At 44.1% G+C, this 72089-nt stretch overlaps 1 protein-coding gene across 1 annotated transcript; it reads left to right on the forward strand.

The window, feature by feature from the left end:
- Positions 1-39378: 39378 nt before the first annotated feature.
- FOXI3 (forkhead box I3) lies at positions 39379-43816 on the forward strand. Its single transcript, XM_027623588.1, has 2 exons — positions 39379-40030; positions 42815-43816. The coding sequence occupies exons 1-2, from the start codon at positions 39379-39381 to the stop codon at positions 43435-43437; spliced, it is 1275 nt and encodes a 424-aa protein (XP_027479389.1). The 3' UTR covers positions 43438-43816.
- The last annotated feature ends 28273 nt before the right edge of the window (positions 43817-72089 follow it).

A 72089-nucleotide genomic window follows, 5' to 3' on the forward strand; every position in this document is an offset into this window, starting at 1 on the left:
CTCCCCCTGCTTGTGTTCCCTCTCTCTCTGTCAAGTAAATAAATAAATAAAATCTTAAAAAAAAAAAAAAAGACTGGTAAAATCCAAATAAGCTCCGTGGATTATACCCATATCACCTTCCTGGTGTTAATGGTACAATGTAGTTACTGAAGATGTTAACACTGGTGACAACTGGGCGCACATGAGACCTCTCTACTATGTTTACAACTTCCTGTAAATCTATAATCATTTCAAATAGAAGGTATTTTTATAAGTTCACTGCCTGTATGGGGAGGATGAGTGGATGAGAAGAGACCAGCTATCCATGCAAGACTTGGTGGAGTTGGACAGTGTGGGAGCAGTGGAGGTGCTGAGGCCTGGAGTGAGGAGGGAACTTTCTGGGCTACTCATGGGATGGATGGAGGTGTAGAAGGAAAGAGAGTCAAGAATAATGCTTAGGTCTTAGATCTTCAGCGGTGCTGCCGAGGATTACTGAAATGGAAGAGAGTAGAGGGAGGCCTAGGCTTGTGTGAGTCACATCTTCCTTTTTTGGTCATTGTAAAAAAGTCCACATAAAGAAAAATGCTTAAGAGATATACATACCGTCTAATGAATTATTTGAACACATTGTATGGATATAACTTCTACCCAGGTCAAGAAATAGAACCTGCAAATCACCCAGTCTTCCAAGGTTCTTCCTGATCATAAATATCCCTCCCCACTGAGGTAACTGATACCTTGATTTGATTTGATACCTTAATTTTAGCATATTGCCACCTTGGCTTTCTTTCTAGTTTATTTCCCAAGCATGCACTGGCCACGGTCAGTCTAACATGGCATGACGCGCCCAAGTGAACGTTCGAATTCAAAGATTTCTAAAATTCCTTCTAACACCTTAGGCAGCTTTTGAATACAGCCAGTTCCTCACATCCTTTAAAGCCAATCCCTCCCTGAGGCTAGAAGGAGAGATGTCCATGACACCATTATGTACACTTCAATATTACAAGTATTTGAAGAAGGGCGCCTCGGTGGCTCAGTCGTTAAGCGTCTGCCTTCGGCTCAGGTCATGATCCCAGGGTCCTGGGATCGAGCCCCACATCGGGCTCTCTGCTCAGCGGGAAGCCTGTTTCTCCCTCTCCCACTCCCCCTGCTTGTGTTCCTGCTCTCGCTGTCTCTCTCTGTCAAATAAATAAATAAAATCTTTAAAACCAAAAAAACCCCACAAGTATTTGAAGAAGACTTTACCACCTTCTTGCTGCACCAATGTCCTTCCTGCCTTGCTATTCCCTTTGCTTCCTTTGACCCCCTGTGAAGTCTGAAATATCCTAAGTTTATTTCCATACGTATTTCCAGAAAAATAACTTGAACATGATTCAAGCCATCAGTGGGTGTGCAGAACATCTCTCTCAACAGAAGTATATGTTCTTCTAGCTCTTAAGACGGGGAGATGTGAACAGCTAAAATGGAATGCTGTTTCAACCCTGGCCTCGATCTCATTAAAATGACAAGGCCCACCCATGTGGCCAAAGGAAGGGCTCCAAGGAAGGAAGACATTTACGCTGATATTGCCTCTAATAGCCAGAGAGCTAGGATCACTGGGCTGGGGAGTGTCACAAAGGCCATGCCCCCTACTGTTAACTGAGCCGACACTGATTGGGCCAAAAAGGCAAAGCAGAGCCTCTGTGGCTGCAGAACAGGGTGGGGAGTCATCCTGCAATTATGAGGCAACTTCTTTAAAACTTCCTTCAGACCCTGCCTTAGGCAAACCATACCTTGAAGAGAGGCCCGCCCCTAAAGGCTGCAGGTGATCCTTTTTCTCTGAGTGCTCTGACCCGTCTCCAGCCACCCCCGCCCCCCACCACTGCTTAAAGTATTGCTTTCCTCCGGGTTCCTCCAACACGCAAAGATCTTATGCACAGATTTTTATGTGCCCGCGTATAGAAGATACTAGACAAACCCAAGACATCATTGTTTTGTGTCCATTTGGTACATTTTGTGGGATCTGAGTGATCTAGGGACAGCTTTCCTGGTCAAGGGATTTGCTCCCCCTTCTCCTTTCCCACCACCTTGAGCATGGAGGGACTTGGAAGCTCAAGGCCAGTGGCAGGCACGGAGGACTCCTGATCTAACAAAGACCTGCCCGAGAGGGCAGTGGGGAGGGTGGGGATCCTTGGAGATGGATCTGCCTTCCTCCTTCCCTAGCCACTTGACCTTGGGCAACTTTTTCAAACACTTAATGCTCAGATTCTTCATCTGTAAAATAGGGATATTACTAGCACCTACCTCAGAGATACTTTACAAGAGCTAATTCAGATTTTAAAATTCAGCATCGGGCAAGACATGCAGTAAGCACCTTTTACCTCACACAACTTAATATTCACTATGTAGTAGGTGCCAGATGCTGTGCAAAACACCCTGTCAGGCTTACCTCCTTTTACCCTCATGACAGCACTAAGGGGGAGAGCTCCCATTATCACACCCATTCTACAGATGAGGACATTGAGGCCCAAAGAGTTAAGAAAGTTGCCCTAAGTTACAAAGGTAATGAAGTGCCACACTGAATGTCAAACTCAGTTGACTTCCCTCCGCTTGGTGACATCCAACACCACTGTGGAATTCAGTTCCGTTACGGGGTTCTGCTAGCTGGCGTCGATAAGCAGCTCTGTGCTGGTTGGTCGGGAGCCGGTGTAATGCAGCCGTGAGGCACATTTCCAAGACTGCTGATGTGGGTACACATTCAGGCAGGGACATTTATATTTTACATACCACTTAGTGAATTTTATTTGTTCAACCCAAAACAACTAATAAGGCCCAGCTTCACAGACCCAGATGCTCACGGGGGATATTAATAGGAAAATGCCCCGTTGTTTCTCTGGGAGATGTCCTGCATGAGGTTTTTCCTGTCTGATGCTTTACAGGACCACAGCAGACATCGTGAGTATTTTCTCTGAGCCAGAAACTGTTCTAAGAATCCATATGCATGCCTATTTAATCCTCACAGTACTCTCCCAGGAAAAGCAGCAACCCTTATCCTAGCAAGGTCAAGTCACTGTCCAGAATCACAACGGTAACAGAGGCAGGATTTCATCTCGGCTCTTAGGTCTTGATCACTTTACCATATCACTGCCCAAGAAAAGCGTGTTTGTTCTGCATATAGCATCTTATGGATCATCAGCAGTAATAAAAACCATTATTACATTATTTTTGTTCTTTTTCTCTTTTTCACTTACAGCATTATATCCAATGGGTGGGTCAAATCTGATATGAAATCACAACTCTTATGGTCCCCAAATTCCCTTGACTTGCATTTAAAATTAAGGTGTTTGTTGATGAACCGTAATCCAAGGACGATTTACAGTCAGTTTTAACCTTTCCCATAAATAGGTAACAAAACTCGCTTGAAATGTTTTTAAGATTTCAATATTGAGGGGCGCCTGGCTGGCTCAGTTGGTAGAGCGTGTGACTCTTGATCTCAGGGTTGTTAAGTTCAAGCCCCATGTTGGGTGTAGAGATTACTTAAAAAAAATTTTTTTTAATCTTCTAAAAAAATAGGGGCGCCTGGGCGGCTCAGTCGTTAAGCATCTGCCTTTGGCTCCGGCCATGATCCCAGGGTCCTGGGATCGAGCCCCGCATCGAGCCCCACATCGGGCTCCCTGCTCCGCGGGAAATCTGCTTGTCCCTCTCCCACTCCCCCTGCTTGTGTTCCTGCTCTCCCTCTCTCTCTCTCTGTCAAATAAATAAAATCTTTATACTCTTTAAAAAAATAAAAAATAAAATAAAGTTTCAATATTTAAAACAACCGTTACTGCCTACCCTCCACATTTCTTTATTATTATTATTTTTTAATAATCAGATGAAAGCCATGGACACTTTCTTCAGAAACGTGGATATTTACATGCAAGAACTCATACCTGCACCTTTAAGGAGTTTCCAAAGCCCTGGAGGCCCATCCACTGACTCCAGTGATAAGTTGCTTTTTGTATTTACAAATGGAGAATCATTTGGAAAGCACATGTTCTTCCTCTGACTTGCATTTTATAACTATTGGCCTCTCTCTGCTCTCTCCGTCTCTCCCTCTCTAGACACACATATCACAGTATATTGTCTCGTGAGCTGGCACCATCAATTTTTTTCTTTTTTTTAATCACAGTTTTTTCTTCTTTATATTCTACGTTTCAAACAAATGTTATTATAACAAACACTTCAATCTCACAAAACATAAACAAAATTGTAGCTACGTCATTTGGCTGAACCGATGCTGCAGCTGATGTGAAGATCTTTAATTTTCAATCTGAACTTGCCTTTGACCTGCTTTGCAGATTTCCTGCAGCACACTTTCAGTATTGCTACAGTTCCAGAGCTATAAAAACCAGATCCATTAGAGGGGACAGTTGGGATGGGTTATACACCTATTTTTCTAAGAGAAGTACAAACTGTTGACAATGCAGTCATTTCTTCTGTTACTATTTGCAGGGGACTTTGGATTTAAAAGTGCTTCATACACACTTCACTTCCAGCATAATATCTCCTTAGTGGGTCAAAATTTGATGTGATGGCATAACTTTTGTGATTCCCAAATTTACTGGACTTGCATTTTAAAATTAGGGTACTAATTGGTGAACCATAATATGGTATAATATGGCACAACTTTAATATGCCATTGTTATAATCTTTACCCAAGTTCACTTAGAAAGTGATCATGTGCTTCCTACTCCATGTGTCTTATCACCAATCCTCATAACAATCCCGGAATATATCAGAACACCAATTTTACAGATAAGGAAACTGAAACCCAAGATCACACAGCTGGAAAGTAACCTGTCCGCTCTTTTTCAGCTGTCACATTGTCTTTTTAGCCTCAATTTGGACTTGGACCCATGGTTATAAAGTACCGTCCCTGCCCTTGCAAGCGGAAATGTTCACTTTATCCTTAAACAGGGCTGCCTATACTGAAACACCTCGTGTTCCTAAAACTTGAAGCTGACAGAGGGAAAGGGGATGCTCAAGCAGAACTAGCAGAGAATATTCTAGTTTCATATTAGAGTAAGTAGGGAATTTGACAATTTAATTGTAGACATTTTTTTAAGCCTAAACATTCAGTTAGCCTCAGATTCTATTTTTTTCTCAGTAAATTTTTTAATTCAAGTATAATTAACATAGCATTATATTTAGTTTCAGGTGCACAATATAATGATTCAACAATTCTATACGTTTCTCAATGCTCATCAAGATCAGTGTACTCTTGGGGTGCCTGGGTGGCTCAGTCGTTAAGCATCTGCCTTCGGCTCAGGCCATGATCCCGGGGTCCTGGGATCGAGCTCAGGATCGAGCCCCGCATCGTGCCCCGCATCGGGCTCCCTACCCCGCGGGGAGCCTGTTTTTCCCTCTCCAACTCCCCCTGCTTCTGTTCCCTCTCTCGCTGTGTCTCTCTCTGTCAAATAAATAAATAAAATCTAAAAAAAAAAAATCAGTGTACTCTTCATCCCCTTTACTTATTTCAACCATTCCCCACCCTTCCCTCTGGCGACCACCAGTGTGTTCTATATATTTGAGAGTCTGGTTTTTTGTTTGTCTTTTTTTCTTTGTTCATTTGTTTTGTTTTTTAAATTCCACACATGAGTGAAATCATATGGTATTTGTCTTTCTCTGACTGACTTCTTTCACTTAGCATCATACCCTCTAGATCCATCCATGTTGTTGAAAATGGCAAGATTTCATTGTTTTTATGATTGCATAATATTCCATTGTATATATACCATCTCTTCTTTATCCACTCATCTATGGATGGACACTTGGTCCTATCTTGGCTATTGTAAATAATACTGCAATAAACCTTGGGGAGCATATATACCTTTTTGAATTAGTGTTTTCATTTTCTTTGGGTAAATATCCAGTAGTGGAATGACTGGATCATATGGTAACTTTATTTTTAATTTTTTGAGCAATCTCCATACTGTTTTCCACAGTGGCTGCACCAATTTACATTCCTACCAACAGTGCAGGAGGGTCCCTTTTTCTCCACATCCTTGCCAACACTTTTTCTTTATTGTTTTTCTTTTTTAATTTTAGCCATTCTGATATCTCATTGTGGTTTTAATTTGCATCTCCCTGATGATGAGTGATGTTGAGCATTTTTTCATGTATCTGTTGGCCATCTGCACGTCTTCTCTAGAAAAATGTCTATTCAGGTCCTCTAGCTCAGGTCACGATCCCAGGGTCCTGGAATTGAGCCCCATGTCAGGCTCTCTGCTCAGCGGGGAACCTGCTTCTCCCTCTCCCTCTGCTTGCTGCTCCCCCTGCTTGGCTCTCTCTCTCTGTCCAATAAATAAATAAAATCTTCCTTTTTAAGTGTAATGCCTACATTTCATATGCTTAAAAATATTTTGTTGGTTCCAAAATGAGTCATTAATTCAATGGTTCCAAAATGTATAATTAAGTCCACGATTTTCTATTATTGGCCCTCTTTTTTACTGTTAGGTAACATAAACCTCTCCCGGAAAATAAATGCCGTGGTACTAACCAACCACCTGCCTACCTTGATGGACAAGCAAAGCAAGACCTGGCCTTTTGCATCAAGAGATAATTAAACAACTGGATGGTTTCAGTTTGTGTCAAGAGTCACCGACTCCCTTTGATCTGTACTTCAGCTAAGGTGCATCAAGCATCTTAAGGGTCATGGGAGAAGAGGGGTAGGGCAAGAGAGAAATTTCAGTCCACCTTGAAGTGTGAAGTGTTTGCTTTTCCCCAGACATCCCGTCTCACTTCCTCTCTCCTGAAAATCTACCCTCTGTGTTCCTTAATGAGCCTGCCCTGGAATTGTCAGCTGCTCTTCCCAAGACTTTAAGAGGCTCAAGATGAAGTCAGTGCTTTCTGAAATATCATGAGATCTGTGCGCTCTGAAGCATGCTGTGGGGTTTTTTGGAGGCTTCTCTGAATTTTTTTAAATGTGGCTCAATTTTTTGGTACCAAAATCTAAATGCAATGTCTCCGTACTATTGAAAATAATCATCATAATATTAATTAAAAGGAACGGCATTTTGTTTAACCCTTCAATTACAGCCCGCCCCTTTGTCCCTTATTCCAAGAATATTACCACAAATTGAAGATCCTACAGATAAGCACAGTTATGCAAAAGAGGGCTTTTTCTCTGACTTGGGAAGCTGAGGGAAAGGCTCCTGAAGATCTCCAATGATTTTTCTCGTCTTAAAGCTTCTTATCTTTTTTTGTTGTTTCCCTCCTATGACTTCATACCATTCATTGGCAATGCAGTAAAATCTGAAATTCTCTCTTTGTGCATCTTTATGCCACCCCCCAACTGCAAGGCCCGAAGGCCCCATTAATTTCAAAGTGATTAGCCGGGGCGGAGATAAACCACTGTGGAACCAGAGCTACTATGCTAGGAATCTTTTCCCCAATTTGCCTAAGCCCCAAAGTACTTTTATCCTGATCTTATACATCAGACATCCTGGAAATGAGCAGAGGGGTCGCTAGTATCCTTCAGAAGTAGGTGCCTGTAGACAAAGACACTGGCTCTCTAGAATGCAAGGCTTCTGTTTCTTATCTTGGGCAATCATAAAATAAAATATTTGCCATTGTGATTTGAAGGTGACACTGATTAGCTACTCACTGCAGACGTAGCTGACTAAGACGTGGCAATATTGCTCTTTGATTTGCAGACACGGGCTTTTTTGGGAACCTGATAGTGTGATTGGTACGTTCTCCTGCCCGGCCAACAGTGCAAGCCCTTTACTCAAAGAGACGAGGCATTTCTTTTTTTTTTCAAGAGTAGAAAGGACAGTTTGAATCCTGGCTTCAACCTTTTCTGGGCTGTGGGCTCGCAGGCGTTCCTGGACCTCTCTGGACTTCAGCCGTCATTAATAAATACAAGCGATATTATTTGTGTCCAGGGTAGCTGGGGGGAGAAGTAAAGTTGATGACTTATCATGGGGCTGCGTTGTCTCCACACTGTTCCCTCTTCACGTGAAGCAACAGAGTTCCTCTGAAGGCAGTTTGCTCCCCGCTAAGACATCTTTCTGCCCCTCACTTTATCCAGAAGGAAGTTTACCTGAAGGGGCAATTCGGTCCTGTTGTTACAGCATGTAATCCTGTTAGATCTTTGAGCATTAACCACATACTAGGTTGTTGTTTTTTTTTTTTTTAGTTGAAAATATTCATTTGTCTTCCAGATTTGGTCATTGTCCCTGTTCTCACTCAAATCCTCTGTCAACTAGTGGCTTTAACTAATGGACACTTCTGAATTCCAGCGCTCATGAGCTTTGACTCAGCACACCTTCTTGTTTTTTACACCCAGACAGCTGGAGAATTTGCTAATTTTTAACTTACCTTGCTCCTAACACCATGCAGACCACAGAAGAGGGGCTCAATGTTGGCTAAGGAAATAACAGCCTAAATTCATTTTTGTCTTAAGCCTTCCGATATCAAAATGTTTCTATTGGCCTATCCCGAAGTTGGGTGACATCAGGCTAAGGGTGTTTCTCTCATTTAAAAAGTAATTCTCAGAAATTCCAGGGGCTCCCCTGACACTTTTGACAGAAGCTTATTTTCTTATTTAAGAAAGATGTCAAAACTGTGTGTAAAAAAAAAAGTCTGAAAGGAAATCAGGAAAACGTTAACAACAGATGTATCAGATTGGTGGAACTATGTATTATTTCTTTTCTTTCAACATTTGAGTATTTCCTAAGTTTTCTATACTGTACTTGTGTTAGTTTATGATACTTCATTATATCAACTTTATTTTGAAAGAAACAATTCAGGGTCGCCTGGCCGGCTCAGTTGGTAGAGCACGCAAATCTTGATCACAGGGTCGTGAGTTTGAGGTCCATGTTTGGCGTGGAGTCTACTTAAAATCATCATCATCATCATCATCATCATCATCATCATCAGAAGCAATTCACTGATCATCTGAACCAATGTTTAAAACACGCAAGCAGTATTTAAAACATGCAATATTTAAAATACACATCCATTCTGCTAGTTTTCTCTTCCATAATCTTTCTTATTTTATATTTTCATGAGAAGTATCCTAACATCAGGCATAGATTCAAACAACCACCACAAGAAGTCCTTTACTATTGAATATTGAGCAGCTATATTATTTGTAAGACATATGAGTTACATGAGGATGAAAAAGAACTCAGGCGTCGTTTTAGATGGCACCCGGGGCAATGCCACAGAGAGGCACAGACTTTAGGGATGGCAGTTTAGAAACTCTTGATATCCCTATTTCTCTTCCTGCGTTTGCTCCTGCCTAGATCATATCCGATAGTGCATAAACACATGCAGAAAGCAATACTTGGAAAAGATCTCTGCACTGGGATCATTCGGGTAGAATACAGAGCCATCACAGGCTGCAGAAACACAGCCAGGGAAAGAACAAAGTTGAGAGAGGTAAGGGAAGCATTTGCCAATTTCACTGTTGCCTATTCCACCTGGCGTTTTGCCTGTGTCTCCTTTTCCATCACGGCGAGTTGTCAAGGTGTTTGTGGACAAACAGAGCCCCTTCTCTGGGTGATCTATCTTCTTGCACTGCTCGGTTTGTGCACGGATCACTGCCCATCATTGGTGAGATGGCCTAGCAACCTCGACGAGCATTAAAACAACAGCAACAAAACTCAACTGCAAATTTAATTGCTATACAATGCCAGAGATTGTGTCTGTGTCTTTGTACCGTTCCCCTAAGGCCCAGGGTGAGTTGATGCGGTCCCACCGTCAACCTGAAAGATCCTGGCTTCTTATGATTTTCAGACTTCTGACATCTAAGGGCCTTCTTGGTCTGGTCCCAACCCAGCCTCCCACCTTTGCAACCTCATCTGCCGCTTCCATCCATCCCCACAAAAATCCCCGTCCAAAATGCCCCTTCTTCCTTTAGAGGGCACCCAGCTCCTGTGCCACCTTCCCTAGGAGCATCCTCTGGGTGCCCCAGATTTTCACAGCAAGGTCCGCTCACGTGCCTGACTCCTGTGCCAAATCGGCAGAGACTAGGTTAGAGACCTCCTGGTATGGGAGAGGCTAAGTGATTCTTTGCTGCTAGAATGTTAAATTAAAGCGTAGTGAATTTATTTACATACATGTTTACCAGCACAAGGAAAAGAATTCTACTCTTTAGTGCTCTGCATTCGGTGGTACTCTCCCCTCATACCTGTTGCTCCTCAGCACCTGCTCTGACCCAGCCCAGCACCCAGGGAACCAGTGCTTTCTTTCCTTAATTTATGGGCCTCATTTGACATCTGGTTTCCAAAGTGGATTTGTTGTAATGTCATGGGCCCAGCAGACCAAGAGGCTGAAAATCAATTTACCAAAGGACCAATCTACATAATCAGCTCTAGCTTGACAGTAAGTCTAAGAGGCAGAATTAGAGGAAAGGACTTATTTGGTCTGGACCTGAAGAATGGGCAAGATTCAGGTGAGCCATGATAGGAGAGGTGGGAAGGAACACTCCAGAGGGGAAAACCAGCACGAGCAAAAAAATCTCCAACACCAGCAGCAGCAGCAGCAGCAACAGCAACAGAAGATTTCAAAATAGATGACTGGCAAATCCAGGACACTCTTCCATGATATATATATATATATATATGCTCTTATTGTTGCAATTAAATAAATCATCAAAACCTTTTGTCTTCATATAACTCAGATTTCATTTGAGTAGCTCCCTTCTTCTCTTTCATTTCTGGGTAACACAGGTTCTGCTAAAGGATGGAGATCTAGCGCTGAGGAATTAATTTGCCTCCCTAAAGGGCTCAACTTATGTCAATGGAAATTGGCTTGAGTTAAAAGGAAATTGGCTCATGCTGTCCCACAGCTGGGAATGGGAAGGCAAACCCCAACATAATCAATCATTCACTATTTTTGATACCCCCCCAAAAGAAAAATGGTACATCCAGTGAGTCTGGCTGCATTCCATACAGTCTTCCTCCAGCTGTGATCTGAGCTGCCTGCATTGGTGGTGTTACTGCGGTGATGGCAGAGAGAGAGGGGGGCAGTTTGAGTCATGAAGCACAGGCTCCAGGACCAGACCCAGACCCAAATCAGACTCTTTGGGAATGGGGCCCAGGAACCTAAATTTAAAAACCTGGTGGTTGGGGCACCTGGGTGGCTCAGTCTGTTAAGCGACTGCCTTCAGCTTGGGTCATGATCCCAGGGTCCTGGGATCGAGCCCCACGTTGGGTTCCTTGCTCAACAGGGAGTCTGCTTCTTGCTCCCTCTCTCTCTCTCTCAAATAAATAAATAAAATCTTAAAAAAAAAACGCTGGTGGTTTTTGCATTGATTTAAGTTTAAGAACAAATGCAAGGAAATAAATACACCAAGAATGAAACATGGCTCTTGAAAACATTTTATTTATTTATTTTTTAAAATTTATTTTTAAAAGATTTTATTTATTTGTTTGTTTTTGACAGAGAGAGACACAGCGAGAGAGGGAACACAAGCAGGGGGAGTGGGAGAGGGAGAACAGGTTTCCCGTGGAACAGGGAGCCCGATGTGGGGCTTGATCCCAGGACCCTGGGATCATGACCTGAGCCAAAGGCAGACGCTTAACGACTGAGCCCCCCAGGTGCCCCTTTATTTATTTTTTTTATACCACTTAAGGCCAGCCCTTCTGCTCAATATATGGTATATTGGTATTCCTTCTTTCAGGCAAAAGAGCTACTTTAAATGTCTGACATGTAAATACAGGAAAACCCCTACACATCACAATTAAAAGTCAGAGACTACCAGACTCAATAAAAGGCAACTTTTATTTATAGATGTTACCTATAAGAAACCAACTTTAAATATAAATATACAACAAATTAAAAGTATGCAAAAATATACACCACGCTAACACTAAAAAGAAAAAGTTGAGGGGTGCCTGGGTGGCTCAGTCGGTTAAGCATCTGACTCTTCATTTTTGGCTCAGGTCATGATCTCAGGGTTCATGAGATCAAGCCCCACATTGGGCTCTGCACTCAGTGCAGAGTCTGCTTGAGATTCTCTGCCTCTCCCTCTCCCTCTGCCCCTCCCCCTGCTCTCTCTCTCTAAAATAAATCAATTTAAAAAAATAAAAATAAAAAGTATGGTTATAGGGGTGCCTGCGTGGCTCAGTCGTTAAGCATCTGCCTTCAGCTCAGGTCATTATCCCAGGGCCCTGGGATCGAGCCCCGCATCAGGCTCCCTGCTCGGCAGGAAGCCTGCTTCTCCCCCTCCCACTCCCCCTGCTTGTGTTCCCTCTCTCGCTGTGTCTCTCTCTGTCAAACAAATAAAATCTTTAAAAAAAAAAAAAGGATTTTAAACTAAATGAAAATGAAAAGGTCACATCAGAATTTGTGTGATGCAGATAAAGCTTAGAGAGAAATTTATAACATTAAATACTTATATTAGAAATGAAGAAAGGTCTTAAGGTTGTTGGGCTTAGCAAATAAAAATACAGGATAAAGACTAGACTTTGATGGATCACTTCTATCGTTTGTTACTAAAAATACAGGACATCCAGCTGACTTAGAATTTCAGATAAACCCTAAAATTTTATTTAGTATAGACATGCCCCATGAAATGTTTGAGATATGCTTATACTAAAAAAAAATTATTTATCTGAAATTAAAATTTAACCCAGCATCCTGTATGCCATCAAGCAACCTATCTGAATCAAAGATCTTGGCTTCTACCTTAAGAAACTAGAAGATGGTGAAAAGCAAGAAATCAGTAAGGGTTTAAGACACTCGGAGTAGATGTTGGAGAAGAGAGGATTGAACGAACATCAGGTGTGAGAAACCGAAGGAAAGTACAGACTCGAGAGAATAAAGCCAGGTGCTACCACATGTGACTCTTCATTTGGCTTCATCAACACTGCAGGGGGGGAGGGCAGAAGTCTGGTCAGCAGTAACGGTGGGGTGGGGGGGTACTCAGGACACACCCGGGGAGAGGAGCTTGGTGAAGGGTTCACCGTGTACTGAGTGAAACACATTACCATCCATTGGGTGGCAATGGAAAGAACACGGAACCAGTCGTGGACCAGCCAGGAATCAGCTGTGTGACTGATGAGGCCACACGAGCCCCAGCTGTCACATCTGTCGTGAAGGTTTGAAATGCCGGATCTCAAGCCTCTTTTTCCTCTAACGACCTCTTGGTTACAGAATTTATACCTTAAAATGAGTCCTGCTGGAGTAACTGCTTACAAAGTCTTTACAGTTTATGACGCACTTTTAGCACCAGCCTCATTCACCCCTTGAGACCGTGAGAAGTGTATGTTGTTATTTCCCTTGTATACATGAGGGAACTGCACTCAGAGAGGTTAAACAGTCTTGTGTAAAGCCCCACCAAGTCCAATGCCCTTTTGGCCACCCCGCAGAGAGCAGCCATGACCTATGGCCAAGAAGGCTTTGGGTCCAGGGCGGACAGGAAAGCTCTCTCCTGGAGTGGCGCTCCGGGTGTGTAAACAGCTCTTCATCTGCATTTCAGCTATCCTTCTGGAAGCCTGACTTCCAGCTCCCTGGTTTGGAAATACTTGTGAAAGTGGGTGTGGTAGGCTGGATAATGCCCTTTCAAAGATGCCTGGTGTTCTAATCCCCGGGATTTGGGAATATGCTACTTTACATGGTAAAGGAGGCTTTGCAGGTGTGATTAAATTAAGGATCTTGAGATGGGAGATTATCCTGGATTATTTGGGCAGGCCCAAAGGAATCACAAGGGGGATGGGTAGAGGGTCAGAGTCAGAAAAAGCAGCGAGGACAGAGCAGAGGTTGGAGTGATGTGTTTGGAACGTGGAGGGAAGGGACCGCAAGCCTAGGAAAGCAGGTGACTACTAGAAGCTGGGGGAGGCAAGGAAACGGATTCTCCCCCTGAAAACTCTGGAAGAAACACAGCCCTGGTGACACCTTGATTTCAGATTTCTGACTCCCTGCACTGTAAAAGAATAAATTTGTATTGCTCTAAATCACTAAGTTTGTATTAACTTACTACAGCAGGAATAGGAAAGTAATATAGTAGGGAAGGAGAACATTGGTATTTTGGATATAGATATATTCACAAAATTTAAAGTCGAAGACTCTTTAATCATTTTCGTACATTTAAAACAAAGCAAACCGTGAACACACGTACACAAACACAAATCTCTGTCCACCACTTAAGCAATACAGTCCATCTATCCTATGACAAAAGGTCCTAATTTTGCTATGGTTAGCAGATACCATTTAACACAAAGAAATTGTTACACTTTTCACTCTAGGACCCCGAATAAATTGGAAACAAAGAAACTTGAACCCTTTTGTACCCAGAACTGTGCTCAAACAAACAAGTGCTGGGGCTAACTTCTATTAATGCAAACTCATTCTAGAGCTCAAATAGAAAAAATAAGTGGTTTAAAATTCATTTGGAGGTTTTGATCATTATGTCTGTGATTCTCTGCCCCAGGTTCAAATTTGTCACCTTTACCTCCATCCTCCGTAAATACATGTCAGTTTCTCAGGTGCAGAGTTTTGATTCAGAAGAACCACTCTCAGTTCTCTGAAAAGAAGCATTGTAATATCGTAGGAGTTTACAAAAAGGCACGTGGGAATGAAGCTTTTTATTTTGGAAATTCGTCAAACATTTGTTTTAACCCAGCTCGGGCTTCGAGAGTGATCCGTTCCGTTGCCCTAAGCCTGAGTTTAGTGATCATTCCAATATGTGTTAACAGACAGTGACATCATCTGGAAGTAAGAAATGGCTCTCAGGTTACCATATAAATTGACTTAAGCTTTGGAAGGGATTATAGGGCAGACCTTGGCTAAGTGTGGAGATGCCATTACAGCTAAATCAAAGGTAACTGTGAGGTCTGGCAGGCACCTGTCAACAGGTGAGGGAAGGAGGAGCCCATGAAGGAGACTTGAGTCAGGATTACATTCTCCAAGCTTTATTTTTATTTCAGGTTAAAGGGTCAGACAGAAAAGCCATTCGCAGTGATCTTTATTTATGGTTCTCAGAGGCCCCGTTGGTGAAGTGTCCAGAAGAAGAAGGATGGCTCAGGTGGGACCCCAGTTTCCCAGCCTGGCTGATGACAGACTGAGGGCCTCGTGCTTTGTGAAAGCCCAGCTTTTTATGAATGTGCGTTCGTGTTTGCAGGCACAACATGGGAGCCCATCCTGTCTGTTGCCTCCAGTGCAGAGAGAGGTGTGGGTTTCCCTCCCTCCTCCCTCCTCGGCCACCTGAAAAGACTAGTTTCTACCACCTGTCTTTGGCCTTTGAAGGACGAGTAAGGAGATACAAGCATTCTTGGCTGGCCAGCTTGGGTGGAGGAGATTCCCACACATTTCTCGAATGTTCACACATCTTGGGGCAAGACTAAGTCTCCACTCTTTGGAGAGGTACGGTGCTTCGGGAAGATGAGAGAGCAGCAGAGAAGCAAGGAGACCCCTGCTCACAGCCCCATCCTGTTCCTCGGGGCCACCTCTACTTCCTTCTTGTTGCTTAACATTCAACTTGGGTCTCTTTCCCTCTCCAGTCTGACTTCGTGTTCCTCTGCTGTTTCACCTCCAGCTGACACGGGGGTGGGAGACAGAGAATGGCTAGGCTGGCGGGGGAGAGAGTGGAGCTGGAAGTCTATTTTGCCAGCCAAAAGGCCGCAGGACCCAGGATCGACCTCATCCTCTGGGAGCTGGCCCCCTCCGCTGTGGAGCAGGACTGATACTGCCAGCCTCCGGTGCGGTGTGGTTGAAAATACTTGTTCTCCACCTCATAGCCTGGCTGTCTCATTCTCATCCTTGAGAGAGGCCTGCCCTTGCTCACTTATCCAAAGAAGCCCCAATTCACCTCCCTCTTCCCCCAGCCGAAGTGAAGGGACCTCACCTGTCTCGTTCCATGAACGTGGCCCATAGAAGCAGCTTGATAAATACTTGCTGACTGATGCAGACTCGGCCAGCCTGCGGGGATGAGTCATCCCAGACATTCCGTGGGGCACAGCAGCACAGCCCTGTAATCCTGCCATGCCACGGATTTTACTATGAAACAAGAAGTTGCCTTCATTTTCAGTTAATGACACCAAAAGGGTAGAGTTGAGAAAGGGTGATCAGTTCTTACTGGAATAGACCAAGTTTGGCAAAAATAGGAGGAACAAAAATACAAGGAACCATGTCTCAAGCATCCCCCTGCTTTTCTCAAGAGATCAAGAGCTCCCCGGGGGCAGCTGATAGCTTTTTCATCTCGCTATTCCTGCCTCTGGCACAGTACCTGCATCCAGCTGGTGGCCCACAGAATAATGGGTGGATAAATGAATCAAATGTCTTTGTAAGTGCAGATAAAAGAAACATTGTCCTCTTTGTTGCCTCCACTGCAGGGAGAGCTGCGTGCCTTCCCTACCACCTCATTTCTCAGCCATTTGAAAAGACTCCTTCCCACCACTCATCATTGGCCTTTAAGGACAGGTGAGTAGGTACGAGCCTCCCTGACTGGTCAGCTTGGGCCAGGGAGGTTCTCACATGCTACCAGGCAGCTAAACTCTAATAAGGGATTAACTGATAACTGATGTGTTAGTTAATAATAAAGTGTAGCCATCCCACGAGACACTTCCATTTAGTCTGATGATTCTTGAAGAGATTTTAGCATGAAGAACAACAAAGTTATAATAGTCAAATGAGTAGATCAAATGAGTATAATAATCAAATGATCAAACTGGAACAGTGAATAGCCCTGAGAATCCAGCAGAAAGCATTTTCATTTCCCCCAAAGAAACTCCATATCCATTAGCAGTCACCCCTCCCCTACAAATGGAATCCCACGATATGTGGTCTATTGTAACTGGCTCCTGGGCATCATGCTTGCAAGGCTCATCCATGTAGCATGTAACTCTTCCATTTGTTTTTACTGTCGAACAAGGTTCCCTTGTATCGATCGCCATACCACTTTGATTTATCCATTCATCAGTGAATGGGTCCTTGGCTTGTTTCTCCTTTTTTGGTTATCCCTCTGAATTTTGAAGACACTTCTACGGATCTCCCCCTCTTGACCAGTTATTACTGCAGTCTGATGCAGTCCTTGTGTGTGACTTCCAACTTTTACTCTATCATCTTTCAGAACATTCTTTCTATTCTTAATGCTAACGTTCTGTGATGGAATGCCCTGGTGGGCCATTTATTGTCCAATGTCCTGGCTGCTCAAGGGATCCTTGTCATTTCGATCCCTGAGGCTTCAAAACTGGGACATTTTCTTGTATTATTTCTTTATACCTTCCTTCCATTTTCTTGACAATTTTTGGAATTCACACTATGGACATTTGACCTTCTTACTATTCTAATTTTCTTATTCTCTCCTATTTTTCATTTTGTATTTTTGTTCTAGTTTCTGGGAAATTCTTTCCATTTCATTTTCTAACCTTTCTGTTAAACTGGTGTGTATGTGTGCGTGTGCGTGTGCGTGTGTATTTTCAGATTAAAATGGTCATCAATCATCAACGGTTGTCTGGAAGTGCAAATGGGGTAGCAAAATTTTCCTCTTCTGTAAAAACCCATATAAATATTTGCAGCAGCAACAAGGACAGCAGTGGATACTGTTGTTGGTATTATGATGATGCTAACCAGTGGACTCAAGCTTTCCCAAACAGAGCTTTGTGTTTTTTGTTCTTTTTTTTTTCTTTCAAGATTTTATTTATTTATTTGACAGAGAGAGACACAGCAAGAGAGGGAACACAAGCAGGGGCAGTGGGAGAGGGAGAAGCAGGCTTCCCGCGGAGCAGGGAGCCTGATGCGGGACTCGATCCCAGGACCCTGGGATCATGACCTGGGCCCGAAGGCAGACGCTTAACGACTGAGCCACGCAGGCGCCCCTCCCAAACAGAGCTTTCTGATAACAGAGGATGGGTTTCATCCCCAGAGTCCCCGTAAACCTCTATACAGAGATTCTGCATCTGTGCTTTTTGGAAATTAATGAAACTACTCCCACTTTGTGAAGCCGGAGCCGCCTGCACTGCTCTGATAGAATCAGGCCATGTTTTAGCTTGTACTGCATGGAGGTGGCTTTGACCACCAATATGCAGATATTACTGTCATTTCAAGGGAATCCATGACACCCTTTCACACAAACTCCCACAGGAAGAAAAAAGAAGCAAATAAACTATGTTTTAGTATTCTCCGTTGCTCACTCTTGAGATGTGATTAGTCCAGAATTGCCAGTTACATTTTTCCGTGTTTCGGATTTGCCTTTAGGACTGTGAGCTTTATTTACTTTTTTCATTACTGTTTTTATTAACACAAAGTGTAATATATTAAAGCATTTTCATAATAAAAGACATACCCTACATCAAGCCCAAGTCTGCTCCCAGTCTACTAACACAGCCCATAAAAATACTAAACTCAAACACTGGCCACATGTCATGCTCAGAGAGAAAGTATTCCTATGTTCCCTATAAGAGATTTCTCACCCTCATTTCCACCCCCCAACTGGCACTTTTTTAAGTAGGCTCCACACCCAACACAGGGCTCAAACTCATGACCCCGAGATCAAGACCTGAGCTGAGATGAAGAGTCGGACGCTTAACGGACTGAGCCACCCTGGTGCCCCAACCCATCATCATTTTTAAGAGATGAACCTTTCTACTGAAGGATGACTGATCCCACAACTGTTTCTTCATTACTTTTGAGTTTTCTTTTGCATTTTCCTGCAGAGGTGGGCTCTTGGAGAACATCATACCTTAGCTAGTCTAACACTATTAATTTACTTGTTTGCTTTTTTTTTTTCCTTTTGTGATCTAGAGATGGTGCTTCACTAAGTTGGTTGTTTCTTCAGAAATCTCTGGGGAAATGCTGTTCCCCGTATAGAGCAAGCCGGCTTGCTTCCCTCTCTCTCCCTCCTCTGTGTTGTTAGAGCTGGGCAGGTCTTTTGCTTAGGCTTTGCGTAAATAATGCATTGGTGATTACCTATGATAACTCCTCCCTGAATTTTTCTGTAGTCTGGAGATACTGGGTCAGTTAAAATATACAGTTGAGGGGCACCTGGGTGGCTCAGTCGTTAGGCGTCTGCCTTCAGCTCAGGTCATGATCCCAGGGTCCTGGGATCGAGCCCTACATCGGGCTCCCTGCTCAGCGGGGCGTTCGCTTCTCCCTCTGCCTGCCAATCCCCCTGCTTGTGCTCGCTCTCTTTCTCTCTCTGTCAAATGAATAAATAAAATCTTTTTTTAAAAAGAGAGGTATACAGTTGACCCTTGAATAATGTGGGCTGCCAACCCCCCTGAACAGTCAAAATCCATGAATAACTTTTGACTCCCCCCAAACATAACTACTAATAGCCTACTGTTAAGTACTAATAGCCTACTGTTGATTAGCCGTACCAGTAACATACACAGTCAATCAACACATATTTTGTATGTTATATGTATTATATACTGTATTCTTACAATAAAGTAAGCTACAGAGAAGAAAATGTTATTACATAAATCATAAGAAAGAATAAATATATTTACTGGGAAAATCCTCATGTAAGTGGACCTGCACAGTTCAAACCCATGTTGTTCAAGGATCAGCTATACCCTCAATATATCTGCTTGGTAAGAGAGAAACACTGGATTGCATGTTATTTTTTCTAGCAATGACTTTTTCTCTTTCCAAGTAGTTGTTTTTTCAATTCAATTAATAATTAGATTTGAATTCTGTAACCCTACTGCATCTAGTTCTTAGCATCTCAGGGCTCCAAACACAAACCATGGCAAAGCCCTGCAGTATTTAGACTTCAATAGTTTCTTCCTATGCATTTTATTTTTTTTTAAGATTTTATTTATTTGAGAGACAGGGAGAGAAAGTGCGTGCATGCAGAGCGGGGAGGGACAGAGGGAGAGAGAGAATCTCAAGCCGACTCCACGCTGAGCGCAGATCCTAACGCAGGGCTCAGTTTCAAGACCCTGAGATCATGACCTGAGCCGAAATCAAGAGTCAGACACTTAACCAACTGAGCCTGAGCCACCCAGATGCCCCTTTCCTGTGTATTTTAAAATTTACTACCTAGGATTAATCTCATTTATGCAGTGAAATATATTACAAAGTGGTGAGTTAACTGAGTACAGCTGATTTATTTTATTGAAAACATGTATTTAGAAATCTGTTTTAAAATGCAAACCTGGAATGATCTGGGCAGAAAAATGGTTTCAATTTTCCCCATTTCATATAAAATCTTACAACAAAAAGACACAGGATTTATAGGGGAGGATCAAGAGGGTAGAAATGGTTGAGAATATGCAATTTCCCCACACATCTGAACATGCCTATTTCCTACAGAAAGCCCACGATCTGCCACAGCAGGGGCCATCATCCAATAAAGCCATGATGCATATTTTGTAGGTGAAAACAGCTCAGCAGAAGCAAACTGCAACCTTCAGTGCCATCATCAATTACAGACTCCTTCAAAGATAAGCTCGAGATTAGAAATAAAGACACCTTACCTTTCCCAGAAGCAGATTTTTAGGAAGCTAAATGAACAGACTTGCGGAGGTTCGGCGTCATCGGACCCTCTCCCTGATTGATCACAAGGCATGCCAGCCAGCGTTTACTCAGCAAGCGGTTAGCGTGCAAGGCTCCGTGTCGGAGCAAGGGGACACAGCAGCCTCGGCCCTGGCCCTGGTAACGTGATAATCATGGAGGGAAGGGGTCCCACCGGGTGATCGCCTGTGCCTGCTGCCTGGGGCACCACACATGTTGGAACTCCAAAGCTGCCTTTGCCGCATAACACAAGGCCAAGCACCAGGGTTTTTTGCACACAGTGGACAGAATAGAGCTGACCAGTCCGGGGGTCGTCCTGCTTCTTCTCCTTCTCTCTGGAGCAGGGCTGATTCTAATCCTTTACATGCTACTTACAGAACCAGTTCTGTTTTGAAGTTTAAAGCATTTTTAGGCAGCTTTCAATCTCGGAGCATCCCTGTTGGCAGCTGTGATTTCTTAGGGCTTAGAGAGAAGTCAGTTGTACAGGAGATTCATTTGAATGCCTAGCCCACCAACCCCAAGTGGAGAGGGGGAAATTCCCCAAATTTAAAAACTTAAAATGATGCTTGTGGAACATGGTAGTCTCTATTCTGGCTCTTGGGGCTTCTGAGGGAGTGAATTGACCTATAAAGCGTGGCCAGGTGCAGTTGGAGAAGCCAGCTTCTATTTTCCATATTTCTATTGTCCCTTTCTCTGAGGGCTCAAAGGTGATGATAAATAATCATACCAAGACCAGAGGTCTTCTAACTTCCCAGAAGTCCGAGGCCCACATTTGCATAAACATTTGCATGAACTGCAGACCTCATAGCTCTAAGAGGCTAGGCACACATCATTTTGAAAATCCGACTCTTCCTCTTGCCTGGAACCTTGGTGGTTGGGATGGAGGGCGGCAGAGCCTCCCGGTTCACATGCATAAAGGAGACTGCATCCCACTTGTAACAGTGGTGAGCCTGGGCTCCTTTTATTCCTAAAATTCAAAGAGCAAGGCTTTGGAGGCTGGAGGCAGAGCAGCGTGAAGGGAAGCGGGGGCAGGGAGGTGGCTCTGAGGAAGCAGAAGTCAGCTGTGTTAAAGTATGGATTACACACACTGCAGGTGTTTGGAAACAAGCTCCGCAAAGCACTCAGCAGTCTGCATTCCTTCCCACAGCTCTCTAAGAAAAGTGTCTCTTCTGGCTTAGGAAGAGCCATAAAAAAATTGCCACTCCAACCCCCTCACCTTAATCCCTCGCTATTTGGGGAACAATAGAGAAAGCGCACCTGACAAAGGTGTTGGGCTCCCGCCAGGTTCTTCCGCGCTTTGTGAAGAGCGTAGTGGGGACTTCATCTCCCCTTCCTTCAAGTCTAGAGGCACAGATCCAGCCAAGCCTCTGATGTTTCTTCTGGAAATGCATAAAGCTGCCCGTGGAAAGACAGCTTTCGTGTCAGTCATCGGAGGCTGGTGCTTCTAGCCCTCGTCCTCCTGCTCTGCCCCATCACTTTCTTTAAACTTGAAATCACTTCTCTCTTCTTCAGATTTAACTCTCTTGCCACATGAGACTTGAAAACAGAGTGACACCGAGATGCATTTTCACAGGCTTGGGAGGAGGGACACTGCCTATTTTGAAGCAGCTGCAATTCAAATGTTGTGAGACACTCACAGCTCCACAGTGGGTACAAAAGCATCCTTGGATGAATCAGGCTGATGTTACGAGTCTTAAATTCAAGTGGCTTTCCTCCAAGTACTCCCCGCAGATAATGTCAACAGTAAAAATGAACTGATTCCAGGCAATACAACCTAGCAGATGTGTTCATATGGGAAAGTTAGAATCACATCTTCGTCTTCTAATAATTTCTGCAGGAGCCAATGAATGGTGCCTTGATTATGTGCTGGAATGGACTGAGCATTGGAGAACAGCTGACCCAGCTGTTCTGGCTTTTCTGTTCCTTCACCTCCTTGAAGCTGAAATCATCTGACAGGAGAAAGCCTAAGTAGCTCACAGGAAGATTGTGGAGTGCTTTCATGTTCCAAATGGAATCAAGTGCAAAAATTCTTCATTGGTCAGGAACAGGTAGATGCAGCTCAAGATGGGAAGATGCTGGGCGTGTCCACCAGCAGTTGCCATGGCTACTCACCCTCCTTCATGATAGTGACAGATGACAGGGACACCAGCAAGAGAAGACCAAGAAACTCCCAGTACCTCCCCGGATCTTCTCCAACTCTATACCTTTCTTGGCAGCTGTCATTTCCACGTGCACGGGGACACGAAGCCAAATGAAGAATTAAAAAAAAAAAACAAAAGCTGACCGAAGGTGCATTTGTGCTACCTCCCTGAGACTCCATCCTAGAAGCGACTCAATGTCAACTGCCTTTTTCATATCCTATCCAAAGTGATTTTTTTTTCATTATCTTTGCTTATCGTTGACTTTCCTACAAAAGAGGCAGAAACTCTGAGCAACCTAGGTGACAAAAAAAGAGAGGTAGACGAAGGCAAAGGCAATATAAGTAAGGTAGCGCACACCTGTCCAAGATGAAACAGGAGCTCTGCAGTTGAATCTGATGGTCAGTGTGCTGTATACCTTACTGATTAGGACACTTGTCAAATGTCAGTCTTAATGTCCAAAAGTACACCTACAAGAGGAGAGGATGAAATCCCCATTACTTTTGTTTTACCCCCACTCCTGATACAGATTTTCCTTAAGTGTCAGTATTGCTTTCAGATTGAAATGGAAATTGTCTAAATAAGTGTCTGACAGAGGATTGAGCTTCACTCCAGAAAAGCGAATGAAGTTGCGGAACACGTAATTTTATTTCACAGAAAAGGCAGGAAAATTCCAACACATAACGTTTCATTAATTCAACGATCGGCTCATAAGTGTGGGTGCCTCTTCTAAAGGGTCAGAGGCCAAAACCTCGGCACCAGAGTTGAGCAGGTATTTCTAGCCCCCCACCCCTCTGCCCTGTAAAGGCTTTCATTTTCTCAGTCTTCGCTATAGACAGCTTCCGGGACGTCTGTCAGACCGGTCCTGGCTCCGCCTGCCCCTTCCCCGGTGTTCAGCTATTCGGTTCTGACAGGCCACCCCTGACGGGCTAAGGTATCAGCTACCACTGTCTCAGCTTCCTTCCTTCCTTCCAGAGCTCATCTGCCTTCCTCTCAACATCTGGTCATTCCTCCAGCAAACATTTATTGAGCATCTACTCTGTGCCTAGTGCTAGGCTCTGTCCCTGGAGGTGACCCCCTCCCTCCTGCAAGGCCACAGTCCTGGGCCACCGGGGCCACGTCAACCAAACAGTCATGCTAACGCATCCGACTTACCAACTGCGAAAGTGCTATGAATACAAAATAATAGGAGCCGATTATAAAGAAACCCTCATCTATTTGGTGGGGGGGAGAAGGGAAGGAGCTAGGGCCCCTTTTCGGAGGATGGGGCTGTGAGCTGGCATCTGAAGAGCAGGTAGCAATTAACTGACTGAAAGACTGGAAAGTGGTCCAGACCCAGGAAGGAGAATTTGTCAAGACCCTCAGGAGGCAAGGAGTATTATTTCTCTTTTCTTTTCTTAACTTGGAGTTACTTCTTATAATTATCCCCAACAAAAAGAGCTTGGAAAACAAAATAAAACAAAACAAAAACTTCATCTATAAGAACTGAAATTCTTTGCTGAGCAAAAGTTATCCAGAAGTAAGTTCTGGAAGGAAGGAATTTCCCATATGAGGCCATAGGGTTTGGGGAGGTGGGCTACGGACAGCCGCTCATACCCCGGCACTGTCTCCTGGCTTTTAGTACAAAAACCATGCCCTTGCCCACCGCACCCCTCGTTTTGGCAGGGCTCAGGCCACCCAGCTCGAGACTACATTTTCCAGCTTCCACGCCAGGTGTGTCCACCTGACTAAGTGCCAATACGATTTAAAGTGGAAATGAAGGCCACTTGTTTTCCAGTGCCTCTCCCTCCCCCCTTCCCAAGTTCTGTTCTAACAGCGAAAGCAGCACCCAGGTCACTGTGAAGCCTGGGAAACCCAGGCTACAGAGCCACGTCCCACATCAGGACTGGTCCATGGCTGAGAAGGCAAATGCCATCTTGTATTGGGGGCTTGAAGTTAGCCTGTCCCCTTACGAACACGTGAGTGGTTCTCTTGCCCAATTATTTTGTCTTTATAATGCCAACAAAAACAAAGGCATAACCAAAGTCATACTTGAACAGATAAACCTGATCATATAAAAATTTTGTTGGTGGGCGCCTGGGTGGCTCAGTTGGTTAAGCGACTGCCTTCGGCTCAGGTCATGATCCTTCAGTTCCTGGATCGAGTCCCACATCAGGCTCCCTGCTCAGCAGGGAGTCTGCTTCTCCCTCTGACCCTCCCCCGCCATGTGCTTTCTCTCTCTCTCATTCTCTCTCTCAAATAAATAAATAAACTCTTTAAAAAAAATTTTTGTTGATTAGCAAACACCACAAGCCAAATTCAACGCCGAATGACAAAATTGGAAAACAGTATCTGTAACACATGACAGACCAAAGGCTAACATCACATATATTTTAGTAGCTATGTAGCACTTGTCGGGTACTGTGCTGACTGCTTTCTGAGGCTGTCCTGATCAATAGTGACTACAGGGGCGCCTGGGTGGCTCAGCCAGTTAAATGTCTGCCTTTGGCTCGGGTCATGGTTCCGGGGTTCTGGGATCGAGCCCCACATCGGGAGCCTGCTTCTCCCTCTCCGTCTGCCTCTCTCTCTCTCTCTCTCAAATGAATAAATAAAATCTTAAAAAAAAAATAGTGACTACAAACCTGGGAGGTAGGCGCTATAGCACAGGGATTAATCACGGGCTCCGAATGCCTTGCTGACTGGTTGTGCTGCTTTGGGGAAGTGACCTAAAATAAGGATTAGAGTACCTTCTTCCTAGGATTATCTATGAAAATTAGATGAGACAGCGTTGCTCTGAACAGTCGTCCAGGCTGAGCGAGCACAGGGAAGGGCTGCCTTTGTCTAATTGTCGCAAAGGGGACTTACATGGACTAGGGGCCCTGACATGAGGTAATGCTTAACAAAGTCCCTGACATAGGTGCTCAGTAGTTATCATTCACATTAGCATTACTGCTCTCAATCTCCAGATGAGAAAACCGGCTTGGAGAGGCTGTGATCTGTCTATGACGGGATTAATGCAAGGATTCTAATAGATGACAAAAAGTCAAACAATCCCACAAAATTTGCAAAGTGCATTGTCCACAAAAAAAAGAACACACATGTGAAAAGAGAGACAAATTTGCTCCTAATTAAAGAAGTGAATGTGAAAACAGTAAAGGAGATATTTTTCATCAATGACGTTAGTAAACTTTGGTTTTACTTAATCTTGAATAAGGGTGGGAGGAAAGAGTCTCTTACATGCTGATGAGAGTTAACTAGCATGAGGCTTCTTCTGAACCGGAGTTTCAGAACTAATCATTGAATTCCAAAAAAATGATGCTTTACATACTCAGGGTTTCTGATGTAGGATAACTGCATCAGAATAACTAGCCAGCTGATCGTGGACTGGCACATCTAGCCAGCCACTGGCTCGTCACCCCAGACAGGCTTTCTCTGAGGTTTCCATATTTATTTTAATTTTAGTTACCAACTAATTTATCTTGGCTAGTGGGAGATAAGATGCAAACTTTTGAAATTATTGCCTTTAAGCAACAACAACACAAAAATGTTAATATGGGTGCTTAAAATTATTCCATATAAATCATTCACTCCCCTTGCCGCTTGACAGAGACTACACAACATAATTTAATCTTTTGTTAAAGACTCAGGGTCATATTTTTAAAATTATTTTATTTTATTTTTAATTTTTTAAAAGATTTTATTTATTTATTTGAGGTCATGTGGGCACACAAGTGGGGGGTGGGGGCACGGGGCAGAGGGAGAGAGAAGCATCCGGCTCCCCGCTGAGCGGGGAGTCAGGGTCATTATTATTGAATATCAACGATTCATCTCAGAACTCAACATCAAATTGTTTTATATTATCTACAAACCCATATAAATTAATTATAATTCAATAAATGATGTTGGGACATCCAGGTGGCCTTCTGGAAAAAATCAAGTCAGACCCTCATCTCTTAGTCAGATAATAACACTGGATCAAAGTTTTGAATATAAAAAAATAGAACTGTAAAAATACTAGACGAAACTAGAAAAGTACTAGAAGAAAACAATTATTTTATAATCTCAGAATGGGATTATATGACAGCTATGACACAAAATCTAGAAGCTTTTAAAAAAGATACTAATACGTATTGGTATGAAAATGATAACCACATGATAAAAAAAACATCGAAACAAAGTCAAGAGAGAATATGGGGGGGCGGATATTGTAACTCATACTAGAGAAAAAGGGCTCAATCTCCCCATAATGGATGAAGCTCTTAGAAATTGATAAGAAAATTACTAGTATCTTGAAGGATGAGATTGTGACAACTCCCACAGAAGTTACTTCCAGCCTAACTACTTCCCTTTTTTTGTTTTTCCATAGCTGGAGGCACCTTTAGGGCAGAAACCCTTTCTTTTCTCCTTTTCTCTTGTACCGCTGGCCCAGGGTCTGGCCCATCACTCGCTTTGCCAAATTAAGAAGTTTCATATGTTATATACTGAAATGTCTAATGTTTCATTTACAACCACTTTGCCAAATGCTCTCACACAATAAGATTGGTTCAAACAATGCTCTACAGGGGGAAAGCTCATATTTAAAAAAAATTTTTTTAAGCAGGAAAGTGTCCTTTTATCTTTACTTTGTGTTTCTGATCCGTGAGTCATCCATGATCAAAGGCAGCGCACTTCATTCCCAGGTTTATCCATTCAGAAAATAAAAGATAGGCATTCGGAAAATAAAAACTATCATTTACGGAACGTTTAGTGCTTTACACACATTGTCACACTTAATCCTTCAAACAATTTAGGTATGGCCGTCCATATTTCATACATGAGAAAAATCAAGATTTCAGAGATTCAAGTAGTTTTTAGCTGGTGGCACTATTCCCTAAGCTTAATACACAGCAAACTGAGACAGGAGCCCAGATCTCTCTGACCATGGAAACCAGAGAACTCTGTTCGTGGGAGGCTCTGCCTTAGAAGGGCAGATCTAACTAGCACCCCACAATGACGTGTGCTCTCTGAATTCAAGTTCACTCCATTTTCATCTCCCAACACTCCCAAGATTTCCCTTTCCCCTCAAACCACCTTTTTCCCCCAAAATATATATTAACGTGTTCATATGAAGTGCTCCTTGATTTTTCCACAACTGGTATATTCTTTGCTCCTTAGCATGGCCCTCAACTGTCTCCCACTGCCTCTCCTCTCCTGAGGGATGCTACAGGCACATTCCTGCTGGTCCAAGCTCTCCATGTCATCTCCAGATGAGACAAGGGTAGGAGTCCTATTATTGTTTCAACAAGACTTAATGATTGATTCTGATACCTCTCGCTGATCTCTCCAGCTTGTGAATCGTTGCTTTATCATTTATGTGTACCTACAAAGCAGCATTCTTCCTCATTTTTAAAGTTCTGGATAGGTAATTATGCTCCCAAACTCAAATGTCAAGATCACTGGGAGAGGAGATTAAAAAGCATACGGCCCACAGGCACCCCACCCTAGGGATTCAGCCTCCATGTGGGCAGAGCCAAGGAATCTGCATTTTAACAAGCTGTCTGGGTGACTCTGACACAGGACTTGGAAGCCCTGGTTGGAAAATTAAGTCCATCCAGCTTCTCCAGTCTCAGCCCTGACCGGGTGGGGTCAACTCAAGAAGATCTAGAGTTAGGAAGCAGCCATAGGGTCAAGGTTGTCATAACATCATCATCATCATCATCATCATCATCATCATCATCATCACCATCAAAAAACCATCTATAGGGGCACCTGGGTGGCTCAGTCAGTTAAGCGTCTGCCTTCAGCTCAGGTCATGATCCCAGAGTCCTGGGATCGAGTCCCTCATCAGGCTTCTTGCTCAGTGGGAAGCCTGCTTTTCCCTCTCCCACTCCCCCTGCTTGTGTTCCCTCTCTCGCTGTGTCTCTCTCTGTCAAATAAATAAAATCTTAAAAAAATCTATAGAGTGCTTATTATATGAAAGGCAAACACAGGTTGAATTAAGACCATAGTTATATATTGACCTGTCAATTCATACATGTGACAAAGAGAACTGTTTTTTGTTTTTTTTTTAAGATTTTTTATTTATTTATTTGACAGAGAGAGAGTTAGCGAGAGCAGGAACACAAGCGGGGGAATGGGAGAGGGAGAAGCAGGCTTCCCGCCGAGCAGGGAGCCGGATGTGAGGCTCGATCCCAGGACCCCGGGATCATGACCTGAGCCAAAAGCAGACGCTTAACAACTGAGCCACCCAGGCACCCCGGAGAACTGGTTTGTAAACTTACTGATTCATGCATGGCAAACCAAGACAGGTTTAGGAGCAATGCATTGGGCAAACAATGAGAGGGTGCTAGGGCCATGCTGGTTCAATAGGAGAATGGACTCCTTTCATTCAGGCTGGATAGCCAAGACTATCCATTGTTGTGTGCATTAGAGAAGTCTTGATCATAGAAGATAGGCAGGATATTCCAGGAGGCAGTTAAAATTATTAATTACGTTAAACATAGGTCACTGAATTCTCAACCATTTCAACTTTATAAAGTGTTGGGCAGGGGCACCTGGGTGGCTCAGTTGGTTAAGTGACTGCCTTCGGCTCAGGTCATGATCCTGGAGTCTCGAGATCGAGTCCCGCGTCGGGCTCCCTGCTCAGCGGGGAGTCTGCTTCTCCCTCTGACCCTCCCCCCCCATGCTCTATCTCATTCTCTCTCTCAGATAAATAAATAAAATCTTTTTTAAAAAAAGTGTTGGGCAGTAACTATTGCTTCATACAGATGCTCCACAGCTATCTTTTCTTTTTTTTTTTTTTACATTTTTTAAAAAGATTTTATTTATTTATTTGAGAGAGAGAGAGGGTGAGAGAGAGCATGAGCTGGGGGAGAGGCAGATGGAGAAGGAGAAGCAGGCTCACCGCTAAGCAGGGAGCCCGATGCAGGGCTCGATCCCAGGACCCTGGGATCATGACCTGAGGTGAAGGCAGACACTTAACCAACTGAGCCACCTAGGTGCCCCCACAGCTGTCTTTTCAAGATAGGAAAAGAATTAAGTCCTCCTAGGAGAAAACTTCTATCTTCGTAGACATCATATGCATGGTTGGGTGAGGGTTTACGAATTAACATATCTTATAGATAAGTTTTGCTCATTTGAAAGCCTAATTTATCCTTAAAAGTCATGTTTCTTTCAGTATCCCAAGGTAAGATAAAGTGACCTTGAGGATTGTAAGCCTGTAGCCCGGGTCTTCTGGGTCCCTTGGTCCTCTGGGTCATACAGATCGGGAACTTTCCACTGTCTGAAGCTATGTGGGTGCAGGGATTCATAGTTTATCATGTCTGGAGACAGGGCCAGGGTCTGTCACGCTCAGTACATATTTCTGGAACTCATAAATGAACCTAGTTATAAACCCACCTGAAATACTTGCTGAAAGCATTTTGCAGGCCATGAAAAAACACTTGGACAGGGTTGATAAAAATATTTCATAAACATTGTCCAGTGACAGCAGTCAGTAAGCACAACAATCCTTTCTCTGTTCCTTTTTGAATATTATCTTGGATAATATCTTTACAAATTTACAACAGATCCTAATGATTACTTCAGATGCCTTCCTGAATAAAACATTTTTAAATACAAGTTAGCCAAACCTATCAAATGGAGCAATTTAATACATTTTCCATTCCCATGTAAACACATGTAAGCTGCAATTCTTTATGTTGGTTAAAAAATTTTCAAAAATATAATTTTTTTTACTAATGTAGAACTTTGTCTTAATTTTTTAAAAAAGCATCATTAAACTGAACATAACTCTGTTTCTAAACTGATTATAAGCAATGATGCTCTTATTGAGGAATTTATTTTCAGATTTGGTTTTTGTTAATGAAATTAAGTTTACCCTTACTTGTATTACATTATTTATTTTTTTAAATATCTCTACACCCAAAGTGGGGCTTGAACTCACTACTCTGAGATCAAGAGTACCATGCTCTTCTGAGTGAGCCAGCCAGGTGCCCCTACACTATTTATGTTTTTATTTAAATTTTTCTTGAAATTTATTACCATTATTTAAGGGACCAATTTTATCAGTAATATTAATGACCCAGGTAAATTGTTTACCTTCTATATACGACCAAGATTCTCTCTCTCTGTGTGTGTATAATATTAAATTTAGAGTATAATTTCTACAGTTATGCTATATGGTTGCCTTGTCAAATCATGGAATTTAATTAATTAATTAATTAATTTTTTATTTGTATTCCAGTACACTTAACATACAGTGTTATATTAATTTCAGGTGTACAATTCCATACATCACCCAGTGCTCAGCCAGACAAGTGCATTCAATTCCATACATCACCCAGTGTTCAGCTGGACAAGTGCATTCCTTAATTCCCATTGCCCATTTTACCCATTCCCCACCCACCTTTCCTAATGGAATTTAATTTTAAATTTGAATCAACTAAGAGAAAATGTTAAGGAAGAGAGCATACGTGATACAGAGAATCATGAAGAAGAGATCAGACTGACTGGATTTGGGGGAACACCGAGCTTTAAAAGAGAGATCAGAGTGAGCATGGAGGGGAAACAAGAAAGACTGGCTGGCTAATAACAAGAGCTACCTCTCCTAGGATCACATATGCCGTGCTATGGAGTTTGGACTGTATCCTAAGAGCAATAGAGTTGAAAGCAGGGGAGTGTTATGACTGGCTTTGCCATTTTAAAAATCATTAAGAGGACAGTGTGGAGGGAGGATTGGAAAGTGACAAAAAGAGCTAGGGAGGTCAGTTAGGAGCCAACTGCAATAATCTAGGAGAGGGATAAGGGTGGTTTAACCCTCGGTGTTGCCAGTAGGACAGAGAGAGTAAAGAGCGACCATGGCATGACTTGGTCAATGAGGCAGAAGAACCTCTGGTTTCTGGCTTGGGTAACAGGTCAATGAGGGGAGAGGGCTTCACAGAGATACGAAATACAGAAGAAGTAGATTTTAGGAGAATTGGGATGACCTGTTTAGACATGTTGGATTTGAGGTGATTTATAAAAAACTGAAGAGGATGGGTCCAGTAGGAGTTGATCACTGGGCCAGGAGCTCGTGCAAGAAATTAGCAAGTCACCAACACTTAACTTCTGAAAGGGATAAAAACTTGCTTAGTTGCTAGGGCTGCCAAAACAAAGTACTACAGACTGAGTGGCTTAACTACCAGAAACTTATTTCTTCATAGTTCTGGAGGTTAGAAGTCTAAGATGAAGGTATCAGCAGGGTTGGTTTCCTCTAAGGGCCTCTCTTCTTGGCTTGTAAGATGGCGATTTTCTTCCAGTATCTTCATATGGTCTTTCCTCTGTGTATACATGTCTCTGTCCTAAACTCCCCTCTTCTACAAAGACACCAAACATAACAGATTAAGGCCCACTTTAATGACCTCTTTAAAGACCCTATCTCCAAACAGTCACATTCTGAGGGACCAGAGGTTAGAACATCAGCATATTAATTTTGGGAGAACACAGTTCAGCCTATAACACCATCCTAATTTACTGAATCTAAAAAGAAATTTGTTAGCTAATGAAACCAAGGGGATGAAGGAGGGTCCTGGATAAAGGGATTCAAATCTTGGATCCAGGATGTGCCTTCCCTTTCTGTCACTTAGCTTTACTTGGTGTCACCTACATTCTCAGGCAAGCTCTTCCTTATACCACCAAAGATGGCCATTTTAGGATTATAACCTCTGTCCAGGAACCAATCCATGTGAAGAAAGGAGCTTCTTCGGGGCACCTGGGTGGCTCAGTTGGTTAAGCGACTGCCTTCGGCTCAGGTCATGATCCTGGAGTCCCGGGATCGAGTCCCGCATCGGGCTCCCTGCTCAGCAGGGAGTCTGCTTCTCCCTCTGACCCTCCCCCTCTCATGTGCGCTCTCTCTCTCTCATTCTCTCTCTCTCAAATAAATAAATAAAATCTTTAATAAATAAATAAATAAATAAATAAGAAAGGAGCTTCTTCTCGATAATCCCAGAAGTTCTGAGAAAGGTCTTAAATGACTTACCTCAAATCACTGACCCACCTCAAACAAATCATCTGTGTAGGAACAAGTAACATTGGCGAGTGCCATGTCTGAATCTCCAGCCCAACAGCCCATCTCTGCCCGATGGCCCATCCCAAGCAAACCTCAAGACCTGGAAGTAATGGAGGGGGGTTTCTTTATAGAGTTGCTAAACAGGCAATAACAACTACAACAAGTCATGTCTACCCCAGTGATTAAAGCCATGGGATGAGATGTGACAACCCATGAAGAACGTACAGAGGAAAAGAAGAGGGCCAAGGTTCAGAACCTGAGGGAACAAAAAACCATATTCAAAGAACACGATGAGAAACAGATGTGCTTTTGGTAGATACAGAAGAGAAAGAAAGAAAACCAGGACAGTGGGGTGCCTGGGTGGCTCAGTCGTTAAGAAAACCAGGACAGTGTGTTATAGCAGACACCAAGAGAAGAGACGGTTTTAACAAAGAAATCATGATTTGCAACACCTAGGAGTAAAAAGGCTCCCGTCCTTAATTGCAATGGGTTCAGAAACATCCATTTTTTAAAAAAAGATACACAAATAGAAATATGGGTGAAAGATCACAACAAGCAGTTCATAAAAAAGAAATTAAAGAGGCTTCTGGGTGGCTCTCTCAAATAAATAAACTCCTTTTTTAAAGATTTTATTTATTTATTTGACACAGGGTGGGGAGAACAAGCATAAGCTGGGGGAGCGGCAGGCAGAGGGCGAAGCAGGCTCCCCATGGAGCAGGGAGCCTGATGCGGGGCTCAATCCCAAGATCCTGCAATCATCCCGGAGCCGAAGGTAGCCACTTAACCCACCGAGCCACCCAGGTGCCCCTAAATAAATAAAATCTTAAAAAAAAAGAAGAAGAAGAAATTGAAATGACTAGATACTTAAATTCATTCATAAGGAAAAACAAACCAAAATGTTTTCAAGATATGCCTCTGTGCTTTTAAGATTGGCAAAAATAAAAAGAGCCGAACAAATCCAGCCTTAGCAAAGGTGAAGGGAAATAGGCATCCATGGGGAACCTGCTGGTAGTATAAACTGGGCCACCTTCTGGCAGAGCAATTTGTCAGGATCAAACATTCAAAGGTGCATATCCTCTGACCCAGCAAATCCCAGTGAGGAGTTTTACTATCACAAGTAAATTAAGCCATATTTTTTAAAAAAGGTAATAATCCCGAGGCACCTGGCTGGCCCAGTCAGTAGAGCATATGACTCTTGATTTCGGGGTTCTGAGTTCAAGCCCCACGTTGGGTGCAGAGCTTACTTAAAAAAAAAAAAAAAAGGGAAATAATCCAGAGAGCCATCAAAAATAGGTTCAATTCAAAATACTGCCTAACAGGTATGGAGGGGTACCAACAAATTAGAACAGACACTGGCTAGAAACCACCTACACAGCCATAGTGGTGGGTCCCCACTGAAGATCCTATGAAAGGGAACACTGGATGAACAAAATGAGGTAGACATATGGACATACGGGCTGTTTTTGAAGGTTCTTCAAAATATAGTAATGCAAGTATAAGGTGCAGAGCCATGTGAGTAACATGGATCCCACTCTTGTACATGTTTAATGCATACAGAGTTGTGCCTCGAAACATTTTCTGGAGGAGAGCACAAGTGGTCGCCCTTGGTGAGAGAGACCCTGTAAAGAGAGAGGGTAAGTGGTCGCACCATTTAATGTTATAGGGGTTATACCATTTATGGTGTATAGAGCTTACACTGTCTAATGCTTTTTAACTTTTCAATATATTCAAGCAGCAAACAGCAACTGAGCATGTCCTAATGTCAGGCACTGGACTAGGCACTGGGGAAATAATGCAGGAGGGAGTTACGGTGGAGTACGATTCGCAGAAGCTCCCCAGCCAGCCTGCCTGGGTTTGAATCCTGGCTGCACTCTCAGAAGTTGAGAGACCACAGTTAAATTACTTAACCTTTCTCTCTGTGGCTTCGGCCATAAAATAGGGACTAACAGTTCTCATTTCACAGGATTGCTGTGAGAAGTCAATGAAGTGATGCGTGTAAGGTGCTTAGCACAGTGTTAGGTATTTGGTCCATGTTCCTTAATTGTTAGCGCTCAAAGAAAGGGAGCAAGAAATGACACAGTCCCCATCCTCCAGAACACCCAGGAGAGTGGGTGACTGAATTGGAGAGGAGTTGGGTTATTGGAAATGAGGGGCCAGGGAGTTGGATGAGCTACCCAGGCCAATGTGTGAGAGCAGGGCTTGAGGGCCCTCTGGCCCCCAGGAGGGAAGAGTGGCAGGGAGGAGGAGGGGAGTGCGGGCTTCAGTCGAGATGGCCTCGGGACTCCTCAGGAGGATACTGGGGGAGCCAGGATGCATTCAGCGCAGGCAGGCTCTGTAAGGACAGTCGTCCTCGGAGTGTGGCAGGTACTCCGGGAGCCTGGTCTGGAGCAGGAGGAGTCTGAGAAGTTAGCTGGGGAAGCTCAAGAATGGGACTAACCAGCGCCAGCCAGAGGCCAGCAAGCATTCCAGAGAACTGCGGAGGGGAGAGGCAGTGGGAAGAGGTGTAGGGTTCAAGCAGAGGAGACACATAATAACTTTGCTCAAAGGAATTGTTGGAGCACCACTGCGTGGGGTGATAGGTTTGTCTCTTATTTTTCTGCATTAAGTACATGGACTTCTGTGGTATCTTCAGAATCTTTAGACTTCTAGAATCCTTAGGATTCATTCTTTTTTGTTACACTTCCTATGTGTAATGTTTGGGGAAGAGGGGCTTGAGCCTTGGGGGTCAGCCAGCCAACACGTGGCTAGGTGGTCCCTGGGTCATACACCTGCTTCTGAGACTCCCAGGGCCAGATTTTTGCCCCACTCTGTATTTGTAAATCACTCCAGTCTTCCCTGACTCCGAGGTGGCCCAGCGGGGTGACTAGCAGGGGCAATCTGGCCAATGTCAACTTAAAGGGCTTACAAAGAGAAAAATATTCTTGGATCAGAAGACAAATCTCAAAGTTGGTGGAATGCTTGTCCTCCTGGAAGAGGACAGCTGCCTCGGTTTCCCACTAACACTTAAGAGTCAGTAAGTAGGGCCCTAAATACCTGTTAAAGGAGCAAATGAATGGTCTCTCCGAGTTCTGTTTCCACCTGTAGGTGGAAAGGCATGGACTGGAGAGGAGAGGGCAGGCTCTCTAGGGTGGCTTCCGACTAATGACACTAACCCAGGGGTGCCTTGAGTCAATCTTGATTTCAGCTCAGGTCATGATCTCAGGGTTGTGAGATAGAGCCCCACATGGAGTCAGGCTCTGTGCTGGGTGTGGAACCTCTTAAGATTCTTTCTCTCTCCCTCTGTTCCTGCCCCACCCCCTAAAAAATAAAATAAAATAAAATTGGAACCAATTAAGGAGTCAGAAGTTGGGAAAAAAATGGCAGCAAGTAAAAAATGAGATAGCAGGTCCAGCTCCAGTTGTCTCAACATCTTTCTTCTTTCTTTCTCTCTTTCTTTTTAAGATTTTATTTATTTATTTGACAGAGAGAGAGAGAGAGAAAACACAAGCAGGGGGAGTGGCAGGCAGAGGGAGAGGGAGAAGCAGGCTCCTTGCTGAGCAGAGAGCCTGACTCGGGACTCGATCCCAGGACCCTGAGATCATGACCTGAACCAGAGGCAGACGCTTCACCAACTGAGCCACCCAGGCATCTCTCAACATCTTTTCTTAAATCACCAAAATAACAAATGCACTAATTAATCTTCTGTATTTTGGCTTATGTGGTAGCATTATCCTCCCTCCATGATTCCCAAAACTATATTCTCTAATTATAACATGAGTTTTCTTGAATTCTTTGCTCACCTCCTCTGGTTCCTTTTTCATTTCCACTGGCACCAGAGTTTGTTTACCTTTTATCATATTTTCCCCAAACGTTTTATTTTCCAGTGACAAAAACATGTAATAGCCTCCCTATTTTACATTGGCATAGAAGCATTAATCAATTGCCTTGACTACATCTTTTTGTGAAAAGGCAATTTGACAAAATGTTATTATGGGGAGCTTGCATTTCAAGCACTTTTTTTTTCTAAAGATTTTTATTTATTTATTTGACAGAGAGAGACACAGCAAGAGAGGGAACACAAGGGGGAGTGGGAGAGGGAGAAGCAGGCTTCCCACGGAGCAGGGAGTCGGATGTGGGGCTCTATCCCAGGACCCTGGGATCACGACCTGAGCCAAAGGCAGACGCTTAACGACTGAGCCACCCAGGCGCCCTCAAGCACATTTTTTATCCTGTTGATTTTTTTGAAGGGCACCGAATGCTTTTAAAATTTAATTTAAAAAAATAGGTACTAGGGCACCTGGGTGGCTCAGTCAGTTAAGCCTCCCACTCCTGGTTTCGGCTCAGGTCATGATCTCATGGGTCATGGGATTGAGCCCTGAGTCGAGTGGGACTCCGGCTCAGCAGGTATCTGCTTGAGAGTCTCCCTCTCTCTCTGCCCCTCCCCCACCCTCTCTCAAATAAATAAATCTTTTTAAAAAAATAGGGATTAAAAATTATTTTAACTTTGACATTAAAAAAACCCCAGGCCATGACCAATGATAGTTTTAAGCTTATCTAATTAAGATGTGATTGAAAACAGAAAAGTAAAACTTCCAAACCCCTAGAGGGGGTGTCCACCTTACAGATCTCTGCCAGATGTCTGCTGTAACAGAGGCAAAGAGCCGCTAGGTGGCTCTGTCATTTTTAAGTAAAACTAAAGTCCGCAAAAGATAATACATAGTTAAGGAACAAAATATCACTAGTAGGCATAACCTTTAATCAAAGGAAGAAATAATCTGCAATCATGGCCTCTTACTCAGAATAATTTGGAGCTATTGGGTTAAGAATTAGACAAACAACAACAACAACCCTGCAAAACTGCAAAGTATGTATACATAAGCAATTTGTTAAAAAATAAGGGAAAGTATGATTAAGTGTAAAGGACATCAGTTACAGAAGGGGAGATGGCTTCAAAAGTTTTCTAATTTATTGCCATCTTGGTTCCTAGCTTTTCTTTTGGACTTTCTCTTTTTTGTTTAGACCTTTCAACTTAAGAACAAACATTAAATTGGGGCATTTTAACTTATAAAAAAATTACTTTCAAGTTTCCTGGGTTATAGTTGTCATCTTTATTAACATCCCAAGAGAAGCCACAAAACAACTTTGTTTGAGACTATTTGGGAAGGAAAAAAAAAACAACACTGTGCTTATCTACATTAAGAAAAATTTAGATCCTTAAATCAAAATACAATTAAACACTATTCCATTCTATAGCATTTGCCAAGAGATTGAAAGAAACAGTGCAGTAAATTTTGAGGTGAGAATAATTCTTTTCTGGTTCCAGAAAAGATGAGAAAAATGGTTACATTTGAACTGTGGTTTGCATTTTCGGTATCACGATTTACTAGTCAAATATCCCTGGATGTCATTTTTTAAGAAGCGAGATAACAGAAGATGCTAGTTTTCTGTAAAGTACATAACAAACTTTACATCATGAAATAAATGCGGAGTGGAGGGGGGTGGATTTCCGAATTATTAAATATTCTCAACTGGCCCTCTGCAATTGGCAAACAGAAAAGCGCTTTCCTCCCTCCCCTCTCTTAAGTGACAATCTCAGACTTGTCACCTGTTAAGAACATACTTAGGATAATTTTAATTGTTAAGGAAACAATTTTCTTATTGTTGTTCGGAGCGAATAATGATTGCGGGGCACGTGGGGTCGCCACAGTATTTTACCTGTTTCGCTTGTTTTTCCAGGCAGGAACCGCATTTCAAAACTCAGAGAAGTAGAAAGCAAGTCCTATGCCATAATTCGTTGAGACCATTTTTGTAAATGAGCGCTTCTGGCACAGTTTAAATTACAGTTGGCTTTAAAATGCTAATTCCGAACCCACTTATTTAAATGTCTCTGAAAACACACACCCTTCTGTTTTTGAAGAAAACAAATCACACCAAAAGATTGCACAAAGCGGACTTAAAATGAACAAATACTTCCCGAATGTGAACGAACATATAGTTATGTGTTTAGAGACACGGTTAGAAAAATTAAAAACCGATTTCAGTCACTCCCATCACAGAATCCCCTAGGGAGAAGCGGACACTCCAAGGATGCCCGGTAATAAAATCTACCGTATAACTCCAAAGAGTTGTTAATCGCGTCTATTATTTTCGGCTAGAAGACGATGTGTTGAGACTGGCCGTGAATCCAGTAACTCAATGACAAAAGGTGCAGAAGCTTGAGGTAGAAAACCACAGGGGGTTAGGCAGGTGGTCTGAGCGGCCACCCAAACTCATCTTGGGGACTTTTTAGAAAACAGTTGTAGTGTTTGGGTTATCTTCTCTCGGTTTCAATATTCGTTATTTTTATTTTTTTTCCTGGGCTAAGACCGCGTCGGCTGGGAATGAGGTGCTTTTAGCCTTCAACCTGGAGGCGCCGGCCTACGCCGGCCTCCCCCCCCCCCGCCCCCCGGGCTCCCGCCCGGCCGAGGAGGGGCTTCGGGGGGCTCCCGGGGGCTCCGGGGGCGGGGCGGGCCGGGCCGGGCGGGCGGCGCGAGGGCTGGGGCGCGCTCCGCCGGGTAGCGCGGGCAGGTGGGGCGTGGCGGGGGCGTGGAGAGCCCGGGCCCGCGGGCCGCCGCCCAGCCCCGGGCCGGCCCGGGAGGAGCCGCGCCGCAGACGGTTATAAGAAGCCGAATCGCAGGCGTTCTGCGCGCCTCCGCCGACCCCCTGCTCGAGCTCCGGTCGCCCTGCGAGGGCCGAGGTGGGGCCGCGGGGTGGGCCCCCAAAGGGATGCTCTCGCCCGAGCGGCGAGACCAGCCCCGCTCGCCCCTCGCCGCGGCCGCCGCGCCGCACCCGCCGACGGCCCCCGACATGGCTCTCTACTGCGGCGACAACTTCGGCGTGTACTCGCAGCCCGGCCTGCCCCCGCCCGCCGCCGCCGCCGCCGCCCCGGGCGCCCCCCCGGCCGCCAGGGCGCCCTACGGGCTGGCAGACTACGCCGCGCCGCCCGCCGCCGCCGCCAATCCCTACCTGTGGCTCAACGGGCCGGGAGTGAGCGGCCCGCCCGCCGCCGCCGCCGCCGCCGCCGCCGCAGCTGCCTACCTGGGCGCCCCGCCGCCGCCGCCGCCACCGCCCCCCGGGGGCGCCGCCGGGCCCTTCTTGCAGCCGCCCCCCGCCGCCGGCACCTTCGGCTGCGCTCAGCGGGCCTTCGCGCAGCCCGCGCCCGCAGCGCCCGCCTCGCCCGCGGGGCCCGCCGCGCCGGGCGAGCTGGGCTGGCTGTCCATGGCCAGCCGCGAGGACCTGATGAAGATGGTGCGGCCACCCTACTCGTACTCGGCGCTCATTGCCATGGCCATTCAGAGCGCGCCCGAGCGCAAGCTCACGCTCAGTCACATCTACCAGTTCGTGGCCGACAGCTTCCCCTTCTACCAGCGCAGCAAGGCCGGCTGGCAGAACTCCATCCGCCACAACCTGTCGCTCAACGACTGCTTCAAGAAGGTGCCCCGCGACGAGGACGACCCAGGTGAGGGCGCAGGACAGGTGCTTCCCGGCCGGGGAGGGTGGGGGAGCGGCGCCCGGGCAGGGGCCCCGTCGGTGTGGGGCTGGCTTGGAGCTCCGCGCGGAGTCTTCTCTAACTGCCGATGGGAGCCGGAGTGGGGAACAACCACCCGAACCTCGGACCTCGTCTGGCTGGGGTGAGGGCAAGCCCGAGGACAAAGAGAACTATCAGAGGATCCTCAGAGCGGGGAGCCGGTGAGGGTGGAGCTCGCCCCTTAACACACACGCACACACCTGCACCCACCCACACGCACGCGCTCGCGCAGAGCCTGGCCAGTTAGAGAAAAAGGAAAAAGACCGTATCTTCAAACGGGACGCCACCCCTGGGTGGTGGTCATCATGCGGATTGAAGGGAGGGTTCAAGGCACAGGGAGGGAGATTAGGAATAAGTACACGCGTGGGATCTCAGATAAGGGACGACTATAAAGGGATTCAGGTGAACTGTGAATCCCATCACATTTCACGGAAGAGGTGATGAGAGACCAAGGCCGTTCGAGCTGTCCCTGGATGCACTTCCTGCACGAGGTTCCTAAGACTCACCGTGTCCTTCATGAAACAAGCGCCTACTTTGAGAGAGATGATTGAGGGTAGTGGCACGGGCATCATGAGAGAGGGCCGGCCAGAGGAATGAGAGAGCTTTAGCCGGGTCCTGCAAATCGTGGTTTTGGTGCCTTAACTATTTAGAAATGTAAAAATGAAAACCCCAAATTTGCTGCGTTCTGATCTAAGCCCTCGGGGTGAGGAGAACTGGGTTACAGTGGGGTGTTGTGAGTGGTTTTCCTCTACCTGAGAAAGGGAGCGAAGAAAAGCTCAAAAAGGAGAGAAACACGATTATACTTGAGGTTTTCAGAAGGCTCTTGGAACCAGGGAGGTGGGGACAGAGGTGTGATGGGCAAAAGAGAAGAAATGGTTTCAGTTGCATGCTACAGAGATCCAGGATTTTGTGTAAAATGCTCTGGAGTGTTCCCCCCTGAACGTATTCTAGAGTGGTGCTTTCCAATAGAAATACAGTATAAATCACCTGTGATAGCATATTTTCTAGTAGCCACATTAAAGAAGGTAAAAAGAAACTGATGAAATTATTTTTAATATTTTAAATAACCCAAAATATTGTTTCAACATATAGCAAACATAAAAATTATTACTGAGATATTTTTTTACTTATTTATTTTTTTGGTATTAAGTCTTCAGACTGTGTGTTTGATTCCACATGGCATTTTGGACTACCCACTTTTCAAGTGCCCACAGCCATGTGTGGCAAGTTGTTACTGTATTGGACAGGGCATACAGTTCTAGAAGATGAAGCTTCCCGATTTGGCCTCTAAACCACCCGAGATTATCATGTTAATTGTCATGTATATTCTTTTGGACTGCCTAAAAAGGTGGTGTCTTTAGCTAGTGTCTTGTCAAAGCATTTGGTACTAAGGGGCACAATATAAATATACTTATAGGTGCAGGTACTATCATTTAGGTGGTAGTTGTATGAATAAGAATTTTTTTTGGCAACTATTTGCAAAAAATGTGTTAATGAAGATAATGGGTTTGGAGGGGTATGTGCTAGTTTGTGCAAGCAACCTAACACAATAGTTAGGTAAGAATGCTGAGTCTAGAGCCAGCCTGCTTAAATCCCAGCTCTACCATTGCTAACAGGGAATACTGCAGGTTACTAACCAACCTGCTCCTCAGTTTCCCCATCTGACAAATGGAGGCACTAATAATTGCCTGTCTCCACAGAGCTGTGAGGAGCAACTGAAGTTGCCCATGTAAAGCACCCTACAAGATGAGTGCTTACCAGTGCTTTCACACGGCGAAGATTCTATTTACCAGAAGTGATAAAAGCTATTGAGAGAAAATCCTCCAAGATGATAGGTCTTTTTTTACCTCAGTTGTGCTAAGTAGTGAGGGAAATTGTTTAAGCAGAAGACTGGCACTGCATACATTACCTGAGGCTCTGGTCTGAGATCTGCTGGGGATTGCGGGGGGGGGGGGGGGGGGGGGGGGGGGGGGGCAGGAACAGATGGCCAGAGATGCAAGGCATCTCCTGCTCAAGGTGAGGAGGGGATGTAGACTCCAGGAGCTTCCTGTACCCTGAACAATGCTATTTAACGAGATGTTGTTAAAAGAATTGATTGCTCAGTAATAACTTTTGTAATTTTTGTTTAGTAAGACAAATGATTGGGTATTTGAGGTTGCCTTCTCCAGTGGAGTGGGGTTTTTTTGTTTTGTTTTAGGGGCAAATATTGTACCCTTTCAGCAAGTCATAATGATAACAGACAGTGATTTTTCACTGCTTACTGTGTACCAGCTACTGTGCGGAGACACCATTTAACCCTTGCAGTCGATCTGTGAAATGGGTATTATTTTTATGCCTACTTCTGTAAAGAAATGGAGGTTCACATTTAAGCAGCGCCAGGATTTTGCAAGGGCTCAGCTTATGGATCTGGAGGGGAAGGTGTTGGGTAATTAAAGGTGTCTTGGGTCTAGAAGTCTTAAGATTTAGGTAGCAGACACTGCTGGGGGGGGGGCGGGGCGTGGAAACGGCCAGAACATCTTTGTTCCAGATTTCTCCTTGAAGGTGAAGACTAAAATCTCCCCAAGAGGATAAACTTAAAAAAACAGTCGAGTGGACAGAGCATCCTGGTCAGCATTTTAACGAGAGAGTCTGTGCTCCTCGTTCCAGAACTGAAGCTGACTACACAGGCGTGAACTAGGTCCTTCTCTAACTTGTGTGCCTTTCTCCTCTCCATAGGGAAAGGGAATTACTGGACCCTGGATCCGAACTGTGAGAAAATGTTTGACAACGGGAACTTCCGTCGGAAGCGGAAGCGCCGCTCCGAAGCCAGCGGCCCCTCCACGGTGGCTTCAGGGACCACAAAATCGGAAGAAGGGCTCGCCTCCGGATTGGGGTCGGGCGTGGGCGCGAAGCCCGAAGGAGACAGCCCCTCCGCGTTGCTAAGGCCGTCCCAGTCCCCCGAGCCTCCCGAGGGCACCAAGAGTACTGCGTCGTCCCCGGGAGGATCCCTGCTCACCTCTGCCCCTTGCCTCAACACCTTCTTCAGCAGCCTGAGCACCCTGAGTGTCAGCAGCAGTGGGAGCGCCCCGCGGGCTGTCCCCGGCAGCCGCCACCTAGGGATCCAGGGGGCGCCCCTAGCCTCCAGCAGCACGTTCCCCGCCAGCTCCATCCCCGAAGCCCCGCCAGACAGCTTGCAGCTGAGTCACAGCGCTAGCAACGGCAGCAGCCAGAGGTCTTCCTACTACAGCCCCTTCCCCGCCAGCACCGGAGGGGGTCAGAGCAGCCCGTTCAGCAGCTCCTTCTACAACTTCAGCATGGTCAACAGCCTCATCTACCCCCGCGAGGGCTCCGAGGTCTAGGACAGCCGCCCCTCGGAGTTGAATATGCACACCTGAGATCTTGTGAAATGCTGATTTCCAGGCCGTAGGTCTGGGGCAGCAGGTGGCATTCTGCATTCCTCCGGAGTCCCAGGTGTTCCTGTGGCCCGATGGGAATAGTAGAGAACTCTTCCTACAGCCCTGCAAGCTTTTACAGGTTTCCCTGGCGAGAAAGCCACCTCACTCTGTTCGGGGCAGTGCCTGTGAGGGCAGGGACCATGTCTGTTTTGTCCGTCACTGTACAGCAGGGTTCTGAGCTCAGATGTGTCGAAGGGCCAGCCAAAAAAACAAAAGAATGAAGTTGGTCAGGTAGCAAACAAGGCAGCGGTTGACCATTGAAGCAGGTAAGGGAGTGTTTGGGACTGACCAGCTAAAGGCTGCTATGGGCCGTTTAGTTACTTCCTGCCTGGCAGCATCCTGATTTTTCTAGAAAAGTCAGATATCTGGATTTTTATAGGAAACCTTCCTTTGCATTTTTTTTTTTTTTTTTTTGGCCACTAATTAAAATTTTTTTAAATCCTGCGCTAGGACATACCACAAATCCTCTGAGCTACATCCGGCTCACACATCACCTCTGCTTAGGCTCCGTGTCTGGGCCATGGCAATAGCGGTGAAACTGCCCAAGCAAGCCCTGGGTGCCGAGCGCTATTTCAGACAGATACTCGACGTGTATTAGGTCATTTAATCCTCACAACAACCTTGGGAGATAGGTATGTTTACTACCCCTCATCTTCTGTGTGAGGGCAGTGTGGCTCCAGGAGGTCAGGTGTCTCCCCCAAGGTCACACAGATGGTAAGGTGTGGAGCCAGGGTCGGGTTCAGGCAGTCTGGTTACAGAGCTGGTGCTGGAAGGTTTGTTGTGGTTCTGAAAAACGGAGTTGCCATTGTCCATAGGCAGACGTAGCGTCTAGGGGGTAGGAATGAACTCGATCTCATTTGACCAAAGATTTCTGATTGAAATTATCGCTTGAGATGTTGCCCTGAGCAGCAAGGACAGACACCACATCTGCGTTCTGCTGCCATACGCCTGAGGTCCGGGGTGACCATGGTCCTCAGTAACTTGATGTCCTAGCCCTTTTAGCATGTGTCCTGGATTTTTCATTTTTTTAAAACAAAATATTAGAATTTAATTAAAAATAGTTTTTAAATGGAATTTTTATAGTTTCTTAATAAACGATTTGTTGTCAAAATTTTTATTTTTAGCACTCCCTTTTACTTCGCAAGAGGTATCTTCATTTTGATAGTGTTTATGGTCACCCTCCCAGAGCCCAGCAGAGTGTCTGGTCCATGGCAGATACTCAGCCACTGTTTGAACTTAATATAAGAGGTGCTAATTAAAATGTGGATAATTGTTGATTTATTGGAACAGCCTCCATTAAGATGAACATAATGTCCTGAATTGCCTTTGTACCATGTTGTTGGTCTTTGATAGGGACATTGTTGGTTTGGGGATTTAATTTTTTTTAGAAAAAGGAACACCCATTTTTAAAATTTTTAACTTTTCCCTGTATATTCTTTTCCGAGACTCACAGCATTACTCTTAAATTTTTATTTTGAAATACACAATACAGAAAGTTATTTTTTAAACAGTTTACTGAAGTATAAAATAACAACGTCACCATTACTTTTTAAACGTTACGGAGAAAGGCAACCAAAGAGACTACCTACCCCAAATTGTGTGTACAAAAACCAGTTTCTCTGGATATTTTTCTATGTGAAAAATCGTTATGGACTTTTATAAATATTGTTTCTAACACAATTCTATATTTGTAAATTAATTTATAATGTGAACTGGGACAAAATTTTTTTTTCCCCAGAAAGTACACTGCATGCTGAGAATCACATGAAATAAACTCTAAGTGGGAGATTTTTGGCCACTTTTAAGCATTTCTGTTTTTCTGTCTTCAGCTTCTTTCTCCTAAAGGAATAGAGGTGTGAGCGGCCTGACACTGAAGCCATTATATAGGGACTTTGTTGAGAGTGAAAGCAAATGGTGTTTTGTTGGATTTGTCCCACCTGCCCACGTCCGAAAGGCTGGAACCAAACGGTTACTTCTTGAGGATGGTCTGTAGGCCTGTGAGCATTTTAATGATTTTTAGCAGAGTAACAGTTCTGTCTTAGATCAAAGTGCACAGACCATTTCTCTTCCAGGATGAAATGGTGCTGGAAGGTCTCAACCAGCTGGCCACAGTCCTCAGGTGGGGCTCTGCAGCCTCGGGTGTGGGGGCCCCCTTAAGGGCCACAGGCGGCCCATTATTTCCAAGGAAATAGGGAGGAAACTATTGAACTGGGCTCCTAGAAGAAACCTGAAAGTTGAGGTTTCTAGACTAGGGTTTCTAGGCCTCAGCATGTGATACTTGGGGCTGGGTAATGGGTTGGAGAGGCTACCTTGTGCATCACAGGATAGTTAGCATCCCTGGTCTCTACCCATTAGATACTCGAAGCACCCCCTCTCCTCCTGGCCCGGGCCACATGTGACAACCAAAAGTATCTCCAGACAATGACAAATGTCCTTGGATGGGGTGGGGTGGGACAAAATCAACCCTGGTGGAGAAGCACTGATCTAAACTGACACCCACAATTTGCCAACAAGGAAAGCCGCTTCCTTACTGCCCCACACAAAGTCCTAAGTGCTAGGGCATTGTTGAGCCCTGAATGAATTGGGCCACTGGGTTTCCGGTATAGGACAGTTTCTGTCCTATGAGATGCCTTTTGCCCTCAGGAAAATCAGCTGTGAGCTGGAGCAGACTGGCAACTGAGGCATTTCTCAAAACAGATCCACCGGATTGCCCTGTCATGTTGGAGGTCGATTTCCTTCAATATTTGAGTTGCTGATTATAGATTCTTACAGTAGCTTCCTTCTTGGCATGTTTATTTTTACTAACAGAGACCTAGGCTGGAGTAATATTGACCAACAATAAATTACCTGGGTTATTTTTTCGGCACAGGTGGCTGGGTGGGGTGGGAGGGGGATGGAGACGGGCAGAGGGATTTCTTGGAAAGAAAGACATGTAAAAAGAACTTGAGTAACCTGTGTTTGGAAGTATCTAGATCTGAGTGGTTGATACTCAATGTCAGAACAATGGCGTTTATGAGAACAAAGGCGAAGAGAAGAATCCCCTTCAATCCCCCGCTGAACCACTAGAGAGGGCAGCAGGGTGACTCGGTCTCCACTCCCAGGACCAGTCTCCATCAGGGAGCTGCCTCCTGCTGGGCATGGGACGGAGGCAGAGGGACGAAGCTGCCTGTGTGGGTGATGTTTCCAGGTCAAAGTATGCACCAGCCCTCCCAACTGGCACCAATTTCCTGCATCTGTGACACTTTCTGCCTGGGAACCAGGTCAGAAATTCTGGATCTGCGTGAGATTTCACTTTCTGTTTGGGACAGTGCAGAGGGAAAGATGTGCTCCTGAGGCATATAGGTGAGTGCCCTTCATTCTCTGGGGTGGCCGGGGACTGGGGGCTGATGGCGAGTTGCAGCCCAGGCTGAGGCCGTTTGGGTACATGTATAACTGAAAGCAGCTGCTTTCCACACCTTCTAGAATCTCATGTATCTTCCAGAATAAAAGAGAGGCAGAGAAGAATGTTAAAAACTAATAAGCCGGGTTCAGGTTTCCTTCTAAGTACTTTGAGAACCTTTATCCCATTTTTTTTTTAAGTAGGCTCCACACCCAGCACAGAGCCCAAGGCGGGACTTGAACTCACGGCCCTGAGATCAATACCTGACCTGAGAACAAGAGCTAGACGCTTCACCAACTGAGCCACCTAGGTCCCCCCCCATTTTATCCCATTCTTAAGCTTACTAGGAAAGGGGGCACCCAGAGACTTCGAGAACTACGAGCCTTTGCACCCCAACTTCTCCAGCTCCCCAAGGTGCTGTCAAGTCCCAGGGCAACCTGGTCAAGCTCTGGCCATGAGGAATGTCACTGAAACTGTGACTCCCTCCCTGCGACCGCCCAGAACTTGGAAAAAGGCTAACTGTGCAGCGTCTAACTGGTTCTTGTTTTCTTTAGTTGCTGTAGTAGCTAAACCTTGAGATTGTTAAGGAAGAAGAAACTCCCTTTGGTTTACCTGAGGCAGGGATTTGCTGGTTTCTGGGGCAGAGAACCGGTCGCCAACGTGGCCTTGCCTTTTGTCATGGAAAGCAGTCAGCTGGGGCGCATGGCCGGGTGGCGGGCACCGTTGGAGAAGGAAGGAATTTCCTGTCAGTTTCGAAAACAAAAAAAGGTCAAAAAGACCAGCTACCTACTGAATTCCTCTCTGCTTTTTTATTCAAGATGTCAGGGGATCCTCACCAAAACCCCGGGAGGCCTGGAGAGCAGCCCTTTATTATTTTAAAAAAGGCAAACATTACAATAATAATAACTCACTTGCTAGGTGCTGGGCATTGTCCTCAAATATATAAAGATATATATTAAATATAAAATAGCTATCTTAACAACTCTATGAAGTAGACACTGTTTTGTTTTTGTTTTTAAGTAAACTCTTATCCCCAACGTGGGGCTCGAACTCATGACCCCGAGATCAAAAGTCGCATGCCCTCCCGACTGAGCCAGCCAGGCGCCCCAAGTAGACCCTGTGATTATTCATTTCGCCAGCGAGAATCCTGAGGCCCACAGTTTGTATAACTGGGTCATGGTCAAAAATCTAAGTAGCTGCTGCCGGTAAGTGGTAGAACCGAGATTCAAAATCAAGTCATCCGATGTCAGAAGCCCCCTGTCCTTAAACTACTCTATTGTCTCTCCATTTTGAAGATGAGAAAGGAGAGGCACAGAGAGGTTAAGTGACTTGCCTAAGGCCACAGTCATTGGTGACAGATTTGGGGGCTTAGAAGCCAGGTTCCTGCTTCCTCAGTGATGTTCCCTTGAGGCATTTCCTCTGTATGCTCCCTGAGGTTGGTTTTCCTGTCTGGGGTTCCCTTTTCCCGGACACAGGAAGGTTAGCAGTGGGAAGGAAAGCTGCCTTTCCTTGACATGTTCTCCTGCTCAGGATCAGCCAGAGCCAGGTCAGAGGCCCAGAGGTTGGGCTCTGAAGCTGCCGAGGGAAGCCAAACGTTGGAGACACTGGTTTGGAACCTTGGACTCAGGAAATGTATAGAGCGGCTCAGCAAATCCCTCAGGCCCTGTGCTGGGCACTGAGGACATTCAGATGACTCAGACCCACCCGGGCCCTTAGCAAGCACGTCGCCTCACCGGAGGCAGGGCTAGAGCAGAGGTGCACAGTGTAGGGAGGATCCAAATGGTCCGCCTGCGCTCTCCCACCTGGCTGCCAGCCTCCAGGGAGAGACAGAGCGTGGCTTAACCTTCGGAAAGAGCAGCCAACAGTTCCCTGAGTCCTGCCTGAGTCTGTCGCCCCTGCCCGCCTTCCGCCTCCTGCGGCTTGTGCTAGAAGACAAGGACCAGGCTGTTACTCAAAGTGGAGGGGCTTCTGGACTGACTGACAGAAGTGGCTGAAGCAACTGTGATCAAGTGGCACTCCCTTCGTGGGCACTGGCTGTGGTGCCTGGCTGGAAGGAGCTCCCTCCCAGAGCACGGTGCTCCTGTCGGCACCCCTGGTCGCCAGCTTTCAGCATCCCCTCCAAAAGCAGAGAGGGACTTCTTCACCCTGCACTTCGTTTATTTATTCGAGAGAGATCACAGGGACGGGGTGGGGTGAGGGGGTTTGCAGAGGGAGAAGCAGACTCCCTGCTGAGCAGGGAGCCTGATGTGGGGCTTGATCCCAGGACCCTGGGATCACAACCTGAGCCGAAGGCAGACGCTTAACCAACTGAGTCGCCCAGGCACCCTGCACTTCAGAGGAGGTTGGAGGCTACCAGTGTGGTGGGGTTTTCTCCTCCCCGGTTTACCCTCCTGAAATGCATTAAGCAAAGCATAGCCTCCACGCTAGGATCAGGAAGGGGGGGCATTCACAAGCAAGAGGATCTCCTTCCCTTCTTATCTCCAAGGATGATGCCAACTGACCCCATTCCGTAACTGGCCACCTCCAACTCTCCTCACCTGGGCCGGCCCACAGGCACTGGTCTGACTGGCCAGACACACAAACTCCCGGGGACTCAGTCTTCTCCTCGGCAAAATGGACAAAAGCAGTCCCTGCTTCACAGGGCCGCTGAGAGGACTAATGCATCTATTTTGTATTGCATCTGTGTGCTTGCCCCCCAGTAGCCTCCAGAAGGGCCTTAGCATCCACTCCGAGCCTCCACTTGTCTCTCTGCAGTCTGAGGGCGGTATTATCCACTTGTTTGCCCAATGGCTTCAGAGGCTGAGTATTATTAGCCTCATATTCCAGAAGGGCGAAAACAGCATACGAAGCTTGGCAAGCAGCCGGCCGCCACCAGGGGCAGAGGAAGTCTCACCAGAAAGGGGAAGGCACATCTGCAAGGACTCCAGTTCATGGGTCACTCAGTGCATAAGTGTACTGAACACCCACCAATTCTTCTTTTGCTTCCTCGGTTTGCCTCCCAGCCCACATCCAAGCCTGGAACAAGAACTGGCTCTGGTATTCAAAATTGGTTTCCAGCCCATGACCTCATACCAGTTCACCTGTGGTTCCAGGTCTGTACCCAGAAGGTGGGGCAGCCTCCTAACTGGTCTCCGGGCCTCAACCCCTGGCTCCCTGCTGTTCACATTGCCTTCGTCCCTGCTGTTCTGAGCTCATTCTCTACTTGGAAGCCAGAGTCATCTTTTAAACAATTGATAACGATTATATTGCTTTCCTGCTTAGCACCTTTCTGTAACTTCTTTTACTAGCAAATTCCAAAGCTCTCCTGAGGCCCGGCATGAACTAGCTCCTGCCTCTCTCCCCATATCCCCCTTTTACTTGGCTCCAGCCATTCACTGCTTGGAGCCCCTGAGACATTCCAGACTGTTCTGTCTTAGGGTATTTGCAGTTATCCCTTCTGGGGCAAAAGCTTAATGCCCCAGATCTTGTCAGGCTTCCGCTTAAAGTCAGAGCAGTTGTCCCTGAGCATCTAACCCTCCCCACTTCCACCAACTCCCCTCAGGCTGCCTTTTGTACATTATTCTTCCCATCTTAACTAAATCTTTGACCTAAAAATAAAACAAAAGCATTATGTTAATAAGATAATTTCTGGCGGTGAGGGGTGAGCAGAGGAACAGGGACCAGGGTGGACATTCTCAGTTGACCCCATTCATGTCTGTCTCCTCCTATTTTAAAAAGAAAGCCTATGTTCGAATGAAATGATTGTCCTATTGATCTTATAAGAAAAGCACATTGTTCCTCCTTCCCGTTTGGGGAAACCAAGGCATGGAGCATCCACTTTCCCGAGACTTATTCATGATATACCTCACTTGCTGATTGTGGCATCACTCAGTACATAAAATGGAAAAAGTTGTCTTTCTCCTTCAGTTTTAAATGGGCAAAACCCCAAGAATTTTTGTTATGTTCAGCCTGGATTTAGAACCCAGCCTTCCCCATCTCCCCACACATCACTTCCCCTCCCCGCCTTCCTACCTCCCCTGCGTTCTCCTGGCAAAGGAGTCTCAGCCAAACACCTGCAGTCTTTGATCAGCAGGCATCAGCTGCCCCCAGCTCTCCTTTCAGCCAGAAGACTTTCAAGTTCTCTCCTTTACTGGGCTTGGGAAAGGAGAAAACATCCGTAGCCACTTTACCCTGCACACCTCCTTGCATACTGGCGGTAAGGGCCAAAGAATTGCAACTTCAGCAGACTTTATAAAATCTTCCTTCGATGGGATTAACAGTGACTGCCACACACAATAGCAATCTCAGCCACAGAACCCCAGCAACTTCCCCTGTCTGCTCAGGGGATGTGCCGATGTCCTGCTGTATCTACGTTTCCTGGATCAGGAACTACTGAGGATGTATGTGTCCTACCATTATAGGATTATTACCATTGATGAAGTCATAGTGGGGGCTGGCACTTGTGTGGCAAATAATGCTCTTTTCCAGCATCTTCCGTGCTAGGATTCCTCCAAAGATCAGCATTACAGTTCATTCTGATGCTTCCAAATTTAGTGTCCTTTCTTCCACTCAATAATTTTCACTAAAGATACCTACTAGGAGATATGCTAAAATCAAGGTCTCTGTAAGGACGGCTTACAGAGAGGGGAGAACAGCGGGGTGACAAGTGCCTTGATCAGAGAAGTGTGGGGTGCCCTGGGAATCTCTGGGAGAGACCCCAACCCTGACCTGAGTAGGAGTTGCTGATGTGAAGAGAACAGAGAAGGAGGACACAGGTGTTGGGTGGGGTGGAAGCAGAGTGGGGGCCTGGAAATGAGAGGCCATGACTCCTATAGGGAACAGAGAGAAGCTGCACTTGGAGGCAGGTGGAACTCAGCAGTTTCAGGTGAGAAAGGGCAGTGGAGGAGGTAACAAGGTGAATCTACAGTCTGATAAAGCCCATCCGTAGAATAGAATTGGGCAGAGCAGAACAGATAAGAATGAATCAAATTTCATTTTAAGAATGGTGTTTGTGGGGCACCTGGGTGGCTCAGATGGTTAAGCTTCTGCCTTCAGCTCAGGTCATGATGTCTGGGTCCTGGGATCCAGCTCAGCAGGTGGTCTGTCCCCCACCCCCACCCCCATATTCTCTCTCTCTCTATCTCTCTGTCTCAAATGGATAAATAAAATCTTTAAAAAAAAAAAGAGCGATGTTTTTATTTCAAATAAAGTTCTTTTGGAGAATCCTCTGGAAGGACAAGATCTCCTAAGAGAGACCCCTCTAGAAGCTACTGTGGAAAAACAAGCAGGAGGTAATGGCAATGTGAAGTAGGGCAAGAATTACAGGGAAGAAAGCAGAGGGAGGTCTCAGAGACATTTAGGAAGTAGGAAGGGGAGGATTTGTGATTTCCTGAGAGTGGTGGCTGGGGGAGAAGGAAGACTCCAAGATGACTGTTGGGGTTCTGCCTGAAGTAATGGGGTGAGGGGTTCACCAGATCAGGATGTTCCAGAAGAGGAGGGACTGTCTGTGGGTGACCCAAGAGGAACTTTATAGCACAAACTGGAGCCCTTAGGTTGAGATTAGGGAGCAGGGCCAGGCTGGCTGGGTAAATCTGGGAGTTGTCAGAATGTGGGTGAAAGATTTAATTTAATCATTTAATAAATATTTCTTAGCAGCTACTTTGCATGAGGCCCTGTGCTCTGGGCTTGGAGACACAAGGGTGAGAATAGCCACACAGGTGAGAGGATGGGATTGCAGATGCTGCTCCAGGACCACTGGTGGTGGTGTTTGATGTATGGTATATGCACCCTATTCCTTGAGAAGGGGTTGAGGATCTGTGTGTCCTGTAGGTACAGATGGTGGTAGGTACCATGGATAGGTCCCCACAGGGCACAGCCTAGAGCACTGCAGCTACGCTCAAGGATGGGCACTGGTTGGTTTCTGTGTGAATCAGGAGCCTGGAGTTGTCTACACTCGTGGTGCTGGCTGTGGAGATAGGTAAAGCAGAAGAAGGGGCTAGTGCGAGATCCTCTCCAGAGGAGAGACATTTACTCAGATAGCTGATAACAGAAGCCCAAAGATATGCAATAACATCCTTAAAGGGTTGAGAGAAACAACTGTCCACCTAGTATCTGTGTCCTGAAAACCTATCTTTTAAGTACAAGGGCAAAATGAAGCATTTCTATATAAATAAAGGCCAAGGGAGTGCACGGCCAGAGAACTGAAAGAACATCTCTATGATTTACTTCAGCAAAAAAGAGAATATCTGTGAAGAAATCTAAGAGAAGACGGTGAGCAAAGAAAGTGGTGAACATTTAGGTAAATCTAAGCAACTGTGGTCCTTAGAACATAATAAAAGTGCTGGTTAAGGACAAGGATTCTAGTTCATGCTCTCTTCACTCCCCAGCACTTATGGCCTCACTCCCCAAATCTGCCTTGGAAGCCACTAGGACTGATCCTACTATGCCCACTGTCCATGTAGTCAGTTACCAAGAGTCAGTAAGGTAGGGGTGCCTGGGTGGCTCAGTCGGTTGAGTGATGGACCCTTGGTTTCAGCTCAGGTCATGTTCTCAGTGTCGTGAGATTGAGCCCGGTGTCGGGCTCCTCACTGTGCACTTAGCAGGAGTCTGTTTGAGATTCTCTCTCCCTCTGCCTCACCCTTCACCCTCCCCCCTCCCCTGCCCCATGCTGTCTCTCCCTCTCTCAAATAAATAAATCTTAAAAAAAAAATTTTTTTTTTTTTAAAGAAAAGAACCAATAAGGTTCTCCTCTCGGAACTTTTCTTCTTCAGGCAAAACCAACCATGAGATCTATTTCTTGAAGTTTTGTCTTTTGGGGAGAATTTCCTTTCTCTACCATCTTTCAGGGCCCCTCCTGTGTGGAGGTGTAAGGATGAAATCAGACACGTTTGGTTGATGCTGGAGTATTGTGCATAGCCATCTGTTACTCAGGCCTAAGGGTTTTGTTTTGTTTTTTTTTTAATCCTCAATCGACTTCCCTTGGGGCCATGTTGGTCACACTTAGAGGGTATGTACTTCCACCCATGTAGCTTCTTATGCCTCTACAGGAAGCCCACTTCACAAGGCCTACTCCCTGCCAAATCCCTGCTCTTTGTCTTTCATTGCAACTTGAAGGGTTGTTTGTGAGCAAGCCTAACACTTCAGTTAGAACTGATAGCACTCAATCCATGATGGGTGGCTCAGGTCCCATCATCAACTGATACTCCATGGTTGGGTATTAAGTGTCTACCAAATTTCACCCATAGGACAGGAGCTGCATCTTTCAAGAAGAGTTACATACTGAGTGGTGCACACTTTTGTTCTAAAATTTTAGTAACTTCAAGCATCCTCCTGCAACTGCTTGCCATAAGCTCCATAACGCATTCTAAAGATTTTATTTATTTTATTCATGAGAGACAGAGAGAGAGAGAGGCAGAGGGAGAAGCAGGCTCCCAAGGAGCAGGGAGCCCGATGCGGCACTCGGTCCCAGGACCCTGGGATCATGACCTGAGCCGAAGGCAGACGCTTAACCATCTGAGCCACCCAGGCGCCCTCCATAACGCATTCTAATCTGCTTTGGACACATCAAGCAACATGCATATATTGAGACAGGGAAGTAGAGCTACTCATGATCCACTTTGGGGCAAACTAGAGAGCTTTCTCTTTCTCTGAGCTCCACGCAAAGATGTCAGATTGTAGGCTCACCCTTGGAGTAGGGTTGAACCATATGTTGACCAACCAAGTGTTGGGCTTCTTTTTTAGTTATAGAGGGTACAGATTACTCAGATTTGTTTGTCACTTTGGGGTAGATATTTTGTCATGCTGCAGATTATGTCTTATGGAAACTTCACTAGGTAGCAGCCCTATATGTTTTTGAAGATTTATTTTTTTTGTTTTCTCCCATATGTATATCATATAAAAACGGGTATGAATAGCTACTTCTTGCTTTTCATTATTGTTATATCACTAATGGAGAGTACTAGCATGATGTCCTATGAGACGGTAAAATGGTACAGTTAGCAGCCCATAGGACCTGAGGTATGTGCTTAGAGAATTAGCATATATCCTAGGCAGAATTGTAAAGGTCCATAGCTAGCCCTGCCAGGTGAAAGCAAATCATTTCTAATTGTCTGTTTAGTGAATGAAGAAAAATATCGTGCAATAAATACTTCCACATCAGATATCAAAGGCTATACTGATTTTCTCTAGTAGAGACATCTAGAATACTGTTATTAATTATCAGATTAAGTTTATAATAATATACTGCCTTATCCAGTCCTTCACTTTTTATACTCACCTAACTGGAAAACTAAACATGAATATGAAAAGTATAATCAATCTTGCATCTTTCTTGTGCCACAGGTTTCTGGTATCTCAGTATTATTTAGTGTGGGTTAAAATTAATCCAGATTTACGAGCGTCTACCTAGTAAATTATTACAGCCTCAGTCGTCTGTCCAAGCTAACACACTGAATGAAAATTCTCTGCTAACTGTATCCTTATCAGTAAATTAAGCCAGATTTAAAATTATGTTCTGCCCAGAAAATAAAGCTCTACAATGTTCCCCATTTAAAAAGTAACATAGGGGTGCCTGGGTGGCTCAGTCAGTTGGGCATCTGCCTTCAGCTCAAGTCATAATCTCAGGGTCCTAGAATTGAGCCCCACATCAGGCTCTCTGCTCAGTGGGGAGTCTGTTTCTCCCTCTCCCTCTGTCTACCACTCTGCCTACTGTGCTCTCTCTCTCTCTCTCTGTCAAATAAATAAATAAAATCTCTTAAAAAATTAAAAAATAAAAAATAAAAAGTAACACAAAAGAGTAAATTCCTGCATCGTGAATGCTGTATTACAGTAAACACTTAAATCAAGATGAAATGGAAAAATTTCCAGGAATATATCAATTAATAAAACTGATACGAAAGAGGTAGAAGCCCTGAATAGACCAATACCCATAGAAGAAATTTGAATAGTAGTCAAAAATCTGCGTCAGTGAAAGGCCCTAGGCCAAGACAGATTTATGAGTAAGCTCTACCAAAGTCTCAAAGACCATATTATCCCCATGTCACTTTTTAAACATGTACAAATGTGAAAACTTATTAATTTGTTCCATGAAGCCAGCAAGATCCTGATACCTCTTAAACTGGATAACTCCAAAAGAAAACCATACATAGACTTCACTTACAAATAGATGCCAATGCAGACAAAAGCCCACTAGAAGACAGACTCTGTGGAGCTCTTGTGTTTCCATATGTCTTGCAAACAGAGGTGCTAACTACCCTTCTGCTCCAGACGGTATTTTCAAAGATGTTTGTATAGTGAACAGCCTTGGGAGATAGCAATAGAACCTCCATCTGAAATAGAGTAGTTTTGCTTCAAGTATGATGAACACAATGTAGTTTTGCTTACTTCCCTTTATAAAAGATTCCAATTCCTGAAGCCCAAGAGTTTCTTGGCTGTGAAGCAAGTTGGCTGTGTGTATAGGATCCACCTGTGTTGTCCCGGTGGGATTTGTGGGGCAAAGGAAACCAATGGGAACATGATACTTAAGTCCTTTGTCTTTGGCCCAGGAGTCTCGTGTATTCTGTCAGCTTGTATGATGCTATGGCAAGCTAACTCGTTAGCTTGCAAGCGAGGAAAAAGAAATCTCAGACCTTTTACAGTTCTCAACAAGGTCTTAAAAAGGTTATTAACAGGCTGAATTCAGTGTTAAAAGATCATATATCATGGCACAGTAGGATTTATTCTAGCTAATCAAGTTTATTGTCATCAAAAAATCTATTAACATAGTTGACTATTAAAAGGGCAATAAAATGAAGCATATGCTGAAAAATCATGTATTAAAATTTATCATTAGTTTTTATTAAAGCTAAATAAAACAGTGAACATCAACAAAACCATTTCTTACTGAGCTAAGAATAAAAGAAATACTCCTTAGTTTAAGAAAATGTTTTTACCAGGAACTAACAACAATACTTTTAAAGCATTCCAATTAAAGACAGGAATGAGGAAAAATTTTACACTGCTACTTATACTATTCAACATTGAACTGGAGTTAACTAGTGGTTAATAATAAAAAACAGGAGGCATACATATTGAAAAAGGAGAGAAAGAGATTTGCCATTATATGGGTGGGCAATAGTACTCTCTAAACAATACAAGAGAACCATCTAAAAAACTATTAAAACTAATGAGATGAGGCACCTGGGTGGCTCAGTCGGTTAAGCATCTGCCTTCTGCTCAGGTCATGATCTCAGGGTCCTGGAATTGAGCCCTATATCGGGCTCTCTCAGCAGGGAGTCTGCTTCTCCCTCTCCCTCTGTGATCTCTCTTGCTTTCACTCTCTCTCAAATAAATAAATAAAATCTTAAAAAAAAAAACAAACTGGGGTGCCTGGGTGGCTCAGTCAATTAAGTGTCTGCCTTTGGCTCAGGTCATGATCCCAGGGTCCTGGGATTGAGTCCTGAGTTGGGCTCCCTGCTCAGCGAGGAGTCAGCTTCCCCCTCTGCCCCTCCCCCTGCTCATGTTCGCTCTCTCTCTCAAATAAATAAATAAATCTTAAAAAAAAAACAAGTAATGAGATAGTTCAGTAATATGATCACAATCAGATATAAGATTTACACCCAAAAAAGTCATGGCTCTCCTAAATAGAATAATAATCAATTAGAAAATAAAAATGCAGGGGCGCCTGGGTGGCTCAGTTGGTTAAGCGACTGTCTTCGGCTCAGGTCATGATCCTGGAGTCCCAGGATCGAGTCCCACATTGGGCTTCCTGCTCAGCAGGGAGTCTGCTTCTCCCTCTGACCCTCTTCCCTCTCGTGCTTTCTATCTCTCATTCTCTCTCTCTCTCTCAAATAAATAAATAAAATCTTAAAAAAAAAGAAAATAAAAATGCAGAGTCCCATTCTCAATAAGAATAAAATCTATAAAATTCCTAGGAATAATTTGACAAGGAAAAGGCAGGCTCCACATTATATGTAAATATTTTTATTAAAATCCAGAAAATCTTACTGAATGTCATAAAAAAAATACCATGTTCTTAAATAAGAAAACTCACTATATAAAGATGTCACTGTCCCCCCCCAAAAATCAATAAATTTAATGTAATGGCTGTTGAAGTCCCAAAAGAATTTTGTAATGCAAGCAATGAATTCTAATGCTTATCTGGAGTAGGAAATGTATGGGACAATTTTGGAAAAAGAAAATACATGTATTTCTCCCTGCCCCTGACCAGCTATTAAGACATAACATTTACAAACTCCAAAACAGTAAGTATTGATGCAGGAAAATACAAATGGATCAAGGAGACAATTTGGAGATTCTACAGAGGGACCCATCCACACACTGTAATTTAAAATATCATCAAAGTGGCATTTCAAACCAGTGGGAAAAGGAAAAACACTCAAAACAAAGAGAGCAATTGGGTACCGTAAAGGAAACATAAATTTAAACACTTATGTATACCATATATAAAAATAAAGTCCAGATGAGTTAAAAAGAAAAATCATAAAAACAAATACAAAAGTATAAAATTATTACAAGAAGATATAGGAGAATATCTTCATAATCTTGGAAATATCTGCCTATGAAAGATAAATACTTTCCATATATTTTAGCGACAAATGCATAAAAAACAAATACAGAGCAGGCAATTCACAGAAGAAATACAAGATGCCACCATCTACATAAAGATATGCAGCCTCATTAGCCGTCAGGGACAAGCAGATGAAAACAAATAGTGGTGTGTTTTTTATTCATATTAACAAATTGAAAAAGATCGACAATTTTCAACACTGGTGATGTGTATTCTCGTTCATTATCAGTACCAACATAAATTAGTTCTACTACTTAGCAATTCCAATGGCAGTATCCATATCAGAATTCAAACTACACTTATTTTTTTTTTAAGATTTTATTTATTTATTTGACAGAGAGAGACAGTGAGAGCAGGAACACAAGCAGGGGGAGTGGGAGAGGGAGAAGCAGGCTTCCCGCTGAGCAGGGAGCCCGATGTGGGACTCGATCCCAGGACCCTGGGATCATGACCTGAGCCAAAGGCAGACGCTCAACGACTGAGCCACCCAGGCGCCCCAAACTACACTTATTTTTGACCCAGAAATTCCACTTCTAGGACATTATTTCAAGAGCCACTCTAAAATGATACTCACATAGAACCTTGCTCTTTTCCCAGTAGCATTTCATGGTGTCTGTGGCCCTGCCTTCTACACCATAACCTTTGGAAGCTAGTTTTTCTTTAAGTTATGATTCTTTCACACAGCATACTGTGGAATTTCATATCCAAGACATTCTGAAAACCTTGCTCTTTCGTGAGTGAGCTTTTCACACCCGCCTTCATGTTCACACAGGTTTGATCTAACTTCTATCATCTTATTTAATTCTTTTTCTTCTTTGCTGTTTTGTTCTGTTTCATTTTTACATTGGGCCATAAGGACTGTAACGTCTTCTTTTCTTTCTCTCTCTCTCTGTTTATTGATCCTACTTCAGTCCTGCTGCCTCAGCTCGGGGTCTCAGTTTCATCTTTTGCAAAATGAAAATCACAATATTTACTGTCTCACGGGGCCTCATCTTTGCTTCCTGACAACTCTTTGGGAACCCTCTCCGGGCTAAAAGCTTCTGCTCCTGAATTCGGTTTCTTCAGTCTTCAAGGGAGAGAGGACCCCTTTCCCTCTGGGCTTCTGCCTGCCCTCTGCTAACTGTTGGTAATTGGTTCCTGTCAGAACAATGAACTCCTACTCCTGATTGCCTGCCAGACCTTTGCATGGAGGAAGGACTGCACGGTTTGGCTTGCTTTTGAGGCTTTAAACATTTTCTACTAGTGGAACGACTACACAGCAGCCAATCAACCAACCAAACAAAATCCCCTCACTTCTGGCAAAATCACTCAGAGAAAGGCTTGGGGGTTGGTCAGGCCAATATCAGAGCCTGCATAGAACTGCCTTGTTGGAAGACTCCCCTACTCCTGCACCCTCCCACCCCCAACCCCCCAACTGCTGTTCACCCTACCTTGACCTTCCTTCTCCCTGCTCCACCCTCTTTCTGTCTAGACCAGAGGCACAAGTGTCCTAGCCAGCTGATGGGGAGGGAATGTGGCCATGAGCTCCACCCTAACACACAGGAATTTGGACTTGTTGCTCTGGAAGAATATACTCCTGGTATATTTGTGGCTGCATTGGGCACTGGAGGCTCTATCATCAGTGTTTTCGGGGCCCTGCCTTTGCATTTGCCCCTCTTTGGACCGGCAGTCTCTTGGAAGTTTTTTTTTTCATTGCCTCCCTATCCAGGACCTCCCTCTCGCTGGTGGCCCCCCACCCAGACAAGGAAAAACTCTCTCTTCCTGCCCTAGGTTTGACCTTGGGGGTACAGGGAAGTCTGCTGTTACCAGCCCAGACTCCCCAGGGTTGGGACTATCCCAGGTGTAAGCTCAGGGCTGAATCTCCAGGGCTTGGTTGGAATTTCGAAAGATTTGCAAAACTCTCCCTGCAGGAAACTCCATTCTCTGACATTCAAGGTGTGTTTTCCGGCCTCTCATGGGGGGAAACTGCGCAAGCAGATAAACATCTAATTCCCAAAGTACCCTAAGGCAGTCTTTCATTCCACCCAACAGAAATCCCTGATAAAGAGGGCAGGGGGCTTTCTTTTCCTCAATTCTCTTGGTCAGAGAAAGGACCTTTTTCAGCCTGACCTAGGCTCTCTGAGCCTGCCTTCCGGGCAAACATCCTCAACCTGTGCGAAATGCAGTGGGTGATGCCCAGTGTTGAGCAACTATGACCTCTAGAGAGATGTGTTGGGAAGCCATTTCGGGGTCCGGTGATTAAAGCTGCCTTAAAAGGCACCATTAAGGGGCGCCTGGGTGGCTCAGTCATTAAGCGTCTGCCCTCGGCTCAGGTCATGATCCCAGGGTCCTGGGATCGAGCCCCACATCGAGCCCCACATCGAGCCCCACATCGAGCCCCACATCGGGCTCCCTGCTCGGCGGGAAGCTTGCTTCTCCCTCTCCCCCTCCCCCTGCTTGTGTTCCCTCTCTCGCTGTGTCTCTCTCTGCCAAATAAATAAATAAAATCTTTAAAAAAATAAATAAATAAAAGACACCGTTAAGTGTGTGTTCAGTTATGTTTTACCCACACTTGGAACGGTGATCATCAAGGGGAAGGGGAATCCTATCAGAAGAGTTCAAGTCCAATGGATGGCACAGGAGGTCAGAAGGTCTGGAAGAAAGGATCAGGGCCCCAGCAAACTGGGAATCAGACCCGTACACAGACCTGGGTTCCTTCTACCTTCCTCAACCTCACATGGCTCTCTTCATTAGAGATTTGAGAGGCGGTGTAGGTCTAGGTCAAGCGTTAGCAGATGACAGCCCTCCTGCCAAATCCCACGAGGCTGGTTTTTGTACAGCCTGAGGACAAGAATGGTTTTTGCACTTTTAAATGTTGGAAAACATCAGAATATTTGGGGCACTTGGGTGGCTCAGTCAGTTGGGCATCTGCCTTCAGCTCAGGTCGTGATCCCGGGATCGAGCCCCGCATCAGGCTCCTTGCTCCGCGGGAAGCCTGCTTCTCCCTCTCCCACTCCCCCTGCTTGTGTTCCCTCTCTCGCTGTGTCTCTCTCTGTCAAATCAATAAATAAAATCTTAAAAAATATCAGAATATTCGTTCATGACACATGACAGTTATATGAAATCCAAAGTTCAGCATTTAAGTAAAGTTTTATTGGGATATAGCCTCTCCCATTCATTTGCACGTCATCCAAAGCGGTTGTGGGGCTCCTGCTGTGGAGCTGACCATAGGATCCTTCAAGCCTGAAATGTTTACTCTCGGGCACTTTACAGGAGAGGCGTGCGGACTATTGGTTGAGATCATAGATAAACCTGAGCCCTTGATTTGGCGTCCTTGAAACAGAATAGCTTTTACTGGTAGGGAGGCCTTTGCTCAGTTAAAAACATATTATTATTATTATTATTATTATTATTATTATTATTATTATTATGGAGAATATGCCAATCAGGTAGCCAAAGCAGCTATATGACCAGAGTAATATTTGGTTTTGAGCATTTTCGTTTCTTTCCTCTTAGCTGTTTTTCCATTCCGTGGGACTGCTCTTATTAGTTAGTTTCAAAAGAAGCATACAAAACTTGCAAAACAGAGATACCAGGCAACATTCAGGGACTCACTCAGTTCCCCTCATAGGCACCAGTGCCACCTAATTGTTTGCCCCACACAAAAGGTGGATCAGAGAAAAATCACTTCTTTATTCTTCCCCTTTACATCATCTTCCCTGCACCTGGGGAGTCTGGATGCTCAGAGACCGAGTACAACATGCATCTGATGATGGGTTACACCAAAGCACACCAAGACCTAAATCCCTCCCAGATTTATGGAGATTTTCGATAGCTTAACTAGATTTCTAATTGTCCTGTCACCTGTACTGAAATGTACAGTATGTGTTCATCTCGAATTCTTTTCTGTTTCCATAATCTTGGTAAAGTTTCCTGCACTCAAAGAGTAAATCCAATTTGGTCCATGGGTTTTTAAGAGGGAGCTAAATTCACTTTTATGCTTTCCAGCATAAAGGCTTCTCTGAAGGGGTTTGGGCAGCTGAAAGGCCAGCGCAGTTTCTCCTTCCTGCGGTTCCCGTATTATGCCTTCCAGGCAGAAAGCACAAGTTCACATGTCTGTGTCTCATTACAAGGCTGCTTGCTATCATTTGAGAGTTTAGGAGGAAACAGGGAAGGGTGTCCGCATATCCAGCACACCTGCGGTTCTGCTCTCTTCCCAAGCAAACTGTTCATTAAGAGATGACAACTCCTGGCTTGTTTATTTCCCAGTGGTGGCATGGAGGGTACAGAATGAAACCCTAGACTCAGTACCTGTTTAGGTAACCATTTTTCTGTACACTTTTTAAGGCAACTGTATCTGAGTCTGCCATGTGACTTTAGACAAAGTGTTTAAATGTCACTTTCCTCCTATGTGAAGTTGGAATAATACATTATCTGCCCTGCTGCCTCATAAGGCTGTTTTCAGGAATCAAATGGGATAAAATATGTAGCCATGTCCAAAAAGGTGAAATATTTTGTCAGTGACAGTGCTCAGTCCTCTTCAAAAGGAGAATTCCCTATCTTCTGATTGTCTGTTCTCTGGCCCCTACTCCCTCCAGCCCCCCAAAATTAAAGGCAGTATTATTCTTTTGTTGGAGACCTTGAGTTTGTCTGTGATTAGGCAAGTTGTTTGACCAACTTCAGTTTCTTCATCTGGAAAGTTTCATCTTGACAAAAAACTGTGTTATGTCTGTGTATGTATGATGTTACTGGGGGAAGCTGCGGGAAGCATACAAGGGCCTCTCTGTACTGTTTTTGCCACTTACTGTGGATCTCAATTACTTCAAAACAAAATTTTTAAAATTATATATAAAGCATTTGACACAATCAGACATAATTTAGAAGTTCGTATATGGTAGAAATAGGTGAAAGTCCTTTTGTACTCTAAGCATTATATAAACTGGAGCTTTAGTAGTATTATTACCATTTGATATTATTATCTAAGACCATAAAAACAAATAATATTTGTTGAATACTTACTATGTACTGAACACATATTATTTCCTTCTGACAACATCTTTAGGTGGAAGTTATGAATATTACCCCCATTTCATTGATGGGAAAGCGGGGGCGCAGAGAGGGTAGGTACCTGTCCAAGCTCACAAAGTTTAGAAGGTGAGGAGCTGGGATGCAAATTCAAGTAGCATGACTTTGCAATTCTTAGTCAAAGAAAAGATCATTATTAAGTCATTTGTGGAACTTGAGCCAAGATCGAGCTTCAGGGTGGGAAACCTGGACTCTGTGCTCTCATTTCCCCTGTTTACTTCTAGGGTGCTCCCTGGATGATTATATCTGATGGGATTTTTGAGCTTCTTAAGGACCCCACCCCCAATAATTTACCTTGCCCAACTCTCAAGCTGGTAGAAATCCCTCTGACTATGATGATTGTTCACAAATAGGGATGCCTGATTACAAATGCTGCTTCCCTGGCCTCTGTGCTAAAGACTCAAATTCAGTGGTCTGGGCTGGGATTTCAGAGGTTGTATTTTTAATAGGATCTACAGATAAATTCTTATCATCAACCAACTTTGATGAAACAATGACTTAAGAAATTGTATTTTCCTTAAAACGACATGAGGTAAAAACTTAAAAAATCTGAATAAAGTATGGACTTTAGTTAACAGAACAAAACAGAAAAGATTGTATTTTCCAGAGATATCTGATATGAGGCATATGGTGATGGTGGTGCTGGGAGAGTTTGAGCAAGGGATAAGCATCTTACTGGGGACACTGAGACGAGTGGACTGGGGAGCAGGCAGTCCTTGGTTCTAACCCTGTCTTTTCTGCTTTTGAATTTTGTGAGCCCTTTGGTTTCAGTTTTAAAATGGAGACAATTCCACCCACATCATGGGGTGCTAATGTCATAGGAAGCTTTGTGCTTTGTATATTACTATCGTTGCTATTGATTTACCACCTACAACCAATAGATACGGTTGAATTATCAGCCAAGTGGCCAGTCACCTTGGACGGTGGAGTCAGGCGCTAGGGAATTTCAAGGGTATGGTGCTTTTGATTAAATGGAGGAAGATTTCCAGAGATGGGAAGACACAGTGGAGGGTCTTGGGCAGGTGAAGATTGAACGCTTCCAGAAAGCAGCCCTAACAAGACTTGCATCTTTAAAAGGCCAACAGTAGTCAGCAGGGGAGTTGATGATGAATATTACAAATTTATTACCACTATTTGAAGAAGGACGTGAATAAGACAGCCCATGGACTTTGGGAATAATGGTATCTTTGAACAAAGGAATGGGGACCCTTTCACCAGCCTAGATGCCAGGAATGATTCCACCTCTCAGGAGAGAAACCCAGCCTCTTGCCTCTAGGGATGAGGAGGTCTCATCCTTATGGGCCTTGATAGGATACAATGCCATGGCATCAGGGTTCTTAGAGCTAGCAATTGAGTACAAAGAATAGATCTCCTCATACATCCTTCTTAATCACATCTCAATCTGCACATCCACAGCAGAGATCTCTTATTGTCTCACAGAATCTCCAGGTCAGAAGACAGCTTAATGTCCATTTAAAGCTTGAATATCATAAGCAAGATAAAAGTCTACCTTTACCAATGGGCACTATTTCTATTTAATTTTTTTAATTTTCTATTTTACTAGTGAAACAAGACACATGAGGACTGACTTGAGGGAGATTCTGAGTTTCAAAACTTTGGAGAGTCATACATCTTATCATCTATGGAGCTATGCTCCAGGGAGCGTCACTCATTTGGAATATAAAATGAATAATTATATTGGGCAGCTGGGGAACAAAGTGGCCATGCATGAATGTTCCCTACGTACCCACTTCCCAATACAATGGTGTTGGCTGCAGTTGTGTGTCAGAATTGTCTGAGAACTAAATATGAGATGTCCTGACAGCACCTGGAAGGTTCTGAGCAGGAAACTTAGCAGAGGCCTCTCAACCCAGCATTTTTAAAAGGCTTCCCCCAGTGATTCAGATGTACACCAGAACTGGAGAACCACTGTGCTAGTGGATTTTAGTGTTCTGTTTGTCCAGAAAAAACTTGGCAGCCTTGGGGCCAGCAGCTAGTTCAGCTTCTCTTAATCCTCGGCCAGGTTGTGTGGCAGTTTATCCACGGCTCATTCCATATTCCTTCTCCCCTCGTAGAGATCTTGGCTGGTCCGGGCTCATTGCCTGGTGGGGTGGCCTGATCCTTTCTTCCTGAAGGGCCTGGGCCAATAGCAGAGTCCTGCCTGCACTGGGCTGCTGTAGTTTTCCACTGAATTTTATCACAGCCCCAGGGAAGCCCCCACATTCCAGACATATTCCTCCTGACCTCCATTGTGTAGATGCAGCCTGATTTTCTCTTGAGAGTCAGGATCAATCACCCCAAACAGTACAGCGACCCCTCTGCTTGTTGATCACTGGAGTGAGGAGCGACCACGGCCAGGGGGCAGGTCAGGTTTCCACTTTTGTGCACCCCCTCCTGTGTCCCCTGTGGAACTCCTCCTTGAGGACTAAGAGCTCTAGACCAGTGGGGCCCAAAGTCATTTGGGAGGTGGGGAGAAGAATGCTGCATATGGGTCACAAGGGACAATAGCGAGAGGAGCCCCTGCCATTTCCACTCCTTGATCCCCTGGCCTGTGAATCCTGACCATGGAAGAAACAGCAGCATGGGGCTCACTCACTGATTTAGAGCACACATGGCCCCCCTAGCTCTGCCAGGAATGTCACCCAGCTGATGACACAACCAAGTCCTAAAAAGGCCATCCATTGTTCTATGAAGCCTCTGCTTTTGAATGATAGGGAGCATGATAAGACAAGTGCATTCTATGTTCATAAGCCCATTGCTGGCCTCATTTGCTATAAAACAACCAACCCTTGGTCAGGAGCAATGCTGTGTGAATACAGGTGAACAAGGCACTCCATAACTCCACAGGCGATGGTTTTAGCAGAAGCATTGTGGGCAGGAAGGCAATCCATATGCAGAATAAGTGTCTTTTTCAGAAAGAACATATGATGTCAGTGGTGTGATGAAACCTAATTCTCTTGGGGAAAAAAATTTAATACAAAATATAAAGAGTAAAAGGGGAAAATCTCAATTTACTCTCCTCCCTTATTTCCCCCTGTCCATGCATCATCCCATTTCTGTCACCAGAGTCTTTGGTAATCTTTGATTCTGTATTCTCTGCTTTTTCCTGTGCATTTAAATATATACATGTGAATATATAAACAGAGCTTTTTTTCTTCTTTAAATCTGAATGGATCCCTATTATATAAACTTTGAGAACTTTCTATTTAAATTCTTTTTCTTTTTTTTTAAGATTTTATTTGTTTATTTGAGAGAGAGAATGAGATAGAGAGAGCATGAGAGGGGGGAGGGTCAGAGGGAGAAGCAGACTCCCCGCTGAGCAGGGAGCCCAATGTGGGACTCAATCCCGGGACTCCAGGATCATGATCTGAGCCCAAGGCAGTCACTTAACCAACTGAGCCACCCAGGCCCCCTTAAATTCTTTTTCTTCATCAACTCTTAAAATATTGTCTTGATGGGCAGAGAAGTTTATGTGTCAGATCTCTGTCTCTCCCTGTTTCCACATCTACGTTGACATCTATCAATATCTCTATCAGTATCAATCAATACCTACACCCACACCTACATCTGTAGAAAGCATGGCAAGACAATGAAGAGCCACCAATATAGCAGTGAACCCAGAACTACAACATAACTAGTCACTTATATTTATTTTTATATTTCTTATTTATTCTATTTTCTTGCATCTGTCCTTAGGTAACCATTTTCTAAAGTTTTGCAATGACCATTTCATTGCTTTTCTTTTAATAACTTTATATTAAATTTTAAAATTGTTTCAGACTCTGAAGAGGGTGTGAAAAAAATAGAGCTCCAGTGTACCATTAACTTAGCTTCCCCCAATGATAATATTTTACATAAGCAGTGTACGTCATCAAAGCCTGGAAGTTAAGGTTAGTATAATAGAATAAACTCAGGTACAGACCTTATTTGGATCTCACCAGGTTTTTTTTGGTTTTTATTTTTTAAAGATTTTATTTATTTGACAGAGAGAGACACAGCAAGAGCGGGAACACAAGCAAGGGGAGTGGGAGAGGGAGAAGCAGGCTCCCGCGGAGCAGGGAGCCCGACGTGGGTCTCGAGTCCAGGACCCTGGGACCATGACCTGAGCTGAAGGCAGACGCTTAATGACTGAGTCACCCAGGTGCCCCTGGGTCTCACCAGTTTTATATACACTCTTTTATGTGTGTGTAAACAGCTATATGAAATTTTATTCTGTGTAGATTTGGATTACAGTAGCCATCAGCACGACCAGGATATTACTACAACTCTAACAACCATTGATCTCTTTGCCATTTTGTCACTTCAAGAATTATTGTATAAACAAAATCATAGAGTCATGTCTCAAAACTCTTCACCTAACCCCAGGGAATGAAAATGTTCTCCTGTTTTCTTCCAAAAGTTGTATAGTTTTAAGTTTGGCATTTAAGTCTAAGATCTATTTTGAGCTAATTTTTGTATAAGTTGTGAGATTTAGGTCAAGGTTCTATGAATATCCAATATTTTCAGCACCATTTGCTATAAAGATCATCCTCCTTCCATTGACTTGCGTTTGCACCTTTCTCAAAAATCAGTTGGCAAAACTGTGTGTGTATCTATTTCTAGACTCCACTCTGTTCTATGACCTAAGTGTCTGTCCCTCTGCCAACACAGCGCAGTCTCAATTACTCTGGCTATGTGAATAAGTCTCAAAAGCGGGTAGTGTGATTCGTCCGCTTTATTCTTTTTCAAAATTGTTTTGGCTATTCTCGTTTCCTTGTCTTTCCATGTAAATTTCAGGATTAGTTTGTCTATATCTACAAAGAATCTCGCTGGGACTTTGATAGATTAATTTAGGGATAATTGTCATTTTTACTATGTTGGGTCTTTCAATTAATGAGCATAGTTTGTCTCTCCATTTATTCAGGCTTTTTGTTTTGTTTTGTTTTTTACTTTTTTCTTCAGCATTTTGTAGTTTTTAGCATATAAATCAGCTTTTATTGTGCTTTAATTTCTGTTTCCAATTGCTCACTGACAGCACTGTTGTTAACATGATTGCTTTTTGTGTGTTGACTTTGAATCCTGAGAATCTGCTAAACTCATTAATTCTAGACAATTTTGGTGGTTTTTGTTTTTCATGGGTTTTTGGGTTTTTTGTTTTGTGTTTTTGGTAGATTCCTTAGAGTTTTCTAGACAATCATGTTCTCTGCAAATAGGGACAGTTTATTTCTTCCTTTCCAATCTGTGTATCTTTATTTGCCCTGGAATATACTCCAACTTATTTATTCTCCTGTTAATAGGAAACCAGTCGTACTTTCTCTCAAGGACCTCTTCTGATACAAGGACAAATTCACAGTCTTTGTCCAGATTCCTATGATCCCAGCCATGTTTTGGAATTCTGAATTTTTTTGAATTTTAAAAAGGTAGTTCATTGTACTTACTGAATATTTCATAACACCCCTAGTAGGATCTGGCGCAGCACCCTATAATCAGATACCTTAATTTTTTTGCAAAGAAATAAATGACTATTCACACAAAGTGAGATAGATAAAGTCTAAAAATAGCTTCATATCATTTCTGGTCAGGTTTTGGTGCAAACGAGTTTGTGCCAAACTTAGGGAAAAAAACACTTTCTGTTTTGAGAGCTTTTGGATTTAGGAATTGCAAAAATGAGATTGTGAATCTTCATTATTTGACTTGGAGTTTGGTGTGTCTGTGAATTTGTTTTTCCTCGCTTGCAGCTTTGCCGGAGCGTGTTTGGAGTTTCTCCTCTCATTTATTTGTTCTTATTCATCTGTTTCCTTTCTTCATTCTGTCTTCTGGGAATTCTTCGTGATCTCTGATCTGCTAGTGACATCTGTTCTCATTTGCTACGATAAGCTGATTCTCTATGTAAGTCACTTTTCTGTCATTTTAAGGGATTTGTGTTGGAGACTTTGAGATGTGTGTTCTCATCTGCCACCTTGATCCAATACCCCAGCTCATTCTGTTTTCTGCTTTATATATTCATGATACACAGACATGAGCGTGCGTGTGCACGTGTGCACACACACACGTTATTTTTTTTATAATGACCACAAGCTGTTTTTGTAATCAGTAAGTAAATGTGGCCTTGAGGAAGTATAATCAGGATTCCCCCTCACCGAACCCCCAGCAAGGTGGGTATTACTTTGCAGTGAACCAAGGACCAACGGAGGGAAGGGGCTTGCTCAACAGAGCTCTTTCCAGAGCTTCACCACTTCACAAGACTCATAACTCAAGGAGTAAGAAAAAAAGACCAAAAGGAAATGTGCCAAAATGTGAGCAGTAGTCATCTGCAGTTGGCCAGATCGCTAAAGCTATTTACTGTCTGTCTTCTACTTCTCCATATTTTTCCAGATTTTCTACAGTGACCGTGTAGAGTTTTTTTTTTCTATGTTTGATAATCTTTTCTATGGCTTGATCAAAAATAGCTCGATTCTCACATCTGCTTCTATATTCAGTCTGTTGCACTATACTGTCTTGTTGAATATATAAAGAAAAATCCACCCTGGACATTTTCCTGGAGGAAATGTTCATTGTTGCCAGGGAGGATCTTTGGAGAATAACACTATATGATGTACCTCAGATATCCTTTGATTCTGTCCTAGGAGAATATGGTTCTTCAAGTTCTTTAATAAAAGATGCTCGAAGAATATGACCAAAAAAAACCCCCACCTTTGCTGTAAAATGTAAGAAAATATGGAAGGGAAAAAACAGTGAATAACTTCAATGTCAATAGAAAAAGAAACGAGGGTCATAGGGTGGAAGAAACTATATGGTATTAACATGCGTGATCCATCCAGAAAACTCTTTCACGAACTGGCCATTCAAACATGAGAGAAAATAAGAGTGCCTAAAACCATTATTATTGGTTATTTTAGGACTTGAAGCCTGTTTGTTTAACACTGCCTTGAAGAAAATTTGTGTACACAAAAAAGAAGGTTCTTCTTCATTGTCAGAAATCATTGCATGGAAAATAAAACACAAAATATAGCTGAGGAGATTTCTTCAAAGTAAACAAAATTCTATAAACACCCAGGTTACTTTAGATGTTAAAATGTAGTGTTCATGAATAACATCCACAAATATTTCTTTTGGTTAATATGTTTTTAAAATTTATTTATAATTTATATGTCACTGAAGATTGTTATACCCTATTAATGTCTAATATGCATTGCTATATATATGATATTTCTTTATGCTATTAAAATGTATAATGCCATTAAAAAAAAAAAGAAGAAGAAAAGAAAAATCCAGCCTCACATGGATATATAGTTAGAAAGGTATGGATTCATAGACATCCTGAAAAGATCTTGAGAATTACCGGGTTTCTTGGCCCACAATTTGACAATTATTTTTCTGTAATAAGATTAGTAAATTACACACTTTAAAAAAAATTATACAATTCGATGCTTTTTAGTATACTTATAGAGTTATGCAACCAACATCACAATTTTAGAACATATTTTCATCACCTCAGAAAGAAATTAGTTATCCAATCCCCAGCCCCGCATTCTCTCCAGCCCTAAGCAATCACTAATTTACTTTCTATCTCTCTATATTTGGCCATTCTGGGTATTTCATATAAATGGAGTCATGTAGTAAATGTTGTTTATGTGTGACTGGCTTCTTAGCCCAATGTTTTCAAGATTCATTCATATTACATCATATATTTCATTCCTTTTTCACACCAAGGAATTTCTATTGTATGGCTATACCACTTTTGTTTATCCATTCGTCAGTTGAGAGACATTTGGGTTGTTTCTGTTTTCCGGCTACTATGAATAATGCTGCTATGAACTTTCATGTACAAGAATTTTTGTGGGCCTATATTCTCAATTCTTTGGGAGAATTCCTAGGAGTGGAAGTGTTGGGTCAGTAGGTAACTCTATATTCAACCATTTGAGGACCTGCCGGGTTGTGTACCAAAGTGACTGCACCATTTTGCCACTTGAATGGCTGTACCATTAACAACGGCATAAATGACCATGTAGACTTCTGTACTAAAATACATTTGTATTGTCCTTTTCAAAAGAAAGGAAGGAAACATACCAAAAGATAGTTGCTGGTTCTAATTTTGGACCTTCTGCAAAGAGCAAGTCACTTTTTCTTTATCAATAAAATGGGAACAACCAACGGTACCATCTGGAATTCTCTGACATGTCCGACAGGTCTGTGCTTGCTAAATACCATGAGCAGAATTCTTTCACAGAAACTCTTTGAACCTGAAACTGAGTAGTACTCAGTGACCATGGATCTTCAATCTTAGGAAAGCCTTAATCAGCCTTGGCCAGGGAGGCAGAACCGATACAGGAGTATGTGGGGTCTGCCCCCAACCCTCAATTAAAGGGCAGTTTATGCAACATGCCTTCTTTTTGAATCAGAGCCAGGGTCATTGTTGGGCTGAGGTAACATTAATTATTTTTCCGCTTGTCGGATTCCATGAAAAAGATGTGAAAATGGCCTGTTTGTGAAAGAGTGCAGGCAGAGGCTGTGAGCTGATTATGTCAAACCTAGTCAAAGCTTCCTTGGTGTGGGAGACTGTAATCAACAAAGCATGGCAGCATCTGC

Source organism: Zalophus californianus, chromosome 8 (genome assembly GCF_009762305.2).
Source record: "Zalophus californianus isolate mZalCal1 chromosome 8, mZalCal1.pri.v2, whole genome shotgun sequence".
Taxonomy (NCBI): domain Eukaryota; kingdom Metazoa; phylum Chordata; class Mammalia; order Carnivora; family Otariidae; genus Zalophus; species Zalophus californianus.

Bases quoted from the DNA above. Each gene is read 5' to 3' on its own strand.
- FOXI3 (XM_027623588.1), top strand. From the start codon at position 39,379: ATGGCTCTCTACTGCGGCGACAACTTCGGCGTGTACTCGCAGCCCGGC. The intron at 40,031-42,814 runs GTGAGGGCGCAG...TCCTCTCCATAG, and splicing joins CCGCGACGAGGACGACCCAG to GGAAAGGGAATTACTGGACC.